Here is a 65,676-nt window from a genome sequence, read left to right as displayed (position 1 = left end):
TCCTGTTGGGTGCTGGGAGGACCTCCCTCTGCTGGGTGCTGGGTGCACCTCGTCCTGCTGGGTGCTGGGTGGACCTCGTCCTGCTGGGTGCTGGGTGGACCTCGTCCTGCTGGGTGCTGGGTGGACCTCCCTCTGCTGGGTGCTGGGTGGACCTCGTCCTGCTGGGTGCTGGGTGGACCTCATCCTGCTGGGTGGACCTCGTCCTGCTGGGTGCTGGGTGGACCTCATCCTGCTGGGTGCTGGGTGGACCTCGTCCTGCTGGGTGGACCTCGTCCTGCTGGGTGGACCTCGTCCTGCTGGGTGCTGGGTGGACCTCGTCCTGCTGGGTGCTGGGTGGACCTCCCTCTGCTGGGTGCTGGGTGGACCTCATCCTGCTGGGTGGACCTCGTCCTGCTGGGTGCTGGGTGCTGGGTGGACCTCTCTTTCAGTGCAAAAGCAGAGGGTGACAGTCCTCACACCTGCTCCGGCTTCATCTCTTCACATAATCAGGTGGATTTAAGATGAAGGATTAAAAGAGGATTTGTATTTTTATCCACTTGCTTCTCTCTGACGACACTGTGTGCAGCTCAAACTCTTTTTCTAGCACCTGTGATACTTGTGTTTGTTTTCCCTCAGTTTCACAGATTCATTTCACTGGGCTGGGTCTTTACTGTTAGTGGCACTTCCAAAGACAAAAGACTCTGATGAGACACAAATCATGACTCTTTATGTTACAGCTTGTTCATTTTACTTGTGTTGTGTGAATCACAATTTACTTCTATAGGTCTCTTATTTATTCCTGAGTTAAGAGCAGATTAACATCCAGCCTCAGTCTCGGCCACATGGCCTGTTATTTTAAAGTGAGTTTTTGGATCCAGTTTTCTTCTTAGTCAACACACGAGGAAAATCTCGTGGAGTCCCAGTGAAAGAATGCAAATTGCTCACAGGTGCATTGGCCCTGCAACGGAAGCAGATCAGCTGTTGGCCAACAGCTCTGCTGGTAGCAAAGATTAAATAAATGTGTTATAACATTTAACTGCTGCTACTGCTTTTGCCACTAAGTCAGTCACTTATAAAGTCAGGATGTTGTAATTGATCTTATCAAAGCTCATCTTATAAATATTTTGATCAGAAGCAAAAGTAAAAAGGATGATGAGAAACAAAACAAAGGAGAGCCAGTTGTATCGTATTATTTCATTTTATAAATGGAATGACAAATGGCAACATTTCATTGGAACCAAAAGCTGAATTTCCACTGTTCTCTGGTCTCATCTTCACTCTCGGCCCAACTCTTGTGTCATGAGCAGAGAGGTACATATCCTGAGAGGAAATAACTCCTCCTTGTCCTGCATCCAAACCTCAGTGACCACAGAAAGACCCCAGTCTTTTTAAAAAGCCCCAAATAACTCAGGCTGGTTGTGTGGGACATGCTGCTCTATAAATGGATCTAATGGGCCATAATAAGACAAAGTGCAGTTATGTTTCCACTTTAGGACAGTGTATTTATACTGTTATTATTGGAAATATTCTTGCTGAAGCCCATTTTGATGAGCTGTGATTCTCATAATATTAACTCCTCAAGTGGACCCCCCATTGTCAGGTTATGTGGAAGTCGCCTGTAGGTGGCGCAGTCTCGCTAGTAAATGGTCATGGCCCATTTTTTTATAGTGATTTTCCGCCTTTGAGCACAGGAACCACTCACACATTCACACACATTTACACACACATTCACACGGGGGGGCAATGGGAGTTAAGTGTCTTGCCACAATAACAGCAATAATCACTGCCAACCTTTGAACCCGTGGACAAACACTTTACCCCCTGATGTACTGCCTCCTAGTGGTCAGTGCAGGGACCTCACCATGGATCTCAGTGAGCTACATGTTGTACAGACGTCACCTCCACAGTCACAGAGAGTCCGTGTTTCAGTCCCGTCGGCCGTGACAGTCGCTCCTCACACCTTTCCCTGTTTTATATCAGGCTTTAGGTTCCTCAGGACTCTCTCTGTGGGTCTGATAAACCCAAATATTCTGCTGTCTCATGTTAATCATTTAGATTTGTGTCATAATGGTTAATCGTTATTTTGAAGCGCAGACTCGACTTAATCTGATCGTCTGCCTGGAGTCAGTTTCCGTGGTAACAGAGACGGCGAGCGCAGGTGTGTAATCGTCTGTCATCACACCTGACTGAAGGTGACTCGTGACGGGGTAATCGTTTCTGTCAGGGGCTTTCGTTAGTATTCTGAACCCTCTGTAATCACCACTATCCCTGAACAACTGAGACAGAACTCACAGCTAAGAGAATAATCCCTGTTTTTAAGGAGTACGTGCAGCTTTTGAAACTGTAGGTCGAGTTTGAAGAGTTTTATATTTCTATCGAAGGCGTTTCTGAGTGGAGTTTGCACGTCCTCCCTGTGTCTTTTGTGTCTTTTGTGTCTTGTGTAAGTTTGCTCCTTTTTCCCGTATCACTTAAAGCTGTTTTCTCCACTGCCAGATCTAAAAACAAAAATAAAACCAAGTCGCACTGCATCAATCTGCATCGTTCTTACGGATACAGTGAGAATTTTACCGTCATTCCTCAGGTAATTCTTGAGTCCGGCCCAGTACACTGCCCCTCCACCCACTCCAACTCAAATTACCACATTCCACTGCGCTAACCTGCTCTTTAGTTCAAAAGTGAAGAAAGATGCCTGAGGAGACGGAGTTTAGAAAAGACGTATACTCAAAAAAAACACTGAACACTCGGCACAGAGAATGTCAAACTCCTCCTAATTTATAATAATCGTTGTTTTGTATCAGTCCAAATGGTTTTAATTTGTTACACACTGTATTTTTTGCAGAATTAGAATGACATAACGTGAAAGATTTACAGAAAACCCTTAATTTGTCATATTTCAGAGATGATTTTGTGATGTAATTTCATGATTAGAAACTACATTACTGTTAAATCTTAAGTGTTAACTATCAGAAAACCATTTTGACACCAACAAAACATCCTGGAGAAAGTCTTTGGCCTTTTCTGAAATCTCTGTCGTCAGTTTAGTGAAGTAAAACGTATCATTACAAGATTATAATCATTAATAAACCGCAGCAGTACAAAGTCGCACACATAACAAGCCCCAAATGGAAAGTTTCTTCAGCTGTACTTAGTGTTTTGAGTGTATTCTGCTCAATCTGATATATATTGTAAATTAAACTGATGCGTTGCTGTCAGAAGTGCTGGATTTGACATACTGTGAGAAAACTTGACCGAGTTATCTCTGTTGGGTTCAGGACTTTGATCTGTCGTCCAGCTCTATACTTTCAAATAAAAACATCAACAGTCCGGACATTAAAGTTGCTCTAATCTCCGCTGGCAACACCCTCGGACTCAAGAGCGCGAGCCCTCTCCCCAAACGAAACAGGATGTCCCGGCTCGCACCACGGCCCTCCGAAGACACAGGCCCCCAGTCAAAACAAAGCTCTCGCAGCACATAATATGAGACGATGAGAGGCGCAGAGGCCACCCAAACATGTGCGAGACAGGAAGATTTTCAGACGTGGTCCAAGTTGTTTTATCTAGAGCTCTGTGGATCTTGTAATTCTGTTTGTTATAGGGAAAAGTCTATAAAAGTCTGTGAAAGTCTTATGAAAGTTTACACAAGACTCCCTCTAGTGGTGAAAAGCCGTATCGCAGGTTTATACTCTCACTGTTTTTGGACTTTAGTGATCTGCTCAGGTCAAATTTGATTTACCTTGTGATAAATGTGAGCATCGAGTCTATTTTTAATCAAACTGCTTTAAATCTTTTCATTCTCTCACCATGTTTTAACTCAGTAGATGTATCTGCGCAGGGCTGGTGCCGTGAGAGTGGGTTTGTGAAGTTCATCTGATCCGGTCCTTCATTTCCTCTGCCTATAGACGCTGTGCTGATCTGAAACCTGCAGCAGGGACAGCCGCAGCAGGGACCTCTCTGTCTGTTGTCTTTACACATTTTAGCTCACTCTGTTTTTGGCTACAGAGGAAAGGTTCCTATTACTGGTAAAGAGGCTATGAAAGGCGGCTTTGTCAGAGAGAGCTGTGGGCAAGTCTCCTTCAGGGGAAACACCACACCACCAAACCCACTTTCACTAATCTAGGAATAATAAACTGCCTTTGTTTATAGCACGCTCATAAAAACGGCTTCTAATCAAATAATGTTTATGCTTCATTATAAAAAGCTACAAAACAGAAGGTAAATAAAGTGAAGATCAAGGATGTGAAGAAATAGTTGCTTGGTTATACAGTATTAGAAGTTATTCCCTAAATCTGAGAAATATCTAGAAATGTACTCCACCCATTCCCCATCATGCCCCATCATACTTTTTCATACCCCTCCATTACCCATCATCCTCCATTATACCAGTTCATACTTCAAACCCCTCGTACCCCTTCATAGGCCTTCATTCCCTGTCATTCCTCTTCATACTCCTGTCATGCTCCTGTCATACTCTTGTCATACTCCTGTCATACTCCTGTCATACTCCTGTCATACTCCTGTCATACTCCTGTCATACTCCCTCATACTCCTGTCATACTCCTGTCATACTCCCTCATACTCCTGTCATACTCCATTGATCCAGATGCTGCAGTGAGAGTTTGAGTAAGAGCCTTGTACAAAGGATGCTCAGTGCTCCACCGAGGGAACGAGGGAGCAAGGCAGTGAGGGAGCAAAGGAGCGAGGGAATGAGGGACGGAGGGAGAGAGGGAACAAGGGATGGAGGGAGTGAGGGACGGAGGGAGGAAGGCACAGAGGGAGAGAGGGACCTAGGGACAAAGGAAGAGAGGGAGCGAGGGAACAAGGGACGGATGGACAGAGGGGGAGAGGGAGCAAGGGACGGAGGAGTGAGGGATGGAGGGAGGGAGGGAGGGAGGAAGCGAGGGATGGAGGGAGTGAGGGACGGAGGGAGAGAGGGGCAGAAGGAGCGAGGCACAGAGGGAGAGAGGGACCAAGGGACGAAGGAAGAGAGGGAGCGAGAGAACAAGGGACGGACGGACAGAGGGGGAGAGGGAGCAAGGGACGGAGGGAGTGAGGGACAGAGGGAGTGAGGGATGGAGGGAGTGAGGAAGGCAGGAAGCGAGGGATGGAGGGAGAGAGGGGCAGAGGGAGCGAGGCACAGAGGGAGAGAGGGACCAAGGGACGAAGGAAGAGAGGGAGCGAGGGAACAAGGGACAGACAGACAGAGGGAGAGAGGGAAGGAGAGATCTACTTTCACAGGTTGACCTCAGCATCAGCACATTCTTCAGACCTGACACTCCTCGATCTCACTCCGCTCACTCTGTGTGTGCGGCGGAGAGTGAGGCTCAAACAGGAGTAAAACTACGTCTCTGTTCTGTTCACACTTTAGGATTTTCACCTAGAGCAAAACTCTGTGCTATTAAAACATTTATTATCACACAAAATTGTTATTTTTCTTACAAAACAGGTTATTTTTCTGTAGGTCATCATTACTGACAGTTTTGGGGATTTTTGGACCTATAATGGTGGAGAAAAAAGGAGAATATCAGTTTTGTGTTACTATTTGGATTTGTTATGGAAAGCATCTCTGGAGGAATAAGACAAAACATAATATTAACAAACAGCAATGTTCTAAAAGCTGATGCAGGTTAAAATCTGACAAAACGGCATTAGAGTGAATGAAGCTGGAGTTATATTGAATAATCTCTGACATAGGCTCTTTTCAGACTCTAAAATGTGTGTGTGTGTGTGTGTGCGAGTGTGTGTGTGTGAGTGTGTGGGTGGCATGACCCTGTGCATCAACACCTTGGTTTTATATCTTATTAAGCAAATTTGTTAAACGTCGTCATCAGATCAATCATATCTGTCCACACTTTGTGCCTTTGTGACTGCAGTCGTTGTCTGAAAGGTCGCTGGGACGACCCTTGTCTGTGGGAGGCCTTCTCGACTCCGTGGAGGATGTCGGAGAGGTTCGGGCAGACAAACAGAGCGAAGGGTCAGTTTGTTTGAGATTCTTGAGGAGATAGCACTTCACAAAGCTGTTCTAATGGGAACCAGCTGAATGCTAATAAAGCTATAGCCAAGCTGGAGCTGTTTGCTTTTGTTTAAGTCCTTTGCTTAAGAGAGCCGTGTTTATTGTGCCTTATTCTCACAAATCTCTCAAACAAGAGATCAGAAAGAAGTATAACGGTGCTAGTTTACTCAGAAACCAATGGATTTGTGAGCGTTCTTAGACAAAGATCTGCTGAAACATGGAAAACTGGAGAGAAGAACATTGTCGACGTTCACCTGGATCATGCTGTTCTTTGCTTTGCTTCTGGATTGGACTTTGTGCAATGAGCAGAATCAGACTGAATGTGTAAAAAGTGTGTTAAGGGATTTACATATTAGCCCCACTTCATTTGAATTCATTATTAAACCTACTGACCTGTATAATTGGTGTTATTATTACTGTAACTGCTGATTTTGACCCTTTTCCGCTGTTTTGAGTCCCTGAATTGTCACAGAATCACTTCGTAGGAAATCTGATCTTGTTCTTGGGTGTCTACTCCTTTCCTTAATCAGTGTTTCCAAATACATTTCATACGCCTATACTCTCCTGCAGTAGCCTGGCTCTTATCCAGACGTTAATCAAGCGTGCGATGAGAGCGAAACTGCAAAGACCAAACAACAACACTGCTGTCTTTTTGGAGCAAATACAAACGACATGAGTTTGAGAAAGGAAACTGATTCTCCTTCATCCACTGCCTCTCTGCATAAACAGTCATGATCTCTCTGCTGATTTTGGACACGTAGTAGAAAGATACAGCGCATTTCAGCAGACAGATCTCATAGTTTTGTAGTTGGGGGCCAGGATACAGGGAGCAGAAGGTCAGATATTCTGCAGGACGTTCACAGGAGACAGAATCCTTTATTCTGGAGATCCCTGTTCTCTAACTGCTCTTTTATAAACTAGTCTTGATTCAGTCTGGGTTCTTCTGAACGCCATCTTTGTCTTCTGTTCTTTTAGTTGCTTCACCAAATAATCTCACCACACTGAAAGAAAAAAGTTGCTGCGTAAAAAATAAAATGGAAAGTGTTGGCATGAAATAAAATAATAAACATATTCAATGCCCTCTACACGTGTTTTTTCACAACACAAACATAACTTTTGATTAAATGTGACCAAATCAAGCTGGTCCACCCACTGCAGAGTGTGTGGGGCTCATTACAGAGTGGGTGGGGCTCAGTGCAGGGTGGGTGGGGCTCAGTGCAGAGTGGGTGGGGCTCAGTACAGAGTGGGTGGGGCTTGGTGCAGAGTGGGAGGGGCCCAGTGCAGAGTGGGTGTGGCTGGGTGCAGGGTGGGTGGGGCCTAGTGCAGAGTGGGTGGAGCCTAGTGCAGAGTGGGTGGGGCTCAGTGCAGAGTGGGTGGGGCTCAGTGCACAGTGGGGCCCATAAGTCTGTCATGTGCGTTTTTCTTTTGTGGGGCCAAACAAAGATAGTTTGTTCCCAGGGCCCAGTATTTGTTGCTACTCCCCTGTTTACACACAACATCAAATGTGTTTAAAAGGTTTTAAAGTAAAATATGAACAGAAAAACACAGTTTTACAGAGTTTTGTCTTAAATGAGTCAAACACAGACAGAGGTGCAGTGATAAACTGTTTGGAGACAGACAGTGTGAAGAAACTCTGCTCTCTGTGGAGACTGGGATAAGACATGATTAACAAACTTTATTTAAATATACTGACAGCACTTATTACTCTCTGATACAATAATGGACCAATCCAGGACAGATCCACAGTGAAAAATTCAGAAAATGCAGAAAGAATTCTCTCACTATGAAAGAAATACAGGGATTTTATTGCCTCACACGTGTTATTTTATCTGTTTGGAGAAAGGTGCTGCACATCAACTATAATATGTGTTAAATAACAGCAGCTACTGCAAAGTGGATATGACTCTTTTATGTTTGCAGACTCTTTAGAGACAACACATTCAAATCTTAATACACACACTCCTGTAGATAATAGTCATGATCTGAAGTCTTTCCTCCAAAGCAGCTCTACATAATCCACCTGCCTCCACAGAGCAGAGTCTGGAACTGGCCTCTAGAAACTTATAATTATCTAGAAACTAAAAATGGAAACAACTCTCCCACTTATCTGTGCCTTGGACTCGCACAAAGAGCCAAAGAGCAAAAGAGCCAAAGAGCACACTGACTATGGGAAATCCATATGAGAAAAGTCGCTTATTGTGATGTTAGTGTAATAGGAAATAATATAGTGAAGGTCAGTTTATTATAATGACTGACTGAAAAAAGCTGAGAAATTAACATCACATTCAACGTTTTATACCAAAACACTTCAGTGAAAGGAGACATCATGAATATTATAATATTAAGAGTTCTAACACTGGTTTATTCCCTCGTTCAAAGTGGAGACAGAGATATTTGCTGGACTGAATTTGTGTGTTTAGAGCAGCTTCGGTGGCACAGGCCACATTTCACCCAGCGCTCAGTTTACCTGTGGAAACATTCTGCACACTGGCACTTTTTAAATCCTGGGTCACTCGAGGAAAATGAGATGTGAGTTTCAAAGCAAACTGTTTCTGGATTTAAGAGATGCCTTATTTCAATTTCAGTTTCCAATAAAAAACAATAAATGCCCATACACATCTTGCTTCTTAAAAAGACGAGATTCAAACTTCATCTAATATTATACTGTAGATGTGTTTGGAAATATTTACAAAACTTCCCTTCATCAAATAAAAATATAGACATCAGGAGATTAACAAAAACCTAGATGCTGGGTTGAGTTTTTGTTCACATGTTTATTTTTCGTGTCTCTTTATACAGTTTTTTACACACCGACATTTGGCAAATCAAATAAACTTGTTGAATGGACAAATCTCCATACAGTAGGTCACCATCTTAGACTAATCTTAATTGCTCGCTCTCCCTCAGAGTAAATGCTCCATTAGCAGATAAACAGGGGAGTTATTGACATAAGCTCTGAATTTCTGCTCTGTGTTAGCCGCTGCAGGCCGGTGGTCTGCCCTGAAGTTGGAAATGTACAGACAAATGGAATGCGGACGTCTTGAATCCCAGTTTGGTGAATAAATTGGTTATAGGGTAAAACCTGCAGTTAGTGACAATGTGGCAACGTCAGTGAGAGCTACATACTGTATTTATAAATATATTGATCACTCTGTACAGGAATTCTTCTGTGCATTCTTTCATATTGTTCAAAAAATGGCTAAGTGTATTGATTCATTACAGTTAGTGCTGGAGGTCTCCATAAGTCATTTGAGCCTCTGTTTTCTATTCTATTCTATCATTCTATTAGATGATTGTTCTGGCTTCTCCTAAAATGTGCATTTGACTTATCTCTACTGAACACCTTGTGAAAACTTCTCTACCTCAGACTGCTGTTTTGTTTGCCGATTCTGCAGAAATCTCCTCTTTTTCTTGTTGGGCAATTTCAGACAGAATTATACAGAAACACATGCACCAACTCGCTGTACAATTTTAATTAAGTGAATCTATCTTTAGCAACATGTTGGTTTTGTCTTTCACTCCATCTTTCTCCCTGAACTGCCTCTTCCTTCCTGTCCCCAGAGCTCCTGGCTCTCGCAGCATTCCATAGGTTGGCCACAGAGAGCGTCTTTGTGCTGCTGTGTGGGAGGAGGTGCCCGGTCCGAGTACTCACCTTAAGAGACCACTGACTACTGTACGGCCTTCTCCGTCTGCCCCCCACTCCCTCTAAAGCCTCTCCATCTCCTGTGCTTTCATTACATCTCTCCACCTCTGCTCTTGACCTGAGCCGCTAAAAAACACATTTGAAAAAATAAAACCCAAACAGTCTCAATCAAACAGGTACTGGCTGAACTCAAAGGGGGAGAAATGACAGAGAAGAGGAGAGACTCTGCTGAAGATGCACACTTTATTAATCTGCATATTATTTTTGTTAGTGCAATGGTTCTCAAACTGTGGAACAAGCTCCTTCTCGTTCAGGTGCACATGCAGAACATTCACGCTTTACCCTCTTTTGGGTTAGTCTTTGTTTTGATGTCGTATCTATCGTCTCCTCCTTTTAGATCTGATTCAGACTCGTACCAGGCCGCCAGAAGCTGATGGTACTCGATAAGTCAAATATTTTCTTAAATTGTGTGAAAAGAACCGCTCATGTAGGGTTTTCACACATACACACATTTTATTTGCTGATGTAGCCAAACTTTTGCTCAGTATTATTATTTAATAACTTAATTCAATGCAACATAAACGTAAACTATACTCTATACTATACTATAAGTAATTGTCAGGAGTAGGTTAAACTTTGCTGCACCTCAGTCTGTGTCACCTCTGGTTTAACGGGTTCAGTTTGGCTCAGTTTTAGAAAACGTCATGTGTGACTATTTCATTCTGTCAATAGTTTATTCAACACATTTAAAAACATAACTAACTTATACAGAATAATTCAACCACACAACAGTATAAGGGAATATGATGATGTTCTGTGCGTCATTTACAAACAGAAAAGCCACAGAGAGAGAGAGAGAGAGAGGGAGAAGGAGAGAGGGAAAGAAGAGAGAGAAAGAAGAGGGAGAGAGGGAGAGCATTCCTCACAGGCTTAGACCCAGAGAGAAAGAATGAGCTGCACACAGGGATCTCCTCACGAGACACAGGCATGTGGCCTTTTTCAGACAGATTACAGAGAGGAGCAGAGCGCCCGCTGTGACCGGAGCAAAGCACCGCAAACACACCACTGTCACTTTTCATCAAAACTCAATGTGCATGGGTTGAATCGCAGGTGTTTCCACAAAGACATTTGTGTGAAGGTTTTTACAGAGAGGTGGAATGTCATTTGTTTTTGCGTCTTTGCGGTGTTTGTGTTCTCATATATCTTGGGTAAAGCCTCTTCAGGCCCCAAGCAGCAGAGACAGGAATAGTAATTTAAGGTTGTTTAAGACCATTTATGAGTATAAATAGTAAAAGCACAGCTATACATGTTTCAACATATGTCAAACACATAATGGATGCCATAAACTGACTTCAGTTTCTGCAGAAACGGCAAGTGATTTAACTCCAAAAGGAAAGTAAATCAGCTGATGTTAAGTTCAAAGGTCGTTTAGGACGAGTACATCATGGTAAAATAAACATGTAGGAACTAAACCAGAATGTTATATACACTACAGAAAAAGACACATACACAATTTTTTCTCACTGTCTGACATGAAATTGGGCTAAACATTTCTTGCGCTACGTCAATTAGGAACACCAAAATTATTTCTATTTGCTAAATGCCAGAATAATGACTGGTTGGTTTATTGACAGTATTGGAGCCAGGCCTGGGGTTGGGGCTTGAACGTGACGTTTGGTGGTCAGGCTCAGTCTGAAAGAATCACATTGGTCGTGTGGGCTCACTGCCCACAGAGGGGCTCTTAGGGGTCAGGTGCAAAGAGGAGTGGACAGCAGTCGGGGACACATGTCTCTGCAATCTGGTCCACGATCACAGCATCTGGCTGTGGAGACATGGAACATCACCTCGCTGGGGGGAAGGAGCCTGAGCTCGTGCAGGATGTTGAGAAATATCGGCTGGATATAGTCGGCCTCACCTCCACATACAGCTTGGTCTCTGGTACCCAAATCTTCAAGAGGGGTTGAACCCTCCGCTTTTCTGGTGTTGCCCACGGGGAGGGGCTGGTGTGGGCTTATTCCCCCACAGCTCAGCCTTGTGTTGGAGTTCACCCCTCGTGTTGGAGAGGGTCACGTCCCTGCACCTTCGGGTCAGGGACAGGTCTCTCACTGTTGCGTCGGCCTACGGGCCAAACAGCAGTGCAGAGTACCCGGCCTTCTTGGAGTCCCTGGGAAACGCACTAGACAGTGCACTGACCCACTCTACTGTTCTACTACGCCCACGTGGGCAACACCAGTGACACCTGGAGAGGAGTGATCGGGAAGAACAGCCTCCCTGATCAGAACCTGAGTGGTGTTTTATTATTGGACTTCTGTGCTAGTCACAGTTTGTCTATAACAGACACCATGTGTCCATCAGTGAAACACCAGGACACCGCAGGTGAGAAGAGACAGAAGACTTTTGAGGATCTCCTCAATCCCACTGTCATGTCTCCAGAGGAGGAAGCAGAGCCCGAGGACTCAGAGGTGGACTCATCCATCACCCTGACTGAAGTCAGTATAAACAGCCGTCACACTGCTCTGGAAGGACGGGTTCTGTGTCTCAGAGGTGACCGTGCTTTTAAAGAACAAAAGCAAAAGACCTCATGAAGATGCTGCTGAAGCTGGTAAGAGTGTGTCATTATCCACAGTGAAAGGAGGACTGTACATGGACTGACATGGGCTGAAAGGACACTCTGCAGGAAAAAGACATTACCCCAAAAGAAACATAAAAAACACTGATTACAGTTTGCAAAAGCACAGGGACAAAGACCTTTATGTTTGGAGACATGTCCTATGATCTGACAAAACGATCTGGCCATAATGAGCATTGTTACGTTTGAAGGACAAAGGGAGAAGTTTGCAAGCCTGAGAACACCATCCCAATTGTGAAACACGGGGGTGGCTGCATCATGTCGTGGGGTTGTTTTGCTGCAGGAGGGACTGGTGCACTTCACAAAACAGATACATCATGAGGAAAGAACATGTGGAAACACTGAAGCAACATCTCAAGACATCAGCCAGGAAGTTAAAGCTTGGAACAAATGGGTCTTCAAATGGACAATGACCTGAAGCATACGACCAGACTGGTGACAAAGAGGCTTAAGGATAACAAAGAGGCTTAAGGATAACAAAGTCAGTGTTTTGAAAAAATGTATGAACAGACCTGAAAAGGCATGTGACACGAGGAAAGGGCCAAAATTCCTCCCAACTATTGTGAGAAGCTTGTGGAAGAATATCCAAAATGTTTGACCCAAGTCACACAGTTTAAAGGCAGCGGGGCCAAATACTAAAGAAATGTAACGTAATGTAAACCTCTGACTTTGAAGAAAGTCATGAAAAATTGAAACATCCTTCTTTCATTATTCTGGCATTTAGCAAATAGAAATAATTTTGTTAATCCTAACTGACCTAAAACAGGAAAGGTTTAGTCTGATTTCATGTCAGACAGTGAGAAAAAAAAGTATATGTCTTTTTCTATAGTGTATGTAAACTTCTGGCTTCGTCTGTCTTGTACATGAGCCTTTTCGAGTGCGTCCACGGCTCATCCATCAGAAGATGATGTCAGCACCTGTGTGTAGAAACATACTACATGTGTGTTCAAGTACCAGAGAAGTGCCTGACTCCAAAACCATCTCATTTATGTGTGAGGAATGTTTGTGTTTGGGCAGAGTCTGGTGTCCCCTGGGTGCCAGTGTCCGACTGTGTGACTCAGCACCTGTGTGTGTTAGTGTGCGAGTGTGTGAGTGTGTGAGGGGGCGAGTGTGTGCGAGGAGCATGCTGTAGTGTGAGTCTTATTCATTCATCCGGGGAGACATTACATCTGTCTGGGTGTATCTGCGTAAGACCTGCAAGACAATCTGATGATCTGGTGCTATTTTCTTATATTGCAGGTCAAAATCTGAACATATTCTGAGCCATTTTAATTCTTTTTTTCATTCAAAATCCAGTTTAGAGAAATTCAGGTTAAAAAAAAGAGAAAAAACTTACTTGTTGCCACTGGGAAAACTGTCCATCCTTACATGCGTCTGGAGAAACGTGTAGGGGCAGTGAGCGACTGTGGAGCTTTAGATGTTGATTTTGGCCGAATCAGGACTAACTGAAGGATTTGCCTGTTGTTTATTAAGCCTGATGCTGCATGAGCGATGGAAATAGTAAAAATGCTCACATTGAAGACAGATCCAAATGTATTAATTAAAGCGTTGCAATATTTAATTTTTTTCTGTGCAGACTGAAGGTTTTTTTTAGTTTGATTGAGCACCGACATGAGGATATTGGTCTTGGATTGTTGTTTTCAGTCACTTCTACTCTACACTGCACCATAAGCATCAGCGTTTGAGCCGGTCCAGAGCAGCCTCTCAGACGTCCCAGGTCACCTCTGCTTTTCATTAAAACTGTAGCACACCTTTGTAACTCAGTCCAGCTCCAGACGGTGGGAATGGGTTCATCTTTCCAGAGTCCAGATCTCAGTGTGCCTCTGTTTTTCACTGATCCTCTGTTTCTTTTGGAAGATTCCCGACAAACGCACCAAAAACTTCAACAATAACAGTATTTAAAAGGGGATTTATTTATTTATTTATTTAAAAATGACATTAAACTCTTGAGCGTCTTTTTCTCACACTCTCTCATCGACCTCTTTTCTTTTTTCCTCGGTCTTTTCCTGGTCGTGTGTCTGTCCTGTGATTCATGGTTTTTGGCCTGAAGCTGCAGCTGTGCAGTTATAAGTGGAACATTCCTTTTACTGCAGTAGACACTATTTGGCCTGTGATTATGCAACTTCATTATACGTCACAATGTCGGACAAATAAACACAGACCTCCCCGTTACTCCAGAGAAAGTTTATCGATTATTTAAATTCAGAATGTGTCTGCTGACCCTGCTCCATAAACACTGTCACAGGGATAGTGAATACTACAAATGTAAACATAAAAATAATTATATATCATTGATACTGTATAAGTCTAAGGACGAGCCGCACCAGAACTGAGATGGGAAACAGGTTTTTAGCTGATTTACTTCACAAAAAAAAAAAGAATATACTCCAACGAAAAGCAAAACTGGAGACTTTGGTGACACAATCGCAATTTAATAATCTGATAACAAACTTTTATACTCACACATGCCCCTGTTTTTAATGTTTTATATGGACTTGTTTGGTTTTTTTATGCTTCTGTTGCATTTTAAACAGGGCGCCCATGAAAAAGAGCCCAAGTGTCTCATTGGCTTCCCCTGTGTTGATAATGATAAATAAATGAATGAATAAATAAATAAAAATAAATAAATAAAATAAATATCTATATATGAGTATTTATTTTCCTCAAAACTTTGATTTAGTCTAAGTCTTATGATAATACATCAAGATCTTTTTCTAAATCATTTCATTATTTGTCAGTTTAAGATGATATTATGCTCTTTTTATTGTTTTGGACTTTTCCGGTGGGTGATTGAAGGAGAAACATAAACAGGACCACCATCCAGACCTGACGACTTCATTGAGGAAGCTGCTTGTGCGAACACCTCCATTTGGTAATAATTACAGTCGTCAGATGAGCTGGTGTCACGTTGCAGAGAATGTCAAGCACTTAAAGAGAACTGTCCCCTCCTACGGCCCTCGGTCTGTCACACACAGACTAATCATTTATGTACGACACAGAAATGTGCAGCTAATAGTCAACACACAGCCTCTGGGGGTGTTCTTGTATATGTGATAACAGGACAGTGGGTCAGACGCGCATCAATGACAGACTCCTGTTGTTCGTGGGGTAATGGAGGGTTTAAGACATGTCATCAACTCAGATCATAGACATTCATCGAGAAAACACGCCATTGAGTCAAAGCGAGTCTGGTTTGGACTAAAAGTGACATACAGTGTTTGAAAGTTACATTAGTCAGGACTCTGGGATGACAAGCTGGTTAAAAGTTTGAAAATGTTGAGAAAAATGTGTGAATAGTTGACCCCAAACCTGCCCATAGGGTTTTTGCTGAGGTCGTTCAGGCAGCCCCCTCCAGCAGCTGTTATTTTGACAAAGAAAATAAGTGAGCGGAGCAAAGATTGAGTCGGTGTGAGCTCCTGAGGGCTTAGAAATAGCTGTAGTGCTGCTGATACAGAAGTGCAACTTAAGACTAAAACAGCAAGCGTCCTTTCCTGACAGGTCATGTGAGAAATCTGAGGGGAATACGATTTGGGGAGTGGGAAAATCACCGGTTTGTGGTGTTTATGTGTTTCATGAAGCCAGTCAAATGTCTCATGTTTAACGCCAGATACATGTAGTTTTTTATTTCAACTTGGTCGTGACTATTGCCATAACTTATCACTACTTTGACGCTGCAAAAATACAGATTGGACATAAGATTTTCCAAAGATTTTGCTGTAAATTACCCTTTGACTTTCTCTGGAATAATAACGCAAAGTGCTTCAAACTCTTATTAGCGATGTCCGTCCCTTCAGCGGCTGTAACTGCACAAATAAACACGTATCCATCATCCACGTAAACAAACACAAACTGCCTCTTCCCCTCCAGCCCCGGTCCCCAGACACTGTATTCAGGGGTTCCATCCACGACACCCCTCTGCTCCGTAAAAAGACCCATTCATCCGCCCACCTCAGCTGATCCTCTGCAGGAAATTAACTCCATACGTCCCACCGCAGAGGCTTCACGACACAATAGACCGAGCTCTGTCTCCACCAGCCTCTACTCGGGTGAAGTCGGTTGATTTATTATGCTCTGAAGATTGACAAATTACTCTGAAAGATGTTTTGAGGAGGTTTGAGTCCCTCCCAGATGACAGAAGTGGTTTGTGTCCTGTTTGGTCTGTGAAGAATTTGACATTACTGGTCATATTATTTTCTCACGCTCTCGTAAAATACAGTCAAGGCCATTGATAAGATTTACAGTCAATATGTTCAGTTTATGTCACTAGACCATCCTACTGTCAGAATCGCGTTTGGACTCGTGAAAATGAATGTACAGTTGTCCCTCATTATATCGTGGTTCACCTTTCGCAGTCTTGCTGTTTTGCTGATTTTTTTAGCACAATTTTGCAGTTTTTTTCACAGCATATGATCATGCATTGTGTTCTGCGTCCTGATTGGCTGTTGGACTGTAGACCATTGTGTCGTGCGTCCTGATTGGCTGTTGGACTGTAGACCATTGTGTCGTGCGTCCTGATTGGCTGTTGGACTGTAGACCATTGTGTTCTGCGTCCTGATTGGCTGTTGGACTGTAGACCATTGTCCATCAGTCTCCTCCGTGCCGTGTCTCCTGTCCAGTACAGAATGTGTTCAGACAAATTTACATAAACGTTGGATCGCAGTGTGACTCTGAAGTGCTGTACGTTTGCAATTTGTTTTCTCCCCGACAAAACCCACAATGTCGATGAAACGTTCTGCACCGACAAAGACGCCTATGAAGGTTTGAACTTTGAGAGAGTTTAAACGAGAGAGAAATGTGAGAAAATGTTAACGCCTGTGTGAGAAAAGTGTATAAAGTGTGTGGTGAGGGGTTTTACAGACAAAAACATAGAGAATAATTGGACAAAATAAAGCTGATAGTTCACGGATTTCGTCTGTTGCGGGTTATTTTTAGAACATGACCCCCGCGATAAACCAGGGACAACTGTATAAATATGAAAATTAACACTGAACATTACTCAAACAAATATCCTTTCAAATGACACTCTAATATTTCGTTGGACGCCTTTAAAAAACGCTTTTACTTTCACTATTAAACACAGCCCTGAGATCTGCTGTTGTTTTTCTTCGATTTGATTTCACCAAACGTTTAAGTGTCGCCGATCATGATCATTCAGGAGGCGTTGGACAGTTCTTAACCCAATTTTAGTACTTTCTGCTTCTCCTTAGATATTTTCTCTGCTTGATGCCGATGATTTGACCCTCCTCAAACAGACGAACATCTTTTCCACGACCACGAGATGTGATGTCATTGCACCAGTTGGGGTTAAATAACTTGTTGCTGAAAGATAATCGCCCATGCAGTAATTATCCAATAAGAGGCTCGTATTTGCTTAGTTAAATCCCGGTGACAACTTTTTTTTTTTGGCCAGGCAGTGTATTTTTACTTAATGTCAGCCATGTTTATCTCTTCTTTATCTGTGTGGACTGGACTTGAGCTGTTTCCAGATCTTCTTCACGTCGCTTAAACAATGAAAACTTTTCTGAAAACGTGAACTTATGAAAGAAATGTCTCAGAGTGGAGTGGTTAGTTATTGTGGAGGTGGAGTAACCGATCAGCCTGATAGACAAACCAGACCGAGAGACAAGAGACAAACACAGAGACGCTGCCGCACAACTTTGACTCTAAAATATTGTTTGCTTCTTTTCTCTAGCTCCAAAATAGAAACTTTCAAACCCGTGAGAACATGCAGACAGACGCATTTTGTCACTTTACATCACAGTGTAGAAGCAAACCGACTCTTAAATACTAAAATAATATAAAACCTGCATCAAACTTTCTTTTAAAAATGTAAAGCAGTTGAAAAATGCGTGCGTCATCGTTCACAAATTCTCATGAAGTTTCCACTCGTCCTAAACTCTCCTCATCAACACCCCCCTCCATCGTTCTCTCAAAAACACATGAAACTGAAACTGAAGAAAACACATGGCTGAAACTGAGGATTTGGACTGTTCAGATCTGACCCCACCCCTGACTTTTTAAAGATATTTCCACACGCTGCATTTTTCTACCTGCAGAGATTCACTTATTAAATTGGACCAAACAGACGTAACATCACATCTATGTTTTTAAATCCTTTTTCCTTTGAGCCGACTCTTATTTTCCACCTGTCACTTTGGTGGCGAAAGCTGCTAAAAGCAAATTGTGACTTCTAAGTGAAAACAGTCGTTGTCTTGAGCAAACATTTGTGCTGATGACCCTAAACTACATTCCTTAAACAGGGACATACACAGGATATTCTACAGGACAGAGACGGTTCTGCTCCAGTGGGACTCAAGGGCTGTGTGAAAATGTATTATCAGCTTTGAGACGCTTTAAAGTAAAGTATTACGAAGATGAAAATGAAATGAAATAGTTTGATTTTAAGGTAGTGGAGATTAGAACAGGCTGAACTTTGGGAGATGCGTCTAAAAGGAACATTTGACTCTATTTTCAGATCTTTGTTTTAATGTTGTTTCCTCGTCAAAAACATATCAGTACACGCATGTTTAACACACAAACCCTGCTTATATCCGGGTTATTTTCTCAAACAGAAAACACTGTTCCACCTCGTGATGTCATGTGGTGATACAGGAAGTGCTCCACTGTGTTTTTAAACTCCAAAAACCTGGAATTATTTGGATATTTTCAGTCCTGGAACTGCCCATTTCTATGGAACAAAAGGTGAAAAGAGCTGTTATTTTGAAAACTACTACTTCATGACATCACAAGGTGGAACAAGCGCTGAAGATGTAGACCACATGTGTCAAACTCAGGCCCGGGGGCCAAATCTGGCCCACGGTGTAATTATATTTGGCCAGTGACATAATTTAAACTGTGCATTAGAGCTGGCCTGTCGGTATAGTGTGCATGTACCACTAATACTACAAAACCCAGAACGCTTTGCTACTACGCTGGTCGCAGTCGAGATCAATACGCAGAGTAAATCAGAGTGTAGCAAATTGAGTTAAATATGTTTTCTCTATGCGCTTTTTCTACTCCTAAGTTTGGACTGTTAGGTTTAAAGTCCAATTTTCAGTGAACAAAATTATTATTATTTTGTTTGGTTGTTTTTTGTTTTTTTTGTTTTGTTTTTTTTGGCCTGTGAAAAAAAGATTTACTTTAAAAGGAACTCGAAAGTCTATAGAGAGAGACATTTATTTTACTTATTTAAATAAGAATTGAATGCTACTGATGTGTTTTATCTCAATATAATTTCTCATATGTTTGTCATATCAGGCCTGAGCTGTTCCAGATTTTGTGTTTCAGCAAAACTAAAGTTTGTTTCCATATGAGGTTAAACATCACATATCAGTGCAGTCAGGTTTTTAATAAATGTTGAGTTTGATCTGTGAATTTGTCTGTTTGTCCTTTTGCCCAGTGTGAGTTTACCCTCTGATGTTACAGACTAATAATAAAGACACAACATTATGTTTCTGAGGAGGTAACACGACTTAAAGCTCACAATAAAAAATAAAGCTCATTTTCGTGTAATATCAAACCTTTAAAGAAACGTCCAGCGTCTGTTTATAAACCAAACAATGGAAGAGGCAGGAATCAGGTCACATTTTTCTTCACAGCTTTTCGTGGCTCAAACCCTCTGGTCTTTAGCTGCTCCTTAATCTGCCCCATGTTTGACGGAATGGTCGTTTTACTCAAAAATGTTGTAAATGCTTATAATGGTGGACCGTTTCCAGGTCTGTGGATTATTGAGATTAGTGAGAGAAAGAGAGATCGATCTGTGTGGAGTTTCATATGACTCTGAGGGTTTGGGTCATTTCAGAGTATTTTATATGTTTTATCAGTTTCTCCTCTGTTCCTCATGTCTCCTGTTTCCCTCCTCTCAGTCCAACCCAAGTCTCTCCTTTTCCCAAACTTCCCAAACTGATTATCTTTGCAGCCACATGTCTTTCATTCAACAATTTTTTTTCAACAAGTCAGATTTTTGCATTTCCGTTTATCAGGAGCTACAATTTGTCAATCGGTTCTATTTTCACTTTGAATTTCTCATTGTTAAATCTAAATTCTGATCTTTTCCATTTGTCCGGTCACCTCTAACCTCCTTAATGTCCTTAGTTTGTGAATTTTCAAGTTGATTTTTTTATTTCTTCTTCTGGTAAAAGAGTAGAGGGCTGTCAGTTAAACACTTAATTGAAGTAATAATCCTGATTTAGCCACAGGACGATGCAGCTCCTCCAGGCATCATGACGAGCTCCAAGATGGTTCCAAGATGGCACAGTCGCTCTAGTGATTTGATGTACTTTTTAAAAAATTATTAGTATTCAGTGTTTTTATGTTGCACTTTGTCACTGTAGAAAGTTCCTAGTTCCACTTCAGAAAAGGAAAAAACATGTTCTCACGCATCACATCAGAAAATTAACTTCCAAAAATACATTTACTTACATGTCTTTTACATATAATTGTCAGATCTCACGCCTGAACACGTGAGCGCATCTTGTATTTGCAGTTTCCTTTTTGACCTGAACTATTCCACTGACCCACTGAGGTAATCAGCTGTCCTTAAACGCCTCGGTGTCAGAGAATAGAAGGACTGGAGCTCACTCAGGAGACTCCAGCTGCTCCTGTTGCCCATAAAGTGTGAGGGGTCAGAGGTCACAACCTGCACCGCACTGGGTAACACCACATAGATAACATGCATGCAACCTGTCGCCAGCTGGTTAAATATAGCTCCAGCAGCGCACAGACTCAATTCACTGAGTTATAACTTTATTTTCATTCAGATGAGTTCATGTCTGTGCTGTATGTCCCTGTAAAGACGATCCTCATGTCACTTTACAGATTTACTCATGTGTCTGGCTCAGTTATAGTTGATTGTGTCATCAAAAAGGGGCTAGTCACACACTTTTAGATACTTTTTATTATTTTGCAACATGAATATAAAGCTGTGTACAAAATAATAAACAAACTAAATGGTTCCTATAGGTTTATAAAAGTTTAAAACTGAATGCTAGACCAAACAGAGCCCATCAGATTATTTATTTTTTGCTGTAAAAACTCTTTCGATGAACGGGACAAGCTGTGGGGTGGGTGAGTTTGTGGGTTCAGTTGGGGCACGTGGAGGGAGGAGTGGCCTGGGACGAGCAGAATGAAACCTGTGAGACAGAATGGGAGGGAAACGGGGCTCTTATTTCAGCCTGACAGGGGGTAAAGGGGCGGTCACATATTTGGAAATATCCGCAGATTCATTGAAGGTAGAACATAAAACTAGTGCGTCTGGCCTGGAGCGGTCGGTGCTGAGTTTGTGCGGCTGTTCTCTGTCCCGCCGCTGGATTTCTCCGCTGGGTTTGAGGGTGACTCGTGTCGAATGGTTCTTCTTTTGTAACTGGGGACACTACTAAACCCGAGAGAAGCTGCGCGCGCTTTGCCTTCTCTCTCCAGGGCCCTGCATGTCTGATCTTTAGACATGTTCAGCCGTGTGGATTCCAGGACTTTACTGCTACTTGTAGCGTCACAAGTTTGTCTATTAACCGTTGTGAGATGTCAAGAAGACCGTAAGTGAACCTTATTTTATGTTTTTTGGGCGGGATTTTGTCTTTTCTGCAAGTGGAAAATCATATTTGAACTTGCACCTGCTCCTAGATGTTCGTCTCTGTGGAACACTCCTCGAGCGCGCACATTTACGCACAGGATAATTTAGCTTTTTAGTTGGAGGAAGAAGGGCCTTATCTGTCCTAGTTGAGAGAAAGTAAAATTATGCGTGCAGTGTTTCATTTTATTCGTTTTTTTGGTGACAAAGTGAAGTAGATGCGCGCGTTTGGATGTGCGTAAAAGTCGTGGACGCGGAGCCATTACGCACGAAAATAGACCTGTGTGTGATTGTGTGAAGCATTTATCAGCTTATTGGCGATTGTTCTTTCTTATTTATCTCTTTAGATCCATTAAGATGATCCCATACAATACAAACATTCTTTGATTATTTGTTAGTGAAGTCGTTGGACACCTGTGGAAACGTCTGCCCCTTCAGCTTCAGCTTCTCATAATGCGCTTGGTGATTGAGAGGGGGGCAGGGAAAAGTGAAAGGTGGTCAGGCTGAAGTGCCTTTAGTCAAAAATGCTCACATTCCTTTACTGTCAGAGGGCATCCAGGCGAATCCCTGCTTGTAGAGGTGTTGAACTGGACCAATAACCCGCAGAGGTGTTGTTTTATTAATGAGTTGTACCTGTGCAAGACTTTGATATTTGCCTCACCTGTTGTCATTTAATTTTGGTCTAAAGAGTCTTAAAAAATGAAGATATACCTGTAGTCTAGGGCCAGAATTCTTCAGGGTTTCCATCTGCTTTAAGGATCACCAATAAGAAGAGAAGAGAGTTGCACCAGACTGAGAAAGAGTCAGGCTGCAGGACAGAGCTGATCGGAAATTCAATCGATTGGACCTTTCATCGTGCTCCTGAACGTTAACTTTTAAATCACTTTTGTAAAAGAGGAGAGAAGAAAAAGCGTCTCAGCAGAAGTCGCCTAAAGCTCAGGTCTAGTGGCTCAGGTTTCTCCCTCCCATGTGCAGGCCTCAGAAATAATACTGGCTTTTATTTTTCTAACTGGAGACAGATTTTTCCTCTGTGAATTTGTGAAAGGTCTGTATATGATCTCGTCCAATCTCAGGGGCCTCTTTTCATCTGGGAGACAGGTCTGTATCATGATGCATTTAAACAGCTTCATTTGGTGGCACTGAAATGAAATTAACTATTTCAAATTTAAATACCATGGGAAGTGTCTGGCTCTCTCAGAAGTCATCATTCTGTCTCATAAAAAACAGATTTAAGATTATTTATATTATTATATTTACAGATATTGTTATAGTTGTAAGTCTGATCAACATTTGTGGATGTGTTTTGTTTGGGCCGTGCTTTCAGATGAGGGTTTACTCAAGGCAGTGGTTTGTGAAGTTGCCCACACTGTCTCATTATGCTCGGCCAAAAAGACTTCATTCATTGGTGCTGGTAGCTTCAGCAAACCTGGACCTAAGTTGTAAATATTAGTACTTACAGTGCGGCTCCTGTGCGTGGGGCTTTCATTTTTGGTGCATTAAAGCTTCACTTCACACCTCGTTCAGTGACTTCCAGACTGAAAAGTGAGCTGGTCAGGTGCAAACATTGTCAGGCAGATATTTGAAGCTCTGTACAGTGCAGCGGATTGAGAACAACTTTATAGGTTTTAATTTTTTTTAAGTATTTCCAATGTGCACCGGAAGAAACCGTCTTGTCCCAGTGTAAACTCTTTGGCCTATATTTAACCTGTGGAGGAGTTCAGGCACACTTCACTAACCTGTGTGAACTTTTGGACATGCCTCAAGTCTCAGCTGAGTCTGGTTCTGCTGGGGTTAGTCTGCCTCCTGGTGGTGATGGAGCAGACTGCACTGACTTGGCCTTTTTAGTCTATTATTGTGATATGTATATTCTTTTGGATTCTGAAAAAGAATAAAATAATAATAATAATAATAATAAATTAATAAATAATAATAAATAAATAAATAAATAAATAAATAAATAAATAAATAAATAAATAAATAAATAAATAAATAATAATAATAATAATAATAATAATAATAATAATAATGCACTTTTTTTGGACAGTACATTATTCATTCACACACTCAAACGAGGCTGCCAATCTGTGCCATCGTCCCCCCTGACCACCACCAATACACACACACACCCCATTCATACTAGACAATGTGGGTAAAGTGCCTTGCTGAAGGACACAACAGTTTTTTGCCACTGCTACACCACAGAATGGCACCTGATTTTCCCAGTGGTCGTCCAAGTACTGACTAGGCCTGGACAGACAATATAAAAGACAAACCATTATGTCAAAAACTAGAGCATCTGTGCGTAGTGTGTTTTATTTTGTCCACTTGCCTGTAGCTGCACGGATCCACAAACATTTAAACTGTGTATTGTTATAGTGGGATTACGTCAGTGTGTGTTGAGCAAACCTAATGTTTTTCATGTCACTTTAAACTCAAACAGTGTCTCCCACAGCCTTCAAAAGATGCATTTATTTTAGAGTTTACAGTCCATTTTAAACCAATTATAAAGCAAAGACATTGACCAGGAACAGTGACGTTTTATCACGAAAAGCCCATTAAAATTTGCATATTTGGTTGATTGGTTTCATAAAGTTTTGCCTCAGTTTGCATCCCAGAGTAACCGTTTGTCTGATGCTGATGTCTTCTGCCTGATGAACAGTGACGGAGGAGGATGAGCTGAGCTGTATACAGGACGGACAGCGCTATAGCGACAAGGATGTGTGGAAACCCGAGCCGTGCCGCATCTGTGTGTGCGACACGGGCACTGTCCTGTGTGATGAGATAGTCTGCGAGGAGCTGAAAGACTGTGCCAAACCTGAAATCCCATTTGGAGAGTGTTGTCCTGTCTGCGCCGCTGACCCATCTACACCCATTGGTCGTAATTTATTTATCACACGTAACATAAATAAATTACTGTTCGATCATGTTTACTTTGGTGGATAGAAGATAGAAGTATTTATACTTTATATTCTTTACAGAGAATCTAAAAAACGGAACTTGTGACATTGTTGACCAAATAAGTCGCTCTGGAGAATAAGTTGCACCAGCAAAAAATGCAAAATAATGAAGAAAAAAACATATATAAGTCGCATTTTTGGGGGAAATTTATTTTACAAAATCTGAGACAAAGAACAGACATTTTATCTTTAAAAGTAAGTTAAAATAATAAGAATAAAATAGATGTAAAAGATGTAAAATAGATGTAAATGTGTCGCCTTAAAAGTTCCATAAATTGGCATTAAACTTTTCTATCTCCATGGAGACGAGCAGGTGACACCATCAGACCAAGTTAAAGAAAACTGCAGCATTCTAGGAAAATCAATAAAATCTCTAAACAGACAAGTATCGTATTTTCTGGACTTTACGTCGCTCTGGAGAATAAGTCGCACCAGCAAAAAAATGCAAAATAATGAAGAAAAAAAACCCATATATAAGTCGCATTTTGGGGGAAATTTATTTTACAAAATCCGAGACCAAGAACAGACATTTTATCTTTAAATCAAGTTCTAATAATAATAATAAAATGTGGACCAACAGGCTGAATATCAGTACATCACGCTAACGTAACACATTTATATTTATTCAGCTCCATGAAGCACAGACAGAACTGAACACGTGTCTGGTTTGTTAACGTAAGATATTAACAGTTAATCAGATAAATAAAGCAGAAAAAACAACAAGTTTACTCTGGATCTCACTCCAAATCAATAAATCCATTGAATTCTTCATCCTCGGTGTCGCTTCTGAACAAATCCACCAACTCCAGAGGAAGATGAAGCGTTCAGTGTTTGTCTTTGTCTTTTAAATGAGTGTAATGTTGATATTTTAAATGTTGAGTGGTTCAGGAGGAGTAGATACTGGTCCAAGTCTAGAGCCCCTCGCACGACTGTCACTGTGACAAGAACCAACATGTGACATTATAGATTTGAATCATTTCACATATAAGTCACATCTGAGTATAAGTCGCACCAACGACAAACTGTGGAAAAAGTCACACTTATCGTTCGGAAAATACAGTATTATTTCCTAGTTAGTAAGTTCTATCATTTCGCTTTTCAGTGGGACGTGCAACGGTGGCGACGAGGGGAAAAAACAAACATTAAAAACAGAATCTGAACTTTCCTTTGGCTCATATATTTTATAGTTTTCACAGGAATCGGCTAAAAATGTAAAGCAACGTTTTATTAATGTGTTAGTATCAGTTTAGAATATTTTATCTTCTCAAGTAAAGTTAGCACAATGTCACACTTTTCCAAATCAATCAATAAACACCTGACTATCCCCAAAGTGACACATGGTGAGAACAAGAACAGTGACACTTCTAAAAAAGATTTCAGTCCGATGCCACCTCCACCTCCACCTCCACCTTTCCATAACCGGCTTTACCTCGGCCCCATCTTGTTTGAATACTCAGTGGTACTCTTTAGTATCATGCAGACATGTGGGAATGATTAAGGAAATACCAGGAGGCTCTATATCCTCCGTGTGTTGCCCGAGTCTGACGCACAGAGCCCCCAGTTTTCAAACAACTTGGAAATGTCAACAAAAACGGGTAAAGGAGCATGGCTGAAATCAGAAGTCTCACTGTTTGACGCTGCCTTTGTGTAGATGCATGCTTCAAAGACTCTTTTATACGTTTATATGACACTGTGCCACGTAGATTTGACATTTGACATTTTATTAACACACTGGAATTCTGTCTGCTCATATGACTTTCAATGCTGCTCTAATTTCAGCATTCTGAGCTTCTTAAGACGCGTTAAAATGTAGTTACTAATGCTAAATCTGGTTAATTCGCTGCTTTAAACGCAAACTTTAATCCTCTGACATAGATATTCGACCAACACTGTCCCCAAACTCATGGGCATTTAGGCACAACAGCAGCGATAAACTGACCAGGGTCTCGTTTATGAAGCTTGTGTACGTTTAAAAATGTCACGTACGTCACTTTTAAGGATTGTGATCTAAAAAATAATGACTTAACATGGAAATAGGAGGTTCGTTGTATGTTCTGGTGCTTCTGTAAAGTTTGTGATTGATAAAAAGACAGAGATGAGACAAAACGAGGAGCAGGTGGAGAAGAGAAGTGAGCGAGTTTGAAGAAGTAGATGCAAGAAGTAGAAACCCATGTAAAGTCGTCAAAATGTACTGGTGCATGTGTAAACTCTGCAGACGTACCAGAAAATTACCTACTTTTAAGTCTGTGCTCGATAAAAACACAGATTAGACAAAAGGAGGAGAAGGAGGAGAAGGAGGAGAAGAGAAGTGAGCGAGTTTTTTAGGAAATCTGTGGAAATCAGGTGGTCGTACGTACATTTTTTTTAAGAGTTTGACGTGAAGTTTTATAAATGAGACCCCGGACCAGTATGAAAATGAAACAGACGAAAGAAATATAATCCAGAAACTATGTAAAACTATGCAAACTGCTGTACGAGGCAAAACTGTATTGACTTTTTGCTTTGTGCTCGTAAACTCGTCTCTAACGGTGGTGTTTCTGTCTCTTTTCTCCTTCACCGCAGGAGTCCCAGGTGCTAAGGTGAGTCCAAAGAAACATTGCTCTGTGCAGTTTGTTTGTGAAATGAATCCACCTGTAATTATCCCCCGTCTGCCCCGCGCTTTTATCAGCTGTTACTGTAGTTTATCCTGTAGTTTAAGGATTTACATGAGACTTTGATGTGAAAGAACCTGCTCAATAACAGCTGCTTCCTCTGTCACGTGGTGGGATCATAATAATAATAATAATAATAATACTCTGTGGATGTGCGTTACTCTTATAAATGTTGGTATTTATATCATTGTTTTGATGTTTTTACGACAGGGGCAGAAAGGTGAACCCGGAGACATTACTGATGTAAGTTCTCAAATTTGTTATTATTTATTTTAAGATAAATGAAGAGCGCATCAGGTTAAATAATGTGCAATGAGAGAAAGATGGAAAAGGACGTTTTTAGTTCACGTTAACGCCATTTACACCAAAAAAAAATACAAATAAATCAACCTTAAGGATCTCAGCCATGCGTTTCAACAGGTGATAGAGAGATTGAGTGATAAAACCTTAAAAAAAGCAATAACCAACAACATTTAATCAGTTCAATCTGTCTTAGTTTAAAAAAGAAAATTGCAGAAACAAATATAACGATCTCAGGCAGTTATTTGTTTGTAACGGTGCAATATCAGAGTGAAAAAAGGCACTAAAGATGCACGTCTAACAGAATTAATACATGTTTCTGAGTCCTGCTCCAAAATCAAGCACAGCACCTTTAAAATAAAACAGTTTGGCACAAATTAGTTGCACAAATTTATTAGATTTTCGATTTTAAAACAGTTATAATGTAGCAGTTGCACATAACATGTAAAAAATAAACTGAATAGAACAAAATAAATGTTCTACTACAACTTTTGCATGATGTAAAGTTTTAAAAATAGACTTAAACCTTTCACAAAACAATGCCAAAGAAAAGATTTAAACCAGGTCTATAACAGTTTTAGTTTAATCTGGGGCAGAACCAGGTCCAAAAGTCACAAATAATAATGGAAATTGCACTAATATTTATGTAAAAGTGTTGGGTTATGGGATTCAAATCTTACTTTTTTGTCACTTTATTTTCATTATTTGCAAAAACTTCCGAACTTTGAGGAGACAAAATGAAAGAACAGAAGAATCACAGTCCTCAGGAAGCAGCCGAGTAAAATAAAAACCCTGAAGACTGTAACTGTAACTGCGTCTGGAAATGTTTAAGACGAGACACATGGCAGGAAATGTGGCGTGTTTTTGTTTGTTATGTGTGTTCAGCCGCGCCTTTACTTAAAGAGTAAAGCAATAAACAAGACGACTCTGATGAAAGAGGCTCAGGCGTCCACAAAATAATGAAATAATAATCACTTATATTAAAACGTTTGCCTACTGTGTGTAAAGAAAAACATAGTCTGTGGATGTATTTCAATATTGTGCCATTTTATTTGAATGAAATCGATATTGTGTGAAACTTTCTCTTTTTCACTTTTGCAGGTTGTAGGACCAAGAGGACCAGCGGGGCCGATGGTATGCACTGACCTCTGCATTTTATTTACATAATCACATAATAAAGCGTCTTCTTCAAGTGTTTTAAGGCAGAGGTTGAGTCAAAAGTGTAAAACTTAATGTGGGGCTGTGTAGGAAATGGAAATAGACTAGACATAAAAGCTGACGGGTTACAGCTGTTTCTGAAGCTCTAAACAGAGGCAGAATCACCTGAGGACACTGACGCTTTTTTGGCTTTGAACCAGGGCCCTCCAGGAGAACAAGGGCCCCGCGGACCAAGAGGAGACAAAGGAGAGAAGGTAAGAGGCAAATATTTATCCAAAAACTCAAATTCTGACGAGTTTCACCAGTAAATATGTATGTGGCACATGTCCTGTAATAGTTAGCGCAGAAGCATCAGTATTAGCATTATTAGCATTAGCATGAACAATCAAAGACGTAGAAGAACACGCACTCGTTTAAAAGTCGTATTACGTCATATTAATATTGCAAGGCAGATGTAAAGGTCCTTACTTTCAAATTCCACCTCACATAAAACCCTAAAGTCGAGTATTTTCTTGTTTTAAAAGGGAGTTCACTCACTGAGCTGCATAATCTGCACTAGCACAGACCAATGAGTGGCAGGTGCTGATCAGAGAGATTCTTTTTTAGGTTTTTCCAACTGGTTTTAGAGGTTAGAACGTTTTTGTAACTGAGAAAAGAACGACATTATCAGTAAAAGCTGTACTGTATTTCATTAGAACATGTTTATCTTTATCTGTGGTCGTGAAATTTGCAGATTCTACATATTCTCTGTTTAATATTTCAAAATGTACTCAGATAAAAGTAATACTTATGCACGTTATGGTAAGTTTGTCACCTGTAAAATGTAAAATCGATATAATCTGACGAGACATGTACAAGATAATCACCTCAGGCCCCGTCGTTTACATGATTTTGTTCATTTATTTGCATAATATTTACACACAGCTCTTATTTCTGTCCGAAGACTTTAGTTTTTTAGACTTTTCAGCACATTCTTAGTTGAAACTTCCCTCAGAGGGTTATATGTCACTACTTGCACGCAGGTATGCCAGGTGGGCCACCGATAAATCCTCAGCCACTTCTGGAGTTAAATCTTCGTTCACTTCTGTGGCGTTGGTCTGAGCAGATGTGATAAAACGGGATTAATCCAGGGGCGTCAAATACAAATTCACGTTTAGAAACTGAGAAAAATTCACGGGACAAACTCAGTATTTATCGAAAAAATTGACTGCACCTGATGTGTGACGTTTAACCTTTTCACGTGGAAAATTAAACACATGAGAAATGAAATGAAACTGAAATAAAAGACACATCAGTAGTATTCATTTCATTCATGTGTTCGTTATTTCTCCTTCTGTAGTCTTTCAAGTTCCTTTTTAAAGTAAACCTTTTTTTTCACAAGCCAAAAGTTAAAAAAAATAAGTTTGTTCACTGAAAATTCAACTTTCAAACTATTAACAGTCCAGAAAAAACAGATATTCAAGCTCAATTTGCTGCGCTCTGATTTACTCTGCGCACTGTGACCAGCGTAGGAGCAAAGCATTCTGGGATTTGTAGTATTAATGGTGCATCTGCTTTATACCAGCAGGTCAGGTTTAATGCACATTTTATACGATCTCACGGGGCCAAATATAATCACACTGCGGGCCAGATTCAACCCCTGGGCCTGAGGTTGACATATGTGTTACATCAGTGCAATTTATTTTTTTTACTGCCGCTCAAAGTACATCAGTAGATTATTAAACCGGAGGTGAAATTGCTCTGCTTTTAGTTTAAATGTATTGTTTAGAAATGACAGTTTTTTGTTTTATTATATTAATTCTGACCAGTACAACCACTAGAGGTCGCAAGATGAAGAGAACGAACGACTTTAAATAAGACGTGTTCCATCTGTTACATTTACACAGAACATTTATACATTTTGATTAGTTTCAGTGCTCCGTTCAGTATTATTATTTATTGTGTATGTGTATTTTTACGGTGCATTTTCACATTATTTATCAGATTTGTTTCATCACCACTTTGACATTTATCAGACTTTTGCACACAGGCACTTACTCCTTATTTGAGCAGGACTTTTGCCAAATTTTACTCTTTTTATACGTTGCTCTGAGCCTTCTTGAGTGATATTTTAGCCGCTCTTCACTCTGCACTATGTTCACGATGTGCGTTGTCTGTAGGGAAGCCCTGGCCCTCGTGGCAGAGATGGTGAACCTGGCACCCCCGGAAACCCCGGCCCCCCCGGACCTCCTGGACCTAACGGGCCTCCTGGACTCGGTGGGGTAAGTGTCTGGTGTCTGTGTTTTCTTTGTATGATCAGATCTCGAGGGACGGGCTTCGCTTTCACCCAGAGAGAAACCAGCAAAATACAAAAGAAAGGTTGGGAAGAGACGGAAAGCCTGTGCGTTTTGGGGAATTAGACCGTGGAGGAATAATTTGCAGTGAGAACAAGTGCGTCTTTGTGAGTGATATTCTGATATTCTTGGCTGTGTGTGCTGCAGGTGAGACGCAGCAAAGTCACAGCTCATCTGAAGCAATACTTTCTGCTTTAGATAAATAAACTCCAAAGAAAACACGCAAATTGTCGGCCATTTTCATTTTCTTTTTTTTTTTGTCTGAATGTGTTCACGAGTATCGCCAGGAAGTCCCATAAGTGTTTTTTTCTTTTGTAGACACACTCCGTCACACTTTACCATGTCCTAACGTCCGTCTTTGTCTCCACAGAACTTTGCCTCTCAAATGGCTGGAGGTTTTGATGAGAAGTCGGGCGGTGCACAGATGGGAGTGATGCAAGGACCAATGGTGAGCGCTGATCATCCCCAACTCAAGTCTATCCCCAACAGCACTGGCTCTGTGGAACCTGGATGTGGGATTCTACTGTGTTTTTATGGAAAAATGTCTTTGCACAATGTGGGAATCATTCTAAAACAAAACAGTGAATGGGACGTAAAAGATGAAGAGGATTCGAACGATAAGATGATGATGAGTCGCTTTTTATTGTGGATATTTTTCACCATTTTGGAGCCTTATAGTTATTGTTGGAGAAGCGTTTTGCTGGAGAATCATCTTTCAAATGGGAATACAGGAGATATTTATAAACAGTGGAAGCACATTTGGAGAGTTCTTCGGTGCTGGCCTGGGACACAACAAGGAGCATGCTGGGAGATGGTTTTTGAAGCCTTGGCGCACTCCCAGCGTGATGGAAATAGAGTGAAAGGAAATAGACGTCAAGGAGGAGCTCAAACTTTCAAATGAAAGTCCATATTAACTGTAGAATCTAGTGGTGAACAGTGAAAGGCCCCACAGAATCAAAGCCAACGCCAAACCCGCCCAAAACAGTCAAACAAACCTCACAGTCAGATGTATGACGCCCATACATGTCCACGCACACAGGTATAGGCTGTGAAGGTAAAAAGCCACATTGAAATGCGTCTGGCTGCTTCCCACTTCCACTGAAAGACCTTTTTATTCACACCTGATGACCCCACTGCCGCCTGCTGCTTTTGGCCACTAGCCCAGATTTTTTTTAAACAAAAATGACAGAGCTTTACCAGTCTGGCAGTCAAACCTTTTACCTTCAGAAATAATAAAATGCATTCATTATTGAGCCTGGAATGGGATTTGGCCCACCCTCTGAGACGGGCCATAAGCCTCATGGACAAAGAAAGACTTTAACACGTTACAGTCAGAACTCATTCACAATAATTGCCCCTAACAAGTATTTCTGTTCAAATAATGTGTTAGAACAATAATCCGCACTCGACAGGACAGTTCAGTAAATGCAGATGTGTTTTTCTCTGTGCCTCAGTTTACAGAGTCATGCAGAGTTTAAATTCTGTAGTTTAGGTTTCCACTAGTGACTTTTGCACTTCAAAACACACCACAGGAGGGAGAGAAGTTACTTAAACTACAAAAAACACAGACAGCTCGAGTCTGTGTGCCACTGAGGAATTTCAAACGGATTTATGGATTTGACAAGCCGAGCTTAGAGTTTCAGCTCTGGGCTAAGGCAGGTGATCCTTTTAATAGGTTCTGACAGAATCCAAGTGGACAAGACCTTCTATTTTCCCCTGTGGTTTAACTAAAATCACTCTGTTGCTCTTCACTCTGTGTGTTTGGTGCACTGATGGTTCACCTGCAGATCTCCTGATGTTGTGTCTTTTGTCTTTTTGTGTCTCAGGGCCCGATGGGTCCCAGAGGACCACCTGGCCCCAGTGGATCACCTGTAAGTACTGCAGACTTCACACACATGTTTAAAGCAGCTTTAAGGTCAGACTGATGTGTGGCTCGGGTCAGTGTCTCTGAAATGGAGAGAAAATCACTATATTTAATTACATGGAAAAGTAAACAGATACATGCACCTGCCACAACCTGAAACACTCCCAGGATGCATCTGTCATGATTCACTGTTTCACATTCTGATTGGTACGAGTGTTTGTGAGTATTTATGAGTTTGTGAGTGTTTTCTGTGCTGTGTTACACTTCCTTTTGGCCCGGTTACCTGGTAAAATGCTGAATAAATAAAAAAAATAAACATGTTGGGAGAGTTGTTTACACGTGGTCATGAGACGCGCTGCTTTTCAGTCTTACATATGTTTGTTTTTACTCTATGGACCATTAACAATATTTGAACGAGAACAAATCACTGCTGCCTGAATCTTTGCCTCTTTACGTTTTAACAACAGGAGATAATCGTTTAATGACACGTGCGTTCGTCCAAACCTTTAACCTTCTTGTGTTCAGTGTTTTCTCAGTTTTTCAGACTCTGGCCTCTTGTCTGGGGGCTGTACTTTGGTCTCCCACCTGCAGCTGTGGGGCTTTTTTAAACAGCACCAATCAGACACAGGAGCACACCTGACTATTAGACTGTCCTGTTCTCTGCCTACAGTCGCTCCGTCCTCTCAGGAAAACTATTAAGTTGTAGGCGATGGCAGGCGACGAGTTTCAACTTGTTTTGTGGCATTCAGCAGACAGTCTGATCAAATACATGTGTTTAAAGCATCACTGGTGGAATAAAGCTTAAACTTTTTCTAAATTTTAAATAGGAACAGGAGTTAAAAGAAGTTAGTTTAATGTCTACATTTCTCTTGTGCATAATACGTATCATTATATTTTATAATAATATACATATTATTTAAGTTTTTTTGCTCTTATGCAGATATTTCTTTTTGCTTTTATATGTTTTTTTGCATAAATTATTACATTTATATTTATTTCATCCTAGGGACCACAAGGATTCCAAGGAAACCCAGGAGAAGCTGGAGAGCCCGGACAATCTGTGAGTATCATCTGAAGAATAAGAGTTTATATTTTAGAGTTCTGTCCTCTTATGACGTTTGTAAATCTTGAATTTTAACACTGATACTGGATTTTAGAAAACACCTTTCCACTAGACAAGCTTTGTTTTAATAACCATTAAAGATTTAAACAATTCAACAGGAAACAATGTGTAAAATATGTTTGTTTTTTATGGAAAATACTGTTTCATGAAGCAGGAGTGTCTTATGTAAGTCAAAATGTATTCAAGTGTTTTAGATGTGTTTGTATTTTTGTCTAAGTTTAGCTCCACATAAAAGTTGATTTATTAATGACGACTTTAATCTACTTTGTGCAGCGAGGGCAGAACAGAAGATAGACTTATATTGTTAAAAAGCTCAGTTTTACCTGCACTGCTTTAGCTGCTGGGGTATTATCATCATTTGGTGCAGTATTTCTTTGTATCCTCAGCTCCTCATACATTTTCTCTAATCTATTGGGAGTTAATCTGTTCTTTTTTATTTATCTTTACCTCATTTAACATCCAGCTCAGTCCTGTTTCTGATGCGAGCTGACCCTTTCTAACTCTCTTCTCGTATCCTCTCAGTGGGCACACGCTGCTGGGTCTCTCCACCGCGGAGTTAATCTCCAAAGACCCCTAACTATAGTCATTATGTCAGATTAAAATCAACTTTAACACCAGAGTCAAGCTGACAGCCCAAACAAAGGCCAAAAAACAGTGACTGTGGGAATCTATTATGTATAGACACTGCTTCTCTTTGAATTACTGTATGTACGCCCTAAATTTGGCTTTAATTTATGGTTGTGATTCTTCTTTTTTTAAGTCAAAGAAAGCAGCTCAAACTTGAATCTGTTTCAAACGTTTGGTCTGGGCCAATTCGTGTTGTAAATGAATTATTAATGGCAGTTTAGATTTCTGTCGTACACGCTCTTACACAGATGGTAATTGCACTCATCTGTTGAAATCCATATTTTATCTTCTGTTTGGCGCGCTGTGGGAATCTCTTTAACAAAACTGGAGCTTGTCATGTGTTTAAAATTACAGCCTGACTGAGTGTTGTACTGTGCAGTGTCTCCCCCTGTTGGTGTGTGGTTGTAACTGCGTCTCACCTGGGCTTGTTTTCTCTCTCCTTTGCCAGGGCCCGATGGGTCCTCGTGGCCCCCCTGGACCTTCTGGAAAACCTGGAGATGACGTAAGTGTTCAACAGACTTTAATGTCGCGTGTGGTGTGTTTACTGTGTGTCTTATTATTGATATTTACATATAAATTTACATATTGATAACATGGGGATGAATCACTTTTTCTCAGTAAACACGCCGTTGTTTAGAGAATTTGTATTAAACTGTTGAATTTTCAGGGCATAGTATTAAATGTTATCAGTTTTCTGTCTCACGTCCACGTTCGGTCACGTGCTCTGGGTCATGGTCATGATGAAGACCCTGAACACGGGGGAGGGACTGGTCTGAGCACATCTTATGATACTCCCGGTCGGTGGGACTGGGGAGATTGATCTGAGTCTCTGCTTAGACTTGTGACACCCCTCAGCCTGATCCTGGATGAAGTAGAAGAAAATGGATGGAATATTTACTGAACTGAATATTTGCAGTTTCAATTGTTCACCACAAGATGGCAGCAAAAATGCACGAATAATCTACAAAATAAAAGCTGATGATAAAAGATCATCAAAGGACTTTTACAGAGGAACATAATGGTATGTTTTTATTCAGGGTGAAGCTGGAAAACCTGGTAAATCTGGTGATCGTGGACCTGCTGGACCTCAGGTGTGGCCTCAATCTTAATTAGCCTCAAATAAAACTGCAGATAAGTGAACTTTAATAATCTGTTGTTTTAAAGGGAGCCCGTGGATTCCCTGGAACTCCTGGACTTCCTGGCATCAAAGGACACAGAGTAAGGTTTTTCTCTTGTCAGTGTGTAGTGTGTGCTTCTTATCAGTTGAGTGTCTATTTTTTACCTTTTTCCTTTCAATGTTCTTAGGGTTATCCAGGTCTGGATGGTGCAAAGGGAGAAACTGGAGCTCTTGGTTCAAAGGTGCGACTTTTGCCCCAATAATATACAACTTTGTCTGAACTTCTGACACTGTTTTCATCCTTCGTTAGCTGATATCAAACACTGACAGTATTATAAGTGTGCAGCAATAATGAATTTGTGCTTCTCAGGGCGAGGCTGGTGCTCCTGGTGAGAGCGGGGCCCCTGGACCAATGGTGAGTATCATTTGGATTACATAACTGAACACACTGAATAAACATGGTTCTATTTCTCACATCTCTATCTGTGACAGGGCCCTCGCGGTCTGCCTGGTGAGAGAGGACGTCCTGGACCCAGTGGAGCTGCTGTGAGTTTGCTCTTTGTCGAAAACACTAGACTATTCTCGGGTTTATTCATTTCCTTATCTAAAGAAAATAGTCAAGTGTCAGGCTACACGGGAGCTCTCTGCTGTACTTTTGCTGTTCAACTTGACTTTCCAACTTTAGAAATCCCATTCTGGTAGAGCTCTGCCAGCCAGGACCTTGAATGACTGACACTTATAAAATAAAATCAGCAGTGAATCGCCTGCAGATGTTGATACTGCCCGTCATATCACACAAATAACACAAGTATCATATAAATAAGTATATATATATATATATATATATAAGTGTGTCTGCTTCATTCTGGCTCAATCTTCAACTGTTTCACCTTCTACATTTTATTTCCACATGTTATTTATGTAGATTCTGAATTTGTTCCTATGTTCCAGGGTGCTCGTGGAAATGATGGTTTGCCTGGTCCAGCTGGTCCTCCAGTGAGTACACGGTTTATACTTAAACTTATAAAGTACAGTTTTATATATCTGTAGTGATTAGAAAATGTACACGCCAATAAGTTCAGTCTTTGTGTCTCCACAGGGTCCAGTTGGTCCGGCTGGAGCTCCAGGTTTCCCTGGATCTCCTGGGTCTAAGGTGAGTTCCCTTAAAGAAATAACATGCCACATCAACTTTTATGATGTTGTTCTCCGTGATTATCTGACTCAGAGTTAGATTTTGATTGAGTAATTCAATATAGTTTAAGTCCTAAGGACACATAACCTGTCCTAAGGACATAAACCTGTCCTAAGGACATAAACCTGTCCCCGCCCACAGCTCTGAACTCACTTGAAAATCATTAATATTTTGAGCAAACAAAAGCGTCTGAACTGAAATGACACTTGACGTTTAAGTTTGATGCATATTATTATTATTATTATTTATTGTTGTGTCCAGGGAGAGGCTGGTCCCACTGGTGCTCGTGGTCCTGAGGGTGCACAGGGACCTCGGGGAGAGTCAGGTACTCCTGGATCATCTGGGCCTTCTGGTGCTTCTGTGAGTAACTCTAAATATATTTTACACTTATACACATAATATTTACAAATATCCAGTGTTAAAGACGTGTTTATTCATCTCTGTAGGGAAACCCTGGCACTGATGGGATCCCTGGAGCTAAAGGATCAGCTGTGAGTTCATTAACTGTTATTTTTTACACCAATGAGCGTTTTTGTTGCAGCTGTAAATATATTAAAAAAACATGATAATAATGTTTGTTATGTATATGTTTTCTATAGGGTGCTCCTGGCATCGCTGGTGCCCCTGGTTTCCCAGGACCTCGTGGACCTCCTGGGCCTCAAGGAGCCACTGGGCCTCTTGGACCAAAAGGAACCTCAGTATGTCCCAACTGAAAAATGGAAAATAAGAAATGATTTGGCCAAGCAGTTTGTGTCCTGCCTTTTCTAATATAGTACATTATTTTGTTTGTTTTTTTGTTTGTTTTGTCAAAAAGACCATTTCATTGACTTTATCTGTTAACGTGCTTATTATTGTCATTGTAATGCATAAAATCATGATGTGTGTGTTACTGCACAGGGAGACCCAGGGATCCCCGGGTTCAAAGGTGAAGCTGGACCAAAAGGAGAAATTGTAAGTGCACCTTTAAAAGATTATTTTGTGCAAAAATAAGTAAAAGAAATAACTAAATATTTGGGGTGGGGGGGTTGTGTGTTGTTAGGGACCAGCCGGTCTTCAGGGAGCTTCCGGTCCTCAGGGAGAAGAGGGAAAGCGTGGACCCAGAGGTGAGCCTGGTTCAGCAGGGCCACTCGGGCCTCCAGGAGAGAGGGTACGTGTCAAAAACTCTAAATACTCAGTCTATTTGTTGCAAATAGCCCATTCTTACGCAAAGAGTGGTTATTAACTCAAAATTTGTGCTGTTTTTTAGGGTACCCCAGGAAACCGGGGTTTCCCTGGTCAGGACGGCCTGCCTGGTCCCAAGGTGAGGATTAAGTGGATTTACAGTTGGAGTTTCCTAAACAAGGACAAGGTGTATTCTATTACTGTGTCACATTATCACGGGCTTTATCTGGGTTAAGACGAGCTCAGTGAGGCTGCTCCTCATAAAGAAAAAAAAGAAAGAAAACTGCAAAAAGAGGAAGTACATAGTTTGAAGTGTTTCCTCACATTGAATCTTTAGCCATGTGTACAGTGTTATTACAGTTTTTCAGATGAAAAGGTGAAGCAGGGGGTGAGTGCTGCTAACACGGTCTATTTTTTTTTTTTTTACAAACATAAAGACGTGTACCCCGCCTTTTAAGATCTACAATTTATATTAAATCTGTTTGTCACATCCATCACAGCTCAGGGACAGACCTGCTCTTCTCTACAGGATTTTAAATGACATTTCCAAATCATTTTCAAACAAATGTATTGTCCCTGGATGTGTCCTGATAATGACACGCCCCTGAGTGGAGACTGTAGTACTCATGAGTGACCATAGAGTGGCAGTACAGCGCACACTCTCCTGACACACTTTTGACCTGCATGCCCCAGTTGAGAAAAAGGAGATTTGTATTTTCCAACGTCCCCATTTTCACACTTTCATTTGAAGTAAAATGAGTGAGCCACAGTTTAATGGATTCATTCCACTGGGTCAAAGTGTGTCACAGTCGAACACAGAAGAATCATTTCCTCTGTGCTTTGAAAATCCATATGTCATCTCCTGTAGAGTTATTGACCACTTCTTTTGTTCCTGTGCTTCTCAAACAGGGCGCCCCTGGTGAGCGAGGACCCTCAGGTGCTAGTGGTCCTAAGGGTGCCGGAGGTGACCCTGGACGTCCTGGAGAGCCTGGTCTGCCTGGAGCCAGAGTGAGTTCTATTTATCCTTAAGTAAACTGAAGGTTTTCTACAATGTGATGATCTCATGCTCTCAAGTGGAGCCAAGAGACACAAGAGACATGAGAAATATCCAAAAGATCAGTTTATAAATGTTGAACCTGATCATTTCTGTTAATGACTAAAGTTGCTACATTACGTCACAAATCTACATTTTATTAATATTGATTTTAACTGTCCCACATTAAAACTTCTCGGCCTGTAGAATGTTGTGATGAAGCCGGTGATATCGCTCTCAGCGCTAAATAACTCCAAAACTGTCAATGAAAACATACTTTTACAGACATTTAAGCACATGTTTTCCTTTATGTTGATCTGTTGAGGAAATATTGATTTATCGACACTAAAACCCTGGAATGTAACAAAGTGACAAACACTGTGTCTGTTCTGTTCGGTCAAACAAGATAAGAAGAAATTAGAAGAAATGAATAGATCAGAAAATGTTATTGTCCCACACTGGTCTGTCAAAACAGAAATGTGTGAAAATATATTTAAAATGATGAATAATAGAACAATACATGTGAATAAATATATGATCAAATAAAATAACAATGTTTATCTACAAATGAAGAAAAATGAACTAGACACTAAACACAACTATGAAAACAGTAACAAGCAGCACCACTGTTAAAGGAGGACAATAAATATAAAAACTATTTAACAACGACCACACGACCCACTGACCAGAGGTGACCTATGACCCCCCACAGACCCGCCACCTTTGGTCAGAATGTGTCAGTCCGAGGTGGGACCCTGTGAAATCGTCTCTAACCCTCAGAGAATGTCCCGTACAGTTATTTTAAAGCACAAATGGAAAACTAGTTATGGTCAAATCAAACATGCATCATCCACAGAGACAATGTGATTTAAACTAGAGACATATTTGAAAGTTTGAGCAAAATATGAAGGGGGTGGGTGTAAAATGTCTTGGACCAAACTGACTGAAATAATGGGACTGTGCAGTTTCTCTTTTGGTCCCTTTTGTGACCCCAGTTCTTTGGGACGGACAGATGTAAATGATCCTTTGATATAATCCAATGTGCAAATAAATAAATAACTAAAAATGTACCAGATAATGCATATTAAAGCTCTTCCTTTGCTCTGTCACTTGTTAAAAATATATTTGTTGCACATACGGCAAATCAGAGGTGTGATTTTGATTCGCCACGTCGCCATATGCTTTCACATTCATGCATCCTCTCGCTGCATAAAGATGTTCACACGTTTGTTTCATACAGGGTTTAACTGGACGTCCCGGAGACGCTGGTCCTCAGGGCAAAGTGGGGCCCTCGGTAAGTGTCACTGTGACTTTTTACTGAATACATTTAATAAACTGTCACATGGATCAGATTCAGAATATGTGTCTTCTGTTTTATCATTCAGTCTTATTTGAATTTAAAATAATCACAGCCACAAGTCAAGACTCGTTTAAATAAAACACACGTGATGCTTTTGTATGTTGTGTCAAAAACATGTTAACGATAAGTCATCCCCATGATTCACCACGACACATTTGTGTTTTATGTGACTATTACTTCACTTCATCTCACTGGAAACACATACAAAAGGTTTCTTATACCTGAAGATGTTTCTGATTGAAAACGTTCCATCCTTCGTTCACCAGGGAGCTGCAGGTGAAGACGGTCGTCCTGGACCTCCAGGTCCACAGGGAGCTCGTGGACAGCCTGGCGTCATGGGATTCCCTGGACCCAAAGGAGCAACTGTGAGTAAACACCATGATTTAACATTTAGTTAGAAAATAAAGACATGATTGAATGGTCTGTAATGTTTAATTATATTTTAATGTTCTTTAGGGTGAGCCTGGGAAGTCTGGAGACAAAGGTCTGGCTGGAGCCCCTGGTCTGAGAGTGAGCTCATTTAACTCTAGTTGATTTCATTGATGAAGTGCCAGCGTTGTCAATAATCTACATTAGTCCATTAAGTTTTGGTGTAATTATTCCTGAGGACAGCAGTGAGCGCTCATATGAATAACATGACAAAAAGCTTTTTGATTGTGATAAAGTGTTTATCAAGTTCATAACGTCACGTTTGTGTCTCCAGGGTCTACCTGGCAAAGACGGAGAGACGGGCGCTGCTGGACCCCCAGGCCCGGCTGTATGTATCTCCCACTCCACTTTGTGCCCTGTTCTTCCTTTTCATTTCCCACCTTCTGTTCTGAAAATCTGTCTGGATAAAAGACAAATGTGCCTAATGACAGAATATTATATATCAATAATTTCTAATGCCGTTTACCTTTAACCTGCTCATTGACATGTCAATGAAGGAATGTTTGTTTTTTGTACAAAGGGTTTTAAAGTTTGACTATTTCTGCAGGGCCCCGCTGGAGAAAGAGGAGAACAGGGACAGCCCGGGCCTCCAGGCTTCCAGGTGAGTTCAGATGCAACAGAAAAATCCTGCAAATAAACAAAATTCATTTCAAGACACACACTGATACTTATATTTTAATATTAAAATGTTTGTTTCCACAGGGTCTTCCTGGACCTCCTGGCCCACCTGGTGAGGGCGGCAAACCCGGAGACCAGGTTTGTACCATTTTTGTTTTTTGACCTTACACTTTGGACCTCACAGTTTTACATTTTTAAAAATGTCTATATGATTATTTCAGGGTGTTCCTGGAGAGGCTGGAGCGGCTGGTGCCACTGGCCCCAGAGTAAGTTCCTCATTATTATAATTATAATCATTTAAGAGCTGTTGAACATGTCCTTATGTCCTCTGTGCCGCTGTGCAGGGAGAGCGAGGATTCCCCGGTGAGAGAGGTGCAGCTGGGCCTCAGGGTCTGCAGGGGCCCAGAGGTCTGCCCGGGACGCCTGGAACCGACGGACCAAAAGTACGTCCCAAAACAAGTGTCCAGTTCTTTTTGGATTATCACAATATGTTACTTTTTATAAACCAAATCATTTATGCCAGTTCCACGTTGAAGTCGCAGGATAAACATCTGGTATGAAGCGTGTTCTGATGTTTAGATTAATGTAGCAGCCACATTAAGTTTATGTGATGAGAGTAAAACTTGGACTGGAGATTTGCTGCGGCTCAGTGTGAAACCCTGAGGTCAGTGAGTTTTCAGTTTCATGTTTTCAGCCAAACTATGAGCTTCTTATCAGGGATGAACAAATTTTACCTTTGGAGTAATTTTCTTCCACACTATGGGCAGAGAAGAACCTCAGAGTCGCATCTATTCCCATTTTGGCCTCGTTATCTGCAGAGACTTTAATCCTCACTCATAGGTTTTCTCCCTTCAGGTCAGACGAGCGGCCGTATAGTGGGAGGGATTAGAGATCTGACATGAGGTGGAAGTGATGGAGGAGATAAATCTGCAGTTTGGGAGGCTGAACTGGGAGTTCTTTTGATAAAAGCTGAAAAATGTTTAGGAGTAGAGATGTCAGAGCACTTGGTTTGTGCTTTTGATTAGAAGACGTAAATAAAATACTGTAAAAGGTTTTAAACAACAAAAGCACAAACACATAGTTTACATGAGATAAGTACAAATGTGATACACACATTGACACTGCAAATATTTACTCTCAATAAAAATGCAATACTATAGAGCTAATATTTATGGGATGAATTTATAACCCACACAATCTAGATGCTTCTATGAAATCACACATTTCCAGACAATGAACTCTTCAAATTAAATAATTAAACACATTTATAACAGTGTTGTTGCAGACTTTGTTTGGAGTTTGTGAACCAGTTAAACATTTCTAACAAAACAGAAATACTGTATCCCACTGTTATGTAAATGGCGCCTCATGTATTTGTTCTCTATAAATAGGGAGCTATTGGACCTGCAGGAGCAGCAGGAGCTCAGGGGCCCCCCGGCCTGCAGGGCATGCCTGGAGAGAGAGGAGGAGCTGGCATCCCAGGGCCCAAAGGAGACAGAGTGAGTCATGAATATCACTCTGTGTTTCTTAAGTCGGGCTCTATCTGTGTGTCGAGCTGACGGGTTTGTTCTCCGTAGGGTGATGTGGGAGAGAAAGGACCTGAGGGTGCTGCGGGTAAAGACGGTGCGAGAGTAAGTCAGACATTACACAAAATGAGTTTAGTTTGTGTTTTATTGTTTTCATATGGGCCTCTTGTTTTACCAAACAATCTAATCTATTTTAGGGTCTCACTGGACCCATTGGTCCTCCTGGCCCTGGTGGTCCCAATGGTGAAAAGGTGAGTTTTTACAGGTGTTTATGAACATAAAAGTATGTATCTTTAATGTAAGTTCATATAAATTTAAATAGCATGGTTGATTGTATGTATAAAACCTCATTACTGCGTTTGTAACTGAGATACAGTCGGCCAAGTGTGAACTTTGTGTAAATGGTCTGTGTGTTTCAGGGTGAATCTGGACCTGCTGGTCCTTCTGGAGCTCCTGGTGCCCGCGGCGCTCCGGTGTGGATTATTATTGTCCCCTCACTTAATTCTATCATTAAACATGTTGTGAGCTCAAGCGTTACTTGTTATTTATCTTCTTTAGGGCGACAGAGGTGAGACTGGACCCCCGGGACCGGCTGGATTTGCTGGAACTCCTGTAAGTGACAGTTTAAAAAACACATAAGCATTTGTCCTTCTTTGTAAATAAAAAGAGAAAACTGTTCACTTTTAACACCAGCTCATACATTAAAACAGCAAAGTAAACAAAACACTAAGGTCACAAACTCACTCATTATTAATTTAAATAATAATAATAATATAAGTTATGAAACACAATCACAGACTGACTCTGTTTTACTTTAAAACTTTACTGTTTACAGCAGAAACACCTTTGATAATCCAGTTTCAACCATTTGTTTAATATATTCCATTTGATTCCTCCAGGGGGCTGATGGTCAGCCTGGAATAAAAGGAGAACAAGGAGAGTCGGGACAAAAGGGTGACGCTGGGGCCCCTGGACCCCAAGGACCTTCTGGAGCCCCTGGTCCTGCTGTAAGTATAACACAAAAGGACTTTTAAAGTTTCTCTACATAATTCTCGATATAATCCTGTTTTTATATATTACATTACATATACATATAACAATGAGAAGCAAAATACATATTTATTCTCTTCCAGGGTCCCACTGGCGTTACTGGACCTAAAGGCGCTCGTGGTGCTCAAGGGCCTCCTGTAAGTTTTAAATGTTTTGTTATTTTATGGTTATTTTACAAAGCCAAAAAATCATTGGTTCATAAACAATCTTGGAACAAAACAAACGTTTTTCCTTGTATTCCAGGGAGCCACCGGTTTCCCTGGAGCTGCTGGACGTGTCGGACCCCCTGGCCCCAATGTAAGATCCACTCACAGGTCGCACTTTTGAGACGAGCGGCGCAGATGTAGTGATGTTTGATGATCAAAAGAGCAGGTGCAGGAAGAGACGGGGAGCCGCACAGATAATTATTGCATTAGTTGATGTGGTCCTTACCGTTGAGCCACACTTTTAACTGTGAATGTTTGACACTGTGAGGCTGGACTGAAATAAAATCACACCTTTCCCCTAATCCTCGCTGAACATTATAGAATATACAGACTGAGCAAGGCTTCCAATCTCCAGTCTAGGCTTTTACTTACTCTGCTTTTTCTGGTTTCCTGTAGGGTAACCCTGGCCCCGCCGGTCCCGCCGGTCCTCCCGGTAAAGACGGACCTAAGGGAGTGAGAGGAGACGGGGGTCCTCCCGGTCGACAGGGTGATGCTGGACTCCGTGGTGCGGCTGGTCCTCCTGGAGAGAAAGGAGACGCAGGAGAAGACGGGCCTCCAGTATGTACTCTTTACACGATGGTTTTGAAAAAGAACTCTAGCAAAAGTCGGACACAAACTGTAGTATTTTGACTTTTATCTGGTTAGTTAAGCAGTTCAATCTTAAAAAACATAGTACACTCTTCTTAAAGCTCAGGCAGAAGATTATATCTTAGAAAAAAGAATAAAAGCACAACAAATATCTTGGATAAGTTTGGAGACAAATATTTAAACATAATATTGGGATTGTTGTTGACATATTCTTCTGACCTGAGCGTAGTCAATGTGAAAAGATGGGCTGGGCAGAGGGGCATTGTGGGTCTGCCTGGACAGCGTGGAGAGAGAGGATTCTCTGATCTGCCTGGACCTTCTGTGAGTCTCTCTAGTCCCAGATTATGCACATTATGTATTATAGAATATCATAAATGTTGACTTTTGAGCGCATCTGAATATAAGCCGCACCCGTTAAATTTGAAAAGAAAATACATTTTGTACATATATAAGCCATAGCATGAAATATTTATACAAAAAGATGGTACATGGAGGTTTTTTGAGTTTTAATTTAAGACGCTTTTTAAAAACTGTGCGTGAAAATCTGCACCAACACGACATCAACACAGGATGAACACACCTGCAGGTTTAGAAAATAAAACACGCCATCAACATAGCACCAACACGACAGTAACACGGGATGAACATACCCACATGTTTAGAAAAAACGCACCAACACGGGACATCTGCTTTTATGTCCTCTGAACGCTTCTGTCGTGTTTTCACATTGACTATGCTCAGGTCAGAAGAAAATAACAACCCCAATATTATGTTTAAGATATTTGTTGAGCTTTTATTCTTTTTTTCTAAAATTTCAGATTTTAGAAATGTTCACACTTCCAAATGATACATCTTCAAATCTTTCCTTTGTTGTAAAAAAACCCAAAACATCTAAGTGTTCAGTGTTTGCCCCTAAAGAGAAGTGCTTTATTTGTCATTGTTCGTACAAAAACACAATTGACTTGGCTGTTGGGCTTCCTCTTGTGCTAGAGCAACATCGCCTCCCCTCAAATTGAATTTACTCAGCAATGCAGTAGCTCTAACACAAAGTTGTGATTTAAAAATCTAATCTGAGGCACTCTGGTGCAGGCCCGGCATTGCCTCAGTGGGGAGTGAACAAAGGCGTGTTCTGTCCAGCGATAAAACCATTAAATGTGTTTGTTTTGTCATTGGTGCATTGACTGTTCTGTTGGTCTGTCAGGCCTAAGAGCCACTTTCAGCAATTATGGGCCACAGTCTCCATCAGTATCCATCACAAACCACAACTGCAGAGCTGGATAGAACAGAGCCGTGACACAGGACAGTCCACTGTACACACAAACGCACACAAACGCACACTGACACATTCATTAGAAACACATTACACTGACACAATGTCCCGCCACTGGATACAAATATGAACAATCATCTCATCATAGTTCACAGTTTGAGTCCATCCTGGTTCAGGTCAGGGACATGTGTGGGATTATTCTGCTGCGGATGTGTCTTAAATGTATAAATCTCTGGTGAAACAACTGACACGAGGCATAAATCAAACAATCTGCCAAAGGGGCGTGAAAGTAACAAAACTCCAAATGGTCCTGCAATGAAAACTGAGAACAAAGAGAGAATATTTTACTCCACAGTGTAGTTTTGGCTGAGGCGAGCGCTAAAGCCTCACAGAGAGAAGGTTCTGGGTTTGACAGTCTGGGTGTTTCCTCCAGCTTCAAGCATCAAACCAAAACACGTAAAATGTAAATGTAAAATCCTCAAGATCTAGAGCTGGGTCCCGTGTGGCTCCAGTGGCATTAAAAGATGGGTCAAATATAACAGAGACAGTAAAATATACCTTAACTTTAAGTAGATGTGTGCTCCTTAATTTATGTTTACAGGTGTTGGTATTTTAGGGACTGTTACGTAATGAATTTGTGTTTTACTGATCACTGCACTTCAAATGAAAGAGCTCTATGCACAACATTATTGGTGTATCCAGTGCATTAAATGTATTTTTGTTTTCCTTTTCTAGGGGCCGGCCGGTCCCTCGGGTCCTGCAGGATTGGCTGGGCAGAGGGGCATTGTGGGTCTGCCTGGACAGCGTGGAGAGAGAGGATTCCCTGGTCTGCCTGGACCTTCTGTGAGTCTCTGCTCCTACATTATACAATATAGACAATACACGGATTAATATTGTATACGTTTTGTTGTGGTATCAAAAGTTGCACAATTAAACTGTCAAACTAATCCAAAGCAAAATATATCTTCTTAATTTTTAATTTGAAATACCAAGAGGCAGAGATGCTCTGCTGCTCGGGGCTATTTGAGTGTGAATGACTCATGTCCTCCTCTTGAGATTCTCAGTGGGCATGTCCTCACATTCATTATTTATCAGGGCACATGAGATGGAAAAGGCAGTTCTGATGCCAAAATTGGCATCTGTCTCAAACAGTTTTTCCCTGCATCAGTTAAATAAAGTTTTCAAAGTATTAAATACCGTCCGTACCAGTTTGTCAAAGCTCAATCTCATCAGATTTCCGGAGAATTCACTAGTTTATGAAAGAGAGTGTGTTTATGAGAGCGAGACAGTTCAATGAATGAAAATCACCCCATGGCTGTGATCAGGCTCGTTTAAAGCTCAGATACTTTCCTCATGTCTTTAACTGAACACAATATTTTGATAGTTAATGGACTTTTAACATCTCATTTTTATGACAATGGGGCCACAGCCTTAAAAAACACTCAGTATTTCAGACTCAAAACAATGTCTGATTCAGATAAAAATCTTTGTTTCACCTACAACAACAATTTAAAACATTTCAAGGGTCTGATTAAGCCCCTTTTCATACTTATCCAGTCTCGTAGTGTTGACTGTTTTGTTCCATCTGTTCGTAGGGAGAGCCTGGGAAACAAGGAGCCACTGGTGGTGCTGGGGACCGTGGACCCCCTGGACCTGTTGGACCCCCTGGACTCACCGGACCTGCTGGAGAGCCTGGTAGAGAGGTCAGTAACAACATGTGGGTTTATATTTACACATTCTCCATAAATGTGTGTGTAAATGCTAATGCGGCTGTAGTGCTGTTTTTGTCATGCATATGTTCCACTGTCTGCACCTCTCTGTGCGTTAGATGAACAGACTTCATTACGCAGCTGATTAGTATTCAGGAGGACATCTGTTTTCAGGGGAAAGAGGAGCTGTTAATAATAATTATCAATGTGTTATCTCACAGGGTAATCCAGGATCAGATGGGCCTCCTGGTAGAGATGGTTCTGCTGGAGTGAAAGTAAGAATTGAACCATTTTGATTCAGTTAAAACAATTTGATGCTTGAATTAAGTTGATTTAATATATTTTTTGTAATCTAAAATGTAATAAATCTAATGCATTGTAGGGTGACCGTGGTAACACTGGCCCTGCTGGTGCTCCTGGTGCTCCAGGTGCTCCTGGGGCTCCTGGTCCTGTTGGTCCCACTGGCAAACAGGGAGACAGAGGAGAGGCTGTAAGTACGGCCTTTATCTGCACCACAAACACGCACTGTTCATTCACATCGGCTCAATCGTGTAAAAGAAGTAGCAGTTAGAAGGATCTGCCTCAGTGTTTTATTTTGACCAAATAAAGTGCTAATTGCAGTGATTTACACCTTTTAATTGGTTTTGTTGAATTCAGCTGCAGATAGCAGACATCTTGTTACTTGTGCGTTGTGTTTTTGTTCTGATTAATCTCACTTTGGTGTGTCCTTAGGGTGCTCAAGGACCTTCTGGACCTGCTGGGCCCGCTGGAGCCAGAGGAATGCCTGTACGTATCTTTAATCTCACTCAAGTGCAGAAACACAAATGTGTGAGATGGTCAAACGCAACAGATTTGGTGCAAATTGATATCTATTCTGAAACAGAACCACAGATGAGCACAGAACAAGGATGTTTTTCTGATTATGCTAATGTGTTTATATATGCAGGGACCTCAAGGACCTCGCGGTGACAAGGGTGAAGCTGGAGAGGGTGGAGAGAGAGGACAGAAGGGACACAGAGGCTTCACTGGTCTGCAGGGTCTGCCCGGGCCTCCAGTAAGGATTCAAATGTTGATTCATTATAATTCACAGTGCAGCTCCATATGTGCACTGTCTCATGTGGAACATTTCCACAAACCAACATGAAATACACATCAACCATCAACATTCAGGGTTAACCAGGGACATAAAGCAGTTACCAGGCCTTTCCTTCCTGTCATTAACAGCTTTATTTCATTTTAGGGTCAATCTGGAGACCAGGGCGCCACTGGACCTTCTGGACCGTCCGGACAGAGAGTACGTCACAGGCTCCACACACTGATCGTATAAGTCGAATCTTTGCACAATATTTGGGGTTTAATATATTTTATCCGTACAGGGACCACCTGGACCTGTGGGTCCTGCTGGAAAAGATGGTGCAAATGGACTCCCAGGACCGATTGGACCCCCTGGACCACGAGGACGCAGTGGAGACACCGGTCCTGCTGTAAATATTTTAAATTATACTCACCCTTGATCTTTGCCTGCGATTGATGTGTTTTTTTCATATAATGACTAAATGAAAAGAGCTTAGTTTATCATTATCTAACTCAATGATGTACACGATTATTATTATTATTATTATTTTACAACAGAACAACTGTGTGAGTAAAGATTCCTTGAAAATCAACAAATAGATTTTTAAAGTTGTTAAAGGTTTAAAATAGACCAGTTGCATTATTAGAATGTCTGAGACAGGAAAGTGACATGACTGAAAATGACTGAACAGACTGAAAATCAGACGCCAGCATCTCACACCCATATTTTATGTGGATGAGGGAACAGCTTCAGTCAGAGGAGGAGGAGTAATGCACCAGTCAGGAGTGTCAAATCAAAATGATGATTCAAGTGGAAAACTCACTGTCACTTCGTTCTAAAACAGAACGTCTGATTTCTGCTGATTTCAGCATAACTCCACTTGTATCTTTCCAGGGGCCTCCTGGAAACCCCGGCCCCCCTGGTCCTCCCGGGCCTCCAGGTCCTGGCATTGACATGTCGGCCTTTGCTGGTCTGGGCCAGACTGACAAGGGTCCAGATCCTCTCAGATACATGAGAGCCGACCAGGCCTCTGGAAACCTCCGTCAGCACGACGCAGAGGTCGACGCCACGCTCAAGTCTCTCAACAACCAGATCGAGAACATCCGCAGCCCAGAAGGATCCAAAAAGAACCCTGCACGCACATGTAGAGACCTGAAACTCTGCCATCCTGACTGGAAGAGCGGTGAGTGGCACCTCCAGGAACTGCTCAAACTGGAGATGGTGGAGATTTGACAGAGATTCATTTTGTGTTTACTACAAACACCAAACCATAAAAAGATGTAAAATGATTTTCTCTCTTTGTTCGCTCTGCAGGCGAGTACTGGATTGATCCTAATCAGGGCTGCACTGTTGACGCCATCAGGGTCTTCTGCAACATGGAGACTGGAGAGTCCTGTTTGCAGCCTAAACCTTCTAATATTCCTCGTAAAAACTGGTGGTCCAGTAAGAGCAAGGAGCGCAAACACATCTGGTTTGGAGAGACAATGAACGGAGGCTTCCACGTAAGTTGTGCCATGTTTGAATTTATTGCCTGGTGTATTCCTACACTGTTGTCAGAGAGTTAGTAACTTTGTTTTTCCCTGTTCCCCTCTGATAATATGCAGTTCAGCTATGGTGACGACAACCTGGCACCCAACACTGCTGCTATTCAGATGACTTTCTTGAGACTGTTGTCCACTGAGGCTTCACAGAACCTCACGTACCACTGCAAGAACAGCGTCGCTTACATGGACGCCTCCACGGGCAACTTGAAGAAGGCAGTGCTGCTGCAGGGCTCCAACGACGTGGAGATCAGAGCTGAGGGAAACAGCCGCTTCACTTACACTGTGATGGAGGACGGATGCACGGTAAGACACGTGCTTTAGCTTAAGGCTTAGTGTTCATCAAGATGTGCTGTTCAGTTTGAGAAGCTAAACACTGACTTGTTTCAAACTGGAACTTGACACAGATCAAACCAGGGTGGAGTTAGTTGGTTGTTCTTGGTCTGAAAAGTTTTTGTCAATTGTGTGCATGAATTATTCACAAAGAGCTGAGTGGTTTGACACGGCGATGTGCCTCTTTTCACAGAAACACACAGGACAGTGGGGCAAGACAGTGTTTGAATACAGATCACAGAAGACGTCCCGACTGCCTCTTGTGGACATTGCCCCTATGGACATCGGTGGACAGGACCAGGAGTTCGGAGTTAACGTTGGCCCAGTTTGCTTCTTGTAAAAAAAAAAAAAGGAGCAATAGAACAAAAGTGGGAATAAAAGGTGAAAAGGAGCATGCTTAAAGGAGGGAAGAAGAGAAAACTAAAACCAAGACACTTTTTAATGGGACTTTTTTCTAAATAAAAGTGCGTTCTCATGTTGAACTCCGTAGGAAATCTGCACTGAATGGCACCAGCAACTGTCATCTGTGATTCACACGTCTTTGCTTCCGTAAACTCAGCGAACACATGGACCCCAGCGCTCCCCATGCTTCTCCAGGATAAACACGAATGCATGAAAGAAGGAGGGAATATGAGAAGAACGAGTGTCATATGGGAACACAAACGGAAACCGGAAAAATAATATACTGTTATTTATTTATTGTAAAGGTTAGAGTCCAGGGTGACGGCTCATGTAATACTCACACATTTAGTAACTATATGAACCACCTGTTCTCATACGTCCTCTCCTTTTCAACCATCATTCTGTCTCATTTAAATCCAAAATGTAGATTATAGAAACTTTCTGTCAAATGTTCAATAAAATTCATTGTGTATTATAATAAAATCAATGGTGCTATTGTTGTAAAACAGTTTGTATTTTTGACAAATTCCCCTTTTGTAGTGATTTGTATATATGTATATACATTACATATATATGTATATGCGTGTATACATATATAATTTCTTACTGCCTACCAAATGTTATTACTTGACTCTATTTCCTTGTTCACACAGATTGTGTCTAAAATAGAATCAATTATTTGGAACCAAATGTTAATCGGTTTGTTGATGATTTAAAGGTCACCTGCCTACCTCAAAATTTAAACCCCAAACATGTTTACATCCCATTTAAACATTTAAATTGGTATATTTTTGGTAAAGCACAGCCCCCTCTGCCCCCTCCTCCATCACTGATGTCACATAAACACTGTGAGCGTCACGGCGTCCAGCTCAGTACAGAGGCTCATGTGAGGGTGTGTACGTTTTATTATTAATAATAGTATTATTATTGATAATAATAGCCTAATAGCTTATTAATTATATTATTAAAATTATATTGACTTGTTTTTGTTACGTTTAATTATTGTAAATTGGAAATAAAAGACAAAACTGAGTAACAAACTGAAGCTTGTTGTATTTTTATTAAAGTGACCTGGAAAATGCTTCTGTCTTTTCACTTTTATTCCCTCTGAAGTCGTCAAACTTTTTCTTTTTTTTTGTTCCCTTCACACCTGCTATTTTTACATTTTACATCAATGTCCCTGCAGTTTTACTTTGATCTGGGGATGAGAAAAAACTATATTGTACATTTTTAGTGGACAAAATACATGTACTTTCTGTGTAAATAAATGACAGATCTGAGATGAAACTGACAGTTGGATGAATTTTCATTATTTTCAGTCCTGCTTTTCCCTTTTCCCTGGATTTGTACAAAATACGACGGCAATAAAACTAGAAACTTTCCTGAGAACATAACAGAAAATAATTTGTGGTCTTTATTTTTTAACAAACAGTAAATCAATGAGACAAAAACACACAACATTAAAGACACAATATTTACAGAAAAACATTCAGAGATTCACAACGAATGAATGAGGCGTAGAAAATACAGAGACCCAGTCTGGTCCCAGGCTGTGAGGCCACGAGGTAATTATCAAGAGAAAACCTGGAAACATGTGAGACAATCAGCACAGAACTGTAGGGACACTTCTTTTCAGACTTGGATAAACCACAGAGAGCACGTGACAGAACAGAGACACCACGTTTTCAGGGTTTCACCTCAGCTCAACATTTCAGATCAGTTACAACGGGTTTTACTTGTGTTTATCCCGTTTGTAGGACGCAGCACAAAGGCACTAACCCATTTAAACCCATTTCATTCACTACAGAAGCTATTCACCTTTTGTTTCTTATCTCAGACGTTGAAACAAAACTGTAGAACCTGGAGAACATCTACAGTGAATAATGGACACGATACAGACTGTACATCACAATTTATCTTATTTTTTTAAAGAAACAGCACTAAACACAACAAAAAAAAACATGTTCTGTGTCTTAGAGCTGTGCAGTATAATGTATATATAATGTATGTATCAAAAGATAAACTCGTAAGTCATGATATTATGTTATTTTTTTTTGTAAATCATGTAAAATAAGAAAACTATCCAAAGGCTGCACAGCTGTTCTCATTCTAAACCTTAATAAAAAACCATTTCCCAGCACTTTCAGCCCATTTCTGATTGCAAAAATAAGATCTACTAAGCCTGTTATGTACAATAAGTCAAACTGTCGTCCCAAGATGCATTTGAGGTACCTGAGTTGTCCTGTGAATGTGTTTATGAATGAACTGTGGGGTTAATTCCATTATTGAGTCGATTGGAGCGTAATCATTCATCGTCTGTTGATTACTGAACATGGCAGGTTTATGTGCGCCGCTGTCATTGTGAAAATTACTCGCGGTTTCCCGAATGAGGAAAGCCTTTTAGTGTTACTATTTATAATGATGCACAATGGCGTTACATTAATCACACGGCAGAGCTTCCCCTTTGCTCCACAGGTCCAGCCACAACAAACACCATCACAGTGAAACGAAGTGAAATAACACACACACTCGTTAATCCAATCAGCCTCTGTTTAGCTGAAATGGACGACAACCTTCACAACTATTATTCTACGCAGCTAATTAACATCTACGACTGTATTCTGGTCTCAGGATAATCTATAAAAAACATTTACACCGTTGTTATTATCTGTAACAGTGGACGTTTTATCAGTAAAAGTCATTTCAGTTCAGTTTCGACTCTTTAAAATAAAGTGCTGTGGTATTACAAGTGTTTTATCATCCAGAAAGTTTGATTTTCATGAAGCTGGTAATGTATTTAAGGAAGGTGAATGCTGTAGACTCCGAGAAAGAAAGAAAATGAAGGATGTCATCGTTAAATCGTCACGTTTCTTTTCAATAATTGCAGGTTTAATTGTAGATTGTGACATCCTGAGCTACGACTGTCTGCTAAAATTTATTAAAAAAAGAGGAGAGATGCTGCATTTTTACAGTCTGAAAGAAGTGTTTAAATAAAATAGCACTAGACAAACAGTTTCAGAATCAGTGCAAGAAAAATCTAAGAAAACGCAGTTGACAGCAGGGCCGGTTCCAGCTTTCAGGGGGCCCTAAGCTGAATGTGTCTCTGGGGCCCCCTCCTGCCTCAGCTGTTGTTGATTCACATTTGACACATTCTGACTCTGCTCTCATCACTTTGACCAGTTGTTTTTGTGTTTATCTGAACAACGTCAGACTGAAAACATCCAGAATGTCACAACTACCACAGACACAAGAAGAGAACACAAACATTTATGAGAGGAAGTGAAGATTTTTTTTAAATTCTAGACATTTTTTCTTCATTTCTGGTGGATTTTAATGTGTTCCAGTTGTCGACAGTGTTTCTCACATTTACATTATGTCGGGTCCTAAACACAGAGCTGCCCTCACCTCTGCCCGACTCAAAAACAAACGCAGCAGCAGCAGATATTTTACAACTACAGATATAAAACAAATGTAATTGAGAGGGACATTTAAGCTGGTGTATACACCCTATGCACAATAAAACTTCATATATTATTTTCAGTATAAATGTATGAGCTCTTGGGGGCCCCCTGCTGGCTTTGGGGCCCTCAGCAGCTGCTCATTCTGCTTATAGTCTGAACCGGCCCTGGCTGACAGTGATTTGTGGTGGTTTTCTGATTGTTTCTCTTGGTGTTTGCATCACAACTAAAAAAGCCAATTCTCCAAACTTGAAAATGACAAATATTTAAAAGAAATGATTAATCTGACCCTTTGAATATTACAGAAGTACAAACCCAGTCATATTTCAGTATTTAGCTTTATGTTTTTTCCATTTCCACTGAGGATTCTGTCTCTGATCCAGACACTTCTCTACTCTCTGATGTTTTGCTGAGACTAAATCTGAAGCCGCTCTTTACTGAATCACGCTGCTTTTGTGGAAATATAATAAATGATCCCAAATCGACAACAAAAGAATACCACAATTCACCACACAAAAGCGAGAAAAAGTCACCTAATTGGACGAGGGCGGAGGCTTTGTCTTGATGAACACAATTCACCTGATTAGTGGTTTCCGTTTAGAACGAGTCAAAGAGGTTTAATTAGAGCCCAGTAAGAGATGACAAGGATCTGACGTAAAGTGATGAGATAAAAAGGACCATAGAGGGCACTGTGAGGTTACACGGGGTTGTTCTGATTTTACTTTTTGGACATTAATATTTGATCCTTTCGTCCTCTATCTTGGTGCGCTTTTATTTTGGGAAGAGTGGGGGAAAAACAAACAACTATCTGTCAAGCAACGTTCAAATAATATGTCTTAGGTTTAAAGTAGAGGCGTCAAACTCATTTTCACCGAGGGCCACATCAGTAAAATGGCCGCCATGAAGGGCCAGATGTGACTGTGCAGCAGGATAAATGTCACTAAATGTAAACAAATGTCATGTAAAATAAATGTAACTACTTTTAAACTTGTTAAATAATGTTTCTGTGTTTATTATTTACTCAAGTTATAAATATTACGTGTCCGTGTAACTGTGTATTTCCTGATAAACTCACATTTTTAAAAGTGTGTATCTGGTCAGAACCTTCAGCTCTGATTCAAAAACAGACTTTTTTAGTCTTTTAATTATTGGACAGTTTGTTGTTTTTCTTGCAGTCTAACTTTTTCACACTTAGCTCCGTGTTTTGTGTCAAAATGTCGACGTAGATTGGACCGACCGCCTCATAACACAAAAAACATACAGATTTTCTCCTTAAAGCACAAACTTGTGTTCACCTTTAGCGTCTTTCTTGAAACTTCCTTCCACGCCCACAATTTTCCTCTTCCTGAACAATTTGGGATGATTATTTTCAAATATTTCTCGGTGTCACTTGTTGGGAAAATCTCATTAGTTTATTGTCAGTGCAAACATTAAAGCAGCACAGACTTATTTTAAAATGACAGTCAAGTCTTAATTTACCTTCTCGCGGCCACATAAAATGACGTGGCGGGCTGCATTTGGCCCCCGGGCCTTGAGTTTGACACATGTGGTTTAAAGTGAAATCATAAATAACAAAATAAATAAACGGACTGTATGGGATTTATATTCACACATTTGGAGGCTGTTTCAAAGGGATCAGTGCGAGCAGTTTTATTCCACTCAAAACCCGGTGCTCAGAGTGTCCGTCTCCGTGGGGGTTTTCCGTGGACTGGGCAAACTCTTGAGATATTCCATATGTCTCCGGGCCTCGGCTTGGTTCTGCCTCACGTAGTAAACGACGTAAACAATAACCATGAAGAACCACACAAACATAGTCACCAGCATGGCCACGTCCGTCGTTTTCCTCTGAAGGCTGCAGAAGTTCACTCCAGAATCTAAAAGTTTCACTATAGGCTGTCCCGCGTGTTCGCCCAGTGAGCTCGGGTCGTCCCAGCGGCTTCCCTCGCCCATCCCGCGCACTGAGCTTTCACAGATGATCCCGTTGACCGTCTCCGGCTCCAGGTTGAGGGTCTCCATGAGCTCTTGCAGGGTGCAGTCACAGTGCCAGGGGTTATGGTACAGACGCGTTTTGGCCCGGGTGGAGCCGAAGTCCTCCCTGCGGGCCTGTCTCAGCTGGTTGTGGGACAGGTCCAAGAGGCGCAGCTCCGGCCCCAGGTGACGCAGTGCCCCGGTGGAGAGCGAGTCGATGCGGTTGTGGCCGAGATACAGGTCCCGCAGGTGCACCAGCTCGCTGAAGGTGCTCTCGGGGATAGTCCGGATGTAGTTTCGTTCCAAATGGAGGGACACTGTTTCCGGGGGAATGTCCACTGGGATTTCATAGAGTCCGGCGTCCATGCAGGACACTGTGGCTGTGTCCCATTCACAGTTGCAGCTTTCAGGACACTGGGAACAAACAGGTCCCAACAGAAACAAACACACGCACAACAGGAACAACCAGGAATCCGCTGGACTTTTGCCTTTAAGTTTGCTGATGTTGGCGGGTCTCTCCACACACCAGCGCGTGCACATGGCCTCACCATAGCCCTGAGCCGCACCGGGGCCTGAACACACAGCCACAGCAGCACAACCTGAAAAGTACAGAGAAAAAAAAGGTTAAACAGGTCAGAGCGCTGTTTGTTTATGGTGTATTATTCATTTCACTTCTATAATTCCATCATATAGTCGTATAAATTAAACAAGACAAACTAACCTTCCTGATTCAAAGATACTGACTGCACCTTTCATAATAATCAGATTGAGTTTTATGCATAAATTTTCATAGGTTACAACATAATTGCTTTTCAACACTTCACCACATCTGGAAAATTGACATTTATTTCCAATTTTTCTTGCAGTGGAGCATATTCCTCTTTCCGTCCCTGCCCGTGCAATCAAAATAAACACAGACAGAAGAAGATTATGATGTTAGCGAAGGAGAAAAAAGGTCAGTGGGTAAATCGACAATGAAATGAGTTTAAGCGGCTTTATCTGATTTGGCACAGACACAGTGTAAAACAATAATACCACATGCAATAAAAATCAGATCATCATCTCTGCTGCAGGCGGTTTAATGTTTGGTGATGCTGATTTGTAACGAAATTAAGAAAACAAATCATTTTAAACACGTAAATGAAAACCACACAGGTTCTATTGATGCAGGTGAATGTGTTACAGTCTCATGAGCTGGAATATTTTCTTTTTTTTCCCCAAATTCCTTGTATTTTTTTGCACAAACACATGATAAAATATTAGCACAGCCCCGCTCCTCTAATCTACTTTGTCTCTCCTGTCACTGCCGTCCAACGAGGAGGACAGCACCACATTTACCACCGCTGACACACGCTCCTCACATTTATCCTACTACTTATTTTCCCATGGTGCCACAGTCCCTCAATCATCCTCAGCGGGAGACGTGGAGCAGGGGCATTGTGGGGATGCAGCTCAGGATCGATCCCTATGCTATTGTTCGTGTGGACTATTACCAGCAAGAACATCAATCCTGCCACAGTCCCGCCGTGTCGATAAGTGGCAAAACTGGAGAAATAATGCGTGAGTCGTCCTGTCTATAATATGGAAGATGGGAGGAATGGTCGGACACAAAAGGCTTAGAGCAACACGGTAATGACATTATTTAGAAGTGTGCTCCGTGGATGGTAGTTAATCTCTTGGACAAGCAAAAAAAAAAAAAAAAAAAAAAAAAAAACAACTGTGATTTGCAGCTGTTATTTTGAGAACAATCTGCAGGAGTAACAGCCACAAACCAGTGTTGGTGCTCGGAAGTAAAGCTGAGTTTAATCAACAGCTCTGTTTTCAAATACACAATGGATCTGCTGCTCAGAGACTCACACACACACAGAGAGATCACACACACACAGAGATCACACACACACAGAGATCACACACACACAGAGAGCTCACACACACAGAGCTCACACACACAGAGCTCACACACACACACACACACACACACACAGAGCTCACACACAAACACAGAGATCACACACACAGAGAGAGAGCTCACACACACACTCAGAGCTCACACACACACACACACAGAGCTCACACACACAGAGCTCACACACACACACAGAGCTCACACACACACTCAGAGCTCACACACACTCAGAGCTCACACACACACACAGAGCTCACACACACACACAGAGCTCACACACACACACAGAGCTCACACACACAGAGCTCACACACACACACAGAGCTCACACACACAGAGCTCACACACACACACAGAGCTCACACACACAAAGGCTCACACACACACAGAGAGCTCACACACACAAAGGCTCACACACACACACACCCTCAGAGGCTCACACACTCACTCACACACACTCTCTGACGCACACTACAGTGGCCTAGATTCCACAGAGTCTAAAAAGTAAGTCCTGACATTTTGATTTGTTGACCTGGTGTGAATAACAGGACTGAGGTGAGAATGTGGTTTATTTCTAATAAACACACACATCCTCCTGACAGATCAGACTGAGGATGACACTGGGAACAACAGAGAGTTAAACCTTAAAAACACAGTAAAGTCACTGGGTCACTAGAACTTTTTACGCAGGTCTAGTTTAGTCCTTTCCATTTAACATCGAACTGTCAAACCTCATTCAAAGGAAATAAAACACATAAATGAGACAGACTAAAGCATAAACTTGGCATAAACTTACGCGCAGATTTAAGAAGTTCTCTTCAGATGTTCAGAGCGACACAGATGTTTTTGTCCCGAAAAAAACAACAACACACATTTACGCGCGCGTCTGACCGAGGAGGAGGAGGAGGAGGAGGAGGAGGAGGAGACCCGCGGTGCGTGTGAGGAGGAGGTGAGGAGGACAGGAGGAGGACAGGAGGAGGAGACCAGGCTCGTGTCTGTGGAGGTCTGACCAGCGGCGCGTCCGCACTTTGCTGCCCGCGGATGGATCATGAGAGACAGTTGTACAGGAGCTGATGTCCCCGCCCCGTCTGCACAACCACTGTATATACAACACTCTCTCTCTCCTTCTCTCTCTCCTCCTACTCCACTCATCCTCCTCTCTCTCCTTCTCTCTCCCTCTCTCTCCTAGTCTTTTTCTCCTCCTATCTATCTCTCCTCCTCCTCTCTCTCTCTCCTCCCCTCTCTCTCTCCTCCTGCTTGTCCTCCTCTCTCCTCTTCTCTCTCTCCTCCTGTTTGTCCTCCTTTCCTCTCTCCACCTCTTGCTCCCTCTTCCTCCCTGTTTCTCCTCCTCTCTCTCCTCTTCCTCTCTCTCTCCTCCTCCTCCTCTTCCTCATCTCTCTCTCCTCCTCCTCTCTCTCCTCTTCCTCTCCCTCCTCCTCTCCTCTCTCTCTTCTCTTCCTCTCTTTGTGCTTGTTACAGTATACTCTGCAGCCCGCATAAAGTCTCTCCCTCTCTCCTCTTCCTCTCTCCCCTTCCTCTCCCTCCTTCTCCTCTCTCTCTTCTCTTCCTCTCTTTGTGCTTGTTACAGTATACTCTGCAGCCCGCATAAAGTCTCTCTCTCTCTCCTCTTCCTCTCTCCCCTTCCTCTCCCTCCTTCTCCTCTCTCTCCTCTTCCTCTCTTTGTACATGTTACAGTATTTTCTGCCGCCCGTGTAAAGTCACAGTATTTGTTTTTGTATTTGTTCTTTTGTTTGTCTAAAGTTCAGTTGATTCCAGTTCCATCAGATTCCATTGTGGTGCAGTCGTCTCAAACGTCACATCATGTGTCTCTGTGACTCTGAGGCTCCCGTTGTGTTTGAGAGGAAGGTCGGTGTAAAGTGTGTGTTCAGCAGAAAAAATAAGTTATATTATATCATATCATATCATATCATATCATATCATATTATATTATATTATATTATATTATATTATATTATATTATATTACATCAGCCTGTGTGACTTTCCAAACAAGACGGAAATTGTCACTGACATTTTTCAGACCTAAAGTGTGTGAATGTTGTAGACATGTTAGAGATGACCTACAGTAAATAAACTGTAGACATGTTAGAGATGACCTACATTAAATAAACTGTAGATATGTTATAGATGACCTACAGTAAATAAACTGTAGACATGTTATAGATGACCTACAGTAAATAAACAATAGATGTTAGAGATGACCTACATTAAATAAACTGTAGACATGTTAGAGATGACCTACAGTAAATAAACTGTAGACATGTTATAGATGACCTACATTAAATAAACTAGACATGTTAGAGATGACCTACATTAAACAGACTGTAGATATGTTATAGATGACCTACAGTAAATAAACTGTAGACATGTTAGAGATGACCTACAGTAAATAAACTGTAGACATGTTAGAGATGACCTACATTAAATAAACTGTAGATATGTTATAGATGACCTACAGTAAATAAACTGTAGACATGTTATAGATGACCTACAGTAAATAAACAATAGATGTTAGAGATGACCTACATTAAATAAACTGTAGACATGTTAGAGATGACCTACAGTAAATAAACTGTAGACATGTTATAGATGACCTACATTAAATAAACTAGACATGTTAGAGATGACCTACATTAAACAGACTGTAGATATGTTATAGATGACCTACAGTAAATAAACTGTAGACATGTTAGAGATGACCTACAGTAAATAAACTGTAGACATGTTAGAGATGACCTACAGTAAATAAACTAGACATGTTAGAGATGACCTACAGTAAATAAACTGTAGACATGTTATAGATGACCTACATTAAACAGACTGTAGATATGTTATAGATGACCTACAGTAAATAAACTGTAGACATGTTAGAGATGACCTACATTAAACAGACTGTAGATATGTTATAGATGACCTACAGTAAATAAACTGTAGACATGTTAGAGATGACCTACAGTAAATAAACTGTAGACATGTTAGAGATGACCTACAGTAAATAAACTGTAGACATGTTAGAGATGACCTACATTAAATAAACTGTAGACATGTTAGAGATGACCTACAGTAAATAAACTAGACATGTTAGAGATGACCTACAGTAAATAAACTGTAGACATGTTAGAGATGACCTACATTAAACAGACTGTAGATATGTTATAGATGACCTACAGTAAATAAACTGTAGACATGTTATAGATGACCTACAGTAAATAAACTGTAGACATGTTAGAGATGACCTACAGTAAATAAACTAGATATGTTAGAGATGACCTACAGTAAATAAACTAGATATGTTAGAGATGACCTACATTAAACAGACTGTAGATATGTTAGATGATCTACATTAAATAAACTGTAGACATGTTAGAGATGACCTACATTAAATAAACTGTAGACATGTTAGAGATGACCTACAGTAAATAAACTAGATATGTTAGAGATGACCTACAGTAAATAAACTGTAGGCATGTTAGAGATGACCTACATTAAATAAACTATAGACATGTTAGAGATGACCTACAGTAAATAAACTGTAGACATGTTAGAGATGACCTACAGTAAATAAACTGTAGACATGTTATAGATGACCTACAGTAAATAAACAATAGATGTTAGAGATGACCTACATTAAATAAACTGTAGACATGTTAGAGATGACCTACAGTAAATAAACTGTAGACATGTTATAGATGACCTACATTAAATAAACTAGACATGTTATAGATGACCTACATTAAACAGACTGTAGATATGTTATAGATGACCTACAGTAAATAAACTGTAGACATGTTATAGATGACCTACATTAAACAGACTGTAGATATGTTATAGATGACCTACAGTAAATAAACTGTAGACATGTTAGAGATGACCTACAGTAAATAAACTGTAGACATGTTAGAGATGACCTACATTAAATAAACTGTAGACATGTTAGAGATGACCTACAGTAAATAAACTAGACATGTTAGAGATGACCTACAGTAAATAAACTAGATATGTTAGAGATGACCTACAGTAAATAAACTGTAGGCATGTTAGAGATGACCTACATTAAATAAACTATAGACATGTTAGAGATGACCTACAGTAAATAAACTATAGACATGTTAGAGATGACCTACAGTAAATAAACTGTAGACATGTTAGAGATGACCTACATTAAATAAACTGTAGACATATTAGAGATGACCTACATTAAACACACTGTAGTCCTGTATTTGTCACATTATGAGCCGACGCAGACGTTTTAATGACTTTTACATTGTGTTATATAAACAGCATCTTCACCAAACCTCGTGTCGTCCTGTGTCTGTGCCAGATTCTACTCAAATACAGTTGAAGGTGAAAGTGATTCTAAAAGGTTGGACTTTATACTTGATGTCTGCAAATTCCACATGCATTGAGCAGGAAAAGAGACTTCCCACGGTTCCACATTATCATATAGATAACATGACCCGACATTGACCTGAATAGCCTGAACACCCTACGTAGGTTCAATGATTACACAGCCGGTGCACAGAGGCGTCTGGGGAGAGGGAGGGCTCTGACACACACTTCACATCCTTTACTCCTCTGCCTGATCTGCTCCTGTCAACGCCCAGAAACGACGACAGCTCCACATTCACGTCCTGCTGCTGACGGTGGGAATGCAGCTCCTCATTTATTTTATTTATTATGATTTTATTTATTTTTATTTATATATTATAATGGGAACACACAGGGGCAGACTCTGTAAAACGGCTCTAAATCCAATATCACAATTCAAACTTGCACCTGTCTATGTATTTATCTACACAAATTAATAAAAAGCAATAGTAGAAAAGTGTAAAGACGGTGATCTGGACATCGTTTAAGCTCGAGACTTTCCCGAAGCCGTTTCCAAACTGAAGATACTGGTCTGAGGAGTTAGAAAATGACCTTCAGGAGGGAGTCAAAACATCTCGATTTCTAAAACATCTTTGAAACCTTTTGTACCGTGGAACACTCCTGAATGAACGAAGGATTACACAGAATATAAAAAGTAATAACACTATGAAATATACAACAGTAATTTCCTCTTTTATCAAATGACATATTCACAGCCTTTATTTGTGTTAACTATAGACAAACTTAAACCTAAAGTGTTGAATTATGTATAAAAATGAGTCTGAATTACACCAGAGACCCACAGAACAGACCCACCTGACACCGACACGCCTCATTATCACCTTCACTTATAGAACGAGACGCATGGACGGGCCTGTGTCATGTTGTTTTGGAGCTCGATTTGCATTTCTTGTAACTATCCGTCATTCTCCTGGGACTGAATCCACTAACAACAGGTCAGGCTGGGGCCAGGTGTTCCGCTCAGGCTCTCGGTTGCCTTTTTTCCACTGTGCCACCAGCTGGGACTTGCCGGAGCTGTTGTCATAAAAAAAAAACTGCTTACGACAGAGGAGCAGGAAAAGGTTCAGGCAAATGCAGCTGTTAGATAACACCGTGCAGACAGAAAAGGACCCGTGCTGACAAAACAAGTATTAAAAAATGCTGCTTTGTAGGTAATTTGGGTGGGAGCAAATGCCTCATCCTGTTCTGTTCTGCTGGCTCTGTGGGATGGGAGAAACCTTACACAATACAGAAAATAGAATGACAACAAAAACGCCGCAATGTTTTATCTGAAGAGTTTATGGCAGCAAAAAAAGCGAAACAGATTTGAAGAGGCAGAGAGTATCCGTGTGGACGTGTGGACAGATTAAATTCCTGTAAACTCTACATCCCAGAGCTACAAATAACACGACTGTTTAGCGTTTATAATGTTGTAACGTGATAGTTCTGTACAGGCGCCTCTAAAATGCTCATCACGTCTTTAGCATTTCAGCTTACATTTCTGTCTTCCAAAATGCCACTTCACTGGCAGCGACTCCGACACGAGGGTCTAGATTGGATTGAGACCTTGGCACAGGTCCCACACAAAACAAGAGCGATGTAATATCACTAATTGTGTTTGTGGAAGTGGAAAGATGGATGTGCAGATGATCTTATAATGCTCTAATGAAATAGAAAAGGTCAGATGTTAGCAAACAGTTGAGAAGAATTACACTTTTACACTTTGTTTGTAATGAAAGTTTATTTTGAGAGCTTCCAGTATTCATTTATTTGTTTAAAGTATCCAAAACTGCATTCGAATTTTACAAAATCTTCTCAGTGATTAGTCTTGTTATAACACGTTCTCGGGGAAACGGTCCAAATTTCCTTTTTGGCTGCCGAAACTGCCACAACTCAACAAAACATTAACCCTGGCGAGGACACACATAATGCAAATGTATAATCCGTCCAATCGTGACTAAGGACTCACCCTAAATTCTTTCAGTCAACTTTTTCCATTTGCGGCCGCAGACTGGGCGGCGGCCTGCAGTGTCCTTCGGGCCATCTCCAAGGCGCCCTCTTGGGTCTTGTTCCCGCCAATAAAACCACTGGCATGGACGAAGATGCAGTCTTTAATGCCGCTGAGCTCTGACAGCGCCGCGTCTCTGACTCCACGCCACTCCTCCAGAATCGACAACCTGGGAAACAAAACAGAACGTGAACAAAGACGTGCGGTAAATGTGCGTCAGCGATTTGGTTCTCATGACGTTGGGAAAGGCGAAATATATTGATTAAATCTATCACTGGACAAAACGTTGTAGGAGGGAAGACGTTTGGCTGCTCGTCCAAGCCGCAGCAGCCAAACGTCTTCGCTCCTACAACTTTTTCTTCACTTCTGGTCAAATTCCTGCTGGACACTGCCTTAAATCTGTCTGAAGGGCGGCGCTAACCACACCGAAAACTGGAAACAGCTTTAGTCTCCAGTTTCAGCTTTAATTGCCTCCATTCAACCTTTAATGACACTAATG

At 41.2% G+C, this 65,676-nt stretch overlaps 3 protein-coding genes across 4 annotated transcripts in view; 1 reads left to right on the top strand and 2 right to left on the bottom strand.

The window, feature by feature from the left end:
- Positions 1–21,504: 21,504 nt before the first annotated feature.
- Positions 21,505–51,791, top strand: col2a1b (collagen, type II, alpha 1b). Of its 2 annotated transcripts, XM_033966853.2 has the most exons (54): positions 21,505–21,791; positions 24,486–24,701; positions 27,346–27,362; positions 27,645–27,677; positions 28,836–28,868; positions 29,093–29,146; positions 31,052–31,153; positions 31,596–31,673; positions 33,052–33,096; positions 34,096–34,149; positions 35,288–35,341; positions 35,877–35,930; positions 36,004–36,057; positions 36,145–36,198; positions 36,327–36,371; positions 36,449–36,502; positions 36,908–36,952; positions 37,056–37,109; positions 37,410–37,508; positions 37,595–37,639; positions 37,748–37,846; positions 38,046–38,099; positions 38,188–38,295; positions 38,395–38,448; positions 39,219–39,317; positions 40,583–40,636; positions 40,969–41,067; positions 41,159–41,212; positions 41,406–41,459; positions 41,679–41,732; positions 41,834–41,887; positions 41,971–42,015; positions 42,094–42,192; positions 43,141–43,248; positions 43,327–43,380; positions 43,473–43,526; positions 43,695–43,748; positions 43,834–43,887; positions 44,175–44,282; positions 44,409–44,462; positions 44,569–44,622; positions 44,928–45,089; positions 47,125–47,232; positions 47,985–48,092; positions 48,320–48,373; positions 48,481–48,588; positions 48,831–48,884; positions 49,045–49,152; positions 49,339–49,392; positions 49,475–49,582; positions 50,068–50,356; positions 50,488–50,675; positions 50,778–51,020; positions 51,241–51,791. In XM_033966853.2, exons 1-54 carry the CDS (start codon positions 21,704–21,706, stop codon positions 51,385–51,387), a joined length of 4,476 nt encoding a protein of 1,491 aa, XP_033822744.1. In that variant the 5' UTR covers positions 21,505–21,703; the 3' UTR covers positions 51,388–51,791. The 2 variants fall into 2 exon arrangements, with proteins under 2 accessions (XP_033822744.1, XP_055077817.1); XM_055221842.1 differs by lacking the exon at positions 24,486–24,701.
- Positions 51,792–56,498: 4,707 nt separating this feature from the next.
- LOC117371212 (leucine-rich repeat-containing protein 3-like) lies at positions 56,499–57,429 on the bottom strand. The gene has a single exon (XM_033966844.2). It carries the CDS (start codon positions 57,413–57,415, stop codon positions 56,567–56,569), a length of 849 nt encoding a protein of 282 aa, XP_033822735.1. The 5' UTR covers positions 57,416–57,429; the 3' UTR covers positions 56,499–56,566.
- A 7,465-nt stretch (positions 57,430–64,894) lies between these two features.
- Positions 64,895–65,676, bottom strand: part of myg1 (myg1 exonuclease) — a 10,206-nt gene continuing 9,424 nt past the window's right edge. Inside the window, exon 7 of the mRNA XM_033966841.2 lies at positions 64,895–65,346. Coding sequence (XP_033822732.1) covers positions 65,154–65,346 — 193 coding nt within the window. The 3' untranslated portion in view covers positions 64,895–65,153. The remainder of the gene's footprint in view (positions 65,347–65,676) is intronic.

Source organism: Periophthalmus magnuspinnatus, chromosome 5 (genome assembly GCF_009829125.3).
Source record: "Periophthalmus magnuspinnatus isolate fPerMag1 chromosome 5, fPerMag1.2.pri, whole genome shotgun sequence".
NCBI lineage: Eukaryota > Metazoa > Chordata > Actinopteri > Gobiiformes > Gobiidae > Periophthalmus > Periophthalmus magnuspinnatus.
Note: the sequence above shows the minus strand (reverse complement) of the source record. Positions and strands in the feature narration are given on the sequence as shown.

Excerpts from the sequence above, each read along its gene's own strand:
- LOC117371212 (XM_033966844.2), bottom strand. The coding sequence starts at position 57,415 with ATGTGCACGCGCTGGTGTGTGGAGAGACCCGCCAACATCAGCAAACTT.
- col2a1b (XM_033966853.2), top strand. The coding sequence starts at position 21,704 with ATGTTCAGCCGTGTGGATTCCAGGACTTTACTGCTACTTGTAGCGTCA. Across the intron at positions 35,342-35,876 it reads CTGGAAAACCTGGAGATGAC|GGTGAAGCTGGAAAACCTGG; the intron begins GTAAGTGTTCAA and ends GTTTTTATTCAG. Across the intron at positions 43,381-43,472 it reads CGGGTAAAGACGGTGCGAGA|GGTCTCACTGGACCCATTGG; the intron begins GTAAGTCAGACA and ends AATCTATTTTAG.